Source organism: Arvicola amphibius, chromosome 1 (genome assembly GCF_903992535.2).
Source record: "Arvicola amphibius chromosome 1, mArvAmp1.2, whole genome shotgun sequence".
NCBI classification, from domain to species: domain Eukaryota; kingdom Metazoa; phylum Chordata; class Mammalia; order Rodentia; family Cricetidae; genus Arvicola; species Arvicola amphibius.
This window is the reverse complement of record NC_052047.1, coordinates 64,263,176-64,333,264: the sequence shown is the minus strand read 5'-3', so window position 1 is coordinate 64,333,264 and position 70,089 is coordinate 64,263,176. Positions and strand designations below refer to the sequence as shown.

At 50.1% G+C, this 70,089-nt stretch overlaps 2 protein-coding genes across 4 annotated transcripts in view; one reads left to right on the top strand and one right to left on the bottom strand.

Annotated features, from left to right (window-relative positions):
- The window catches only part of Trmt44 (tRNA methyltransferase 44 homolog), a 31,871-nt gene extending 2,187 nt beyond the window's left edge, over window positions 1-29,684 (bottom strand). For 2 of the 3 annotated variants that reach the window (XM_038342294.1, XM_038342303.1), the window contains exons 1-10: window positions 29,197-29,684; window positions 26,799-26,913; window positions 25,402-25,621; window positions 23,753-23,821; window positions 22,603-22,710; window positions 21,210-21,281; window positions 6,492-6,598; window positions 4,828-5,011; window positions 3,504-3,933; window positions 1,358-1,474 (exon numbers count right to left, since the gene is read on the bottom strand). In XM_038342294.1, the coding sequence (XP_038198222.1) occupies window positions 1,358-1,474; window positions 3,504-3,933; window positions 4,828-5,011; window positions 6,492-6,598; window positions 21,210-21,281; window positions 22,603-22,710; window positions 23,753-23,821; window positions 25,402-25,621; window positions 26,799-26,913; window positions 29,197-29,677 (1,903 nt within the window). In that variant the 5' untranslated portion in view covers window positions 29,678-29,684. The remainder of the gene's footprint in view (window positions 1-1,357; window positions 1,475-3,503; window positions 3,934-4,827; window positions 5,012-6,491; window positions 6,599-21,209; window positions 21,282-22,602; window positions 22,711-23,752; window positions 23,822-25,401; window positions 25,622-26,798; window positions 26,914-29,196) is intronic. The other variant, XM_038342311.1, reaches the window with a different exon arrangement.
- A 6,902-nt stretch (window positions 29,685-36,586) lies between these two features.
- On the top strand, window positions 36,587-68,949 carry Acox3 (acyl-CoA oxidase 3, pristanoyl). The gene is made up of 18 exons (XM_038325814.2): window positions 36,587-36,719; window positions 43,314-43,469; window positions 43,807-44,040; window positions 44,339-44,413; window positions 44,847-44,936; window positions 46,369-46,512; window positions 49,608-49,696; window positions 54,394-54,490; window positions 56,400-56,582; window positions 57,991-58,113; window positions 59,380-59,500; window positions 61,304-61,426; window positions 61,963-62,076; window positions 63,544-63,659; window positions 64,686-64,860; window positions 65,439-65,506; window positions 66,192-66,278; window positions 68,812-68,949. Exons 2-18 carry the CDS (start codon window positions 43,326-43,328, stop codon window positions 68,929-68,931), a joined length of 2,103 nt encoding a protein of 700 aa, XP_038181742.1. The 5' UTR covers window positions 36,587-36,719; window positions 43,314-43,325; the 3' UTR covers window positions 68,932-68,949.
- Window positions 68,950-70,089: the final 1,140 nt, after the last annotated feature.

Sequence of the window (70,089 nt, the reverse complement as noted above, 5' to 3'; positions counted from 1 at the left end):
AAGTCCTCTAGATGAGGAGGCTGCTTCACCAGCTGACAGGAAGAGACAGCCATGCAAGTCCTGGAAGGGGTGGAGCCGAGGTGGAGTCAATGCTGACATGGCATGGACACGCAGTGTTCATACAAGCTGACCTAAGCCATCTGAAAGCTGCTTCCTCAGGAGCACACACTCCTCCAGATGACCCAGAGTCACATCAGCTTAAAACCAAACCAAACCCCATGGAGAGATAAGCCCCAGCTTCAGCACATACTTTCTGCATGACCACAAAGAGAACCTCACACGGCTCTGATCTCTAAGACTTCTACTCAGAAGTGATTCCAAAACTAATTGTCCCCCGAAGTGAACTCACAGAGAAGCGGTTAACCCCATACACACATATTTACACTTGACAGGAGCGATGGTCCTTCATGAAACCAAAGAAAACATGGAAAACAGAGAGGCCCTCAGGCTGTAGTATTTTAACTGATTAAAGTTTTGTAAATAAGCACAAATTTCAGGCACTGGGCAGCTCATCTGGACATGTGCGTGTGGGACTCTTGGTTTCAGCAACACCTCCAGGGGGCTACGTCAGGGAGACACACACTCCATGAAGCAGAAGTGGCCTGCAAGAAGGTCCTGCAGCTCTTCCTGACTTGTGCTAGTCCCACACACTCGTGGCCTCATGGCACTGTCTACACCTTGGGTCCTGGGTGGACACTGCCAGACTCCACTCCCCATCCTCAGACTCAACACTCCCGCAGGGCCGGGATGGAGCCATGACCCATGGAGAATGGGCCCCTTTCTCTCTGGAGCTATGGAATCCAGTGTTGGAGCAAAGCCTCAGTCTACCTGCAGGGTCACTCAAGGGTCCCAAGTCCCTGTGCTAGGCTGGAAAGGTGGAGGCATCAGCAGAGTCTAGGAGATGGCTCATGTCCCCAACCTGCCTGACGGGCTCTACAGTTTCGCATGCTTCTTATTCCAGGAAAGAGAGGTGAACAAATGTTCTTGTACTGACACAAGATGCAGCCAGCAAGCTTTGCACCGGCCTACCACCCCTGTATGAGGAAGAGGCATTACAGAAGCAATGGAGGGCACATTCTATACAGGAGCCACCTGGACCAAGACACAGGGAACCTGAGTCAAGGTTGGAGTGTTCCTAGAGAGAATGATGGCCACGGCCTCACCCTAGGATACAAGCTGGTGATGGCCTGGGAGGGCACAGGGCTGTCATATTGTCCACTTGGTTCTTACAAACATCTAGGTAGCACCTACCTATCACAGCCATTGGGGACAAAAAGCAGAGTTCTACAGAATGCATGGAGAGGAACTGCTGGGGACAAGCAGGATGGACAGTGTATGATGACCTCATAGATTTTACCTTCAAACACCTGATGGTTATTCCTGAGCAGGGTCTGCAGGCCTCCACACTCCCGCTTCAGCCGCTGCAGGGTCTCTGGGCTCAGTTCTGCAGCCACTTCTGCCAGGGAAAGGCTCCCTGTGGAAAAGCAGGTGTCCGCACACAACACAGATTACAAGCTGTAGCAAGCACAGACTGTCAGGTCCCAAAGCCAAACCCAAACCTGCAGCTTCAAGTCCCATGTGTACAGTTTAATGACTCCACATCCTATAACCACAGGACACGGGGGCAGAGGTCACCCCAGCCACAGTGACATAGTGACACAGTGTGCCAGCACGCAGGACCACTTGCTTCCACCGGGCAAGCTGAGCATCGAGTCAGTCTACCAACACCTGACAGAGTGGCCCAGTCTCCACATTCCTGGTACTAAACAAACGAGACACAGCCCAGAATTGAGGAGGCAGGGCCAACAGGCAAGCCTTTAGCTGTGTCTCTTGGCCAAGCTGCTATCAGAGCTTTACAGGGCACTGCCCACGATGGTAGGCACATAGGGGGCTGGAGTGAGAGGTGTGACACAGGTGAGGTCTCTCCCACTCACAACGGTGTGACACAGGACCACAGGTATCACAGTGAGGTCACTCCCACCCACAACGGTGTGACACAGAACCGCAGATATCACTGTGAGGTCTCTCCCACTCACAATGGTGTGACATAGGACTGCAGATATCACTGTGAGGTCTCTCCCACCCACAATGGTGTGACACAGGACCGCAGATATCACTGTGAGGTCTCTCCCACCCACAATGCTGCTCAAGACCCTGCGCACACCTGAAAACACTCTCATCCAGTGTCACTGTCACCCAGTGACAAGGAAGTCTACTTTGTCTAAGGTGACAATGGGTCACCTCCCCACTATGCAGCTCACCTGGGTCTCACAGCAGAGCTGGAGGCTAAAATCAGACCTGAGGGCCTCTTTCCCAGTGTCCAGAATGGCTTACTGAGTGAGACGCCCAGGCCTCCACCAAGCTGAGCAGGGAGAGGCTGTCTGTAGGCTCAGAGGCCCAGGACCATTCCCTTCTCACAGAGATGCTTCTCACCCAAGGGCACCTGAGAGCCTCCAACGAGCCTAGGCCTCCGGACACCCATCAACAAAGGTATGGTACCCTAGTGCTCCACCTGGTAGCACTAGACAGGATGAGACCTAGGCCCCAGAGCCGTCTCTAGACCTAGGTCTGAAGAGGGTCCAGCTAGCTCAGGGCTCCCATGCCAGGCACAGTCCAACAGTCCCCCAATTCCCAGCACGTCCTCTTTTAAAGCAGGACTCCTGCTGCACAGCACAGTCAGGAACCTCCACATCCACAGCACTGCCCTGACTTCTTCCAACCTTCTGGGGAAACATTTCTGCAAGGACCCCATCATAGCATCCACACAGTAATGCTAGCCCCAAACCACAGAGTGATGGGTCTCCAAGTTACATGGTACCTGAGTCAAGGCCACTCTAGCCAGTGGCCCAGAGGGCCTCCCAGGATTGGTTAGTTCTGAAGGAGAACATACAAGAAGGTCCTGCCATGTCACATATGGGAGATGACCTGGAAGAAACCTGGACCCAAGAGGCTCAGATGAGGATGTGGCATGGGGGATGAGAGTGGAGCCATTCTGCTCTAGGCTATGCCAGGGGCCACTTGCTCCTGTGCAGGGTGAGAACTAGGCAACATTCATAGCTTCGGATGCAACCCTGATTCTAGTCAGCAGATGGCCCCATACCACCCTCTAGTGGTCACAGGTGGAAGGAAGGGGTGCTGCTGAAAGCTTTGACAACCTCAATTTTAAATGTAAGAACAACCCTACTTTCCCTGTTTCTAATATGCAGGTTCCAGCCAATGAGCAATCAGATGCAACTGTCTCGTCCATGGCAACAGTTTTCTATTCAGGGATTGCACTGAATGAAAGTGTTGAATTTGCAGTCAAGGGAGCGGGGCTTTTGAAAGTTGGCAACCTGTTCTCTGGTTGCATCATTTCTAAGGAAAGGACACCAGCAACTCTGGCCTCCACCCTCCTTCCCTAAACAGCAACTATGGACAGCTGCTCACTCTCATCCTCTGGGTATGCTGACTACAGAGCCCCCCAGCCCATGCTGGCTAGAGTCTGCCTGGGAAGTTAGGCCTACCTCCTTCATTCCATGTCTTCAGACCCCCGTCCTCAGAGCTCCCCGTGGTGAAGTTCTTTCCATCTAACAACAAATTTGCCACTTGTAAAACCACTTGGTCAATAAAGTCTCGAGGGAGGGCAGCACAATTCCTCACACACTCGGCCTTTTCTCTGGGGCAGAACCCAGGCATCCAGAGCCCTGTGGCTGGGGCTACTCCTCCCTCAGCAGCCAAGCCATCAGGCATGCACTCAGCCCCAGCATTGCAGGTCCTGTGGCTGTCTTGGGGACCAGCATCGTGGGTGGCTGCCTGGGGTGCAGAAGGTGTATGTCCTTCACCAGGCGGACTCTGGGAGCGACCCTGTCTGCTGTGGAGGTACTGAGTCCTCTGCTCATCCATCCAGACCTCTGAAGAAGGCAGGTATGTTCTGGATTTTCCAATGAGGCAGACCTGTGTTTGAAGAGACATCATATTGTAACATTCTTCATGGAACATGCTTGTGCTAAATAACAATTTAGACCAAAGTTTTAGAAATCAGTTATAAGAAGACAGAAATCCTTATTTCAGCCTTTTGGTTGTACTTGGGATAGATTCCAAGGACTTGCACATGTGGGAAACATTGCCCTCTGAGGTCTACCCTAAGCACTGAATTCCATTTTTTTTAACAGATACCAACAGACAAGATTTATAAATAAAAAAGCCAACAAAAACGTAGTGAAGAATGTGGGTGCAGATCTATGGAAGGAGTAAGTTAGCTAAACGCTTCACTCAGATAGTCTTTATTAGGCCTGCCTTTGCCCCAGGAGTGACACAATTCACCTCTGAAAGCTCCTGGGGAATCTGGGTAAGAATGAGGCTTTATATTAACCTGCTAGTGTGGCACCTGAAGCAATGCAGGTACCCAAAGCATCTAAGGAACTAACTTCCTTCACACTTCCCCTCTGGTCATTAACTCCAGAGTTAGAGTGCACACCAGCAAAAGGAACCAATGGAATTCCATTAGGGTCACCCAGTCCTGCCATGTGTTCTGGGTTTGGAGCAATGGGGTATCTGATGTGTTTGGTCCCCACCAGCTGTGTGGCTGTCTAACACTGACTGGGCACCTCCCATAGTACCCAACAGTAACGCTGGGTCAGAAACCGCATGAGCTTCCTTGGTTTTCATGATGAGCAGTGGATCTCTGACATCCCAGACTGAACCTTCTCCAACCCAGAGGAGCAAGACTTGCTGGCATGACGCCACTTGGGAAAAAGGTGCAGGCCTGAAGATGGGCTCTGAAGGAAACGCCTAGAAGAGCCCCAAGCAGAACACACTCCCTAGCCCTGCGCCTGCCCTGGCACATACCCGCTTGGTAGAAGGAATCCTGAGGCAGTCTTCCTGCATGTGGAAGCCACAGGAAAGTCCCACCTCCAGCACGAAGTCCAGGTACTCACGGTACTGTGTCTTCCTGCTCTGCCGCCGGTGGTATCGTCCCACAAAGTCAAAGAAACAGCAGGGCAGGACGAAGAAACGGCAGGTGTAGGAAGACCTAGAGGAGGAAGAGACCCAGGAAATCCTTAGGAGGCCAGTACAGACCAAGGAAGACCCAAGGAACCCAGAACAAACTCAGGAAGACCTAAGGAGCCCTTCACAGACCCAGGAAGACCTGAGGAACCCAGAATAGACCCAGGAAGACCTGAGGAGCCCAGCACAGAGACCCAGGAAGATCCGAGGAACCTGCACAGAGACCCAGGAAGATCCGAGGAACCCTGCATAGAGACCCAGGAAGATCTGAGGAACCCTGCATAGAGACTCAGGAAGATCCGAGGAACCCAGCACAGAGACCCAGGAAGACCTGATGAACCCAGCACAGACCCAGGAAGACCTGAGGAACCCAGTACAGACCCAGGAATACCTGAGGGGCCCAGCACAGACCCAGGAAGACCTGAGGGGCCCAGCACAGAGACCCAGATAAGTAGGCACATCACAGCATGCACAAGCAGCAGAAGGTCAAGTACCTGAGCTGCTCCTGGTATTCTGACATCTACAGTAATGGGTCTTTCTTATCTACTTTTTTAAGGCCAAGGGGTCTCATGTGGCCCAGATGCAAATGCACTCAAATGCACCATTTATTCCTAACTTTTGTTTCCATCTTCAATGTACTTGGGTTACAGGCATAGTCACCACACCAGATTGTTTCCCAGGGATCTCTAAAATCCATGCAGCACATTGTATCTTTCAACAAAACAGAAACTAAATTAATAAAAAATAATTTTCCTATGCAGTTACTCTGGCCCACTGTGGCATCAGCTTTCTAGAGCTGGAACTTCAGGTAGAAATCAGAAAATAAGAGAGGACAGCAGCTGGGTAGTGGTGGCACACGCCTTTAACCCCAGCCCCCGGGAGGCAGAGACAGGTGGATCTCTGTTAGTGCAAGGCCAGCCTGATCTACAGAGTAAGTTCCAGGACAGGCTTTAAAGCTACAGAGAAACTCTATCTTGAAAAAGAAAAAAAAATGCGGATTTCAAGACAGGACAGCAAAGGTAAGTTTCAGACTTGACCTGGAGTGGAGTTAGAAGCACAAACAGCTCAGAGTCCTGGTGGGGAGAGGCCCTGATGGAAGACTAAGGGAGGTGGGGCTGAAGGTACTGGCAGTGTCTCAGACTCTACAAAGTGTTGTCTAATGTGCAGCAGATCTGTCTAAGGAAGTCAAACCCTCTAAAACCAGCATACTTTCCAAAAAAGGTGCACATCTATGAACATGGGACAGAAATGCCATAAGATGATGTAACTGGGATCAGTGTTGGCTGACAGAACACGAGAGGAAACACGTGTGTGGCTTAGGATTTCTAGTAGCCACAGTTTCAAAAGAAAAGCAGGTAAATTTAAATTTACTCAATATATCTACGCTACCATCATTTCAATGCTCTGAGTTACCATGTCAAATGCCGCACTGCCACAGTGACTAGGGGCCGCCATTGTGGACATCAGTGCACAGGAAGAAACAGCCGCCTGCCTTGCCTACTCACCTGGCTGCAATGACAGGGATCCAGGGAGTGAGCTCATCAGAATGGTTACCAATCAGCCAATCAACACCAGGGAACAGGGTCTTGTCACTCGGGATGATGGAACCTTCCTTAAGAATGTCACAGGAGATGAAGTACTTGGTCAGTACATCTGCCAGAAGCTCTGAGCCATGACTCATAGTCCACCTACCACATGATCCTCCTAGGCCTCCACTGTGCCCAACTTACTTAGAGGAGGAGGTGACTGTCCTGCCCATAGTTGGTCTCCAAGGACACAAATCCCTGGCAACTTTTGGGGTCCCCCAAAAAAGCACTTTTCTGGGTGATGACTAAAACTCATTTCCTGCATAAACACAGAAAGCAACCAACAGAGAGACAGCTGACGACTGGTCCCCTCTGAGAAGAGGACATGAAGTCCGCTCAGTTCTGGACTATTCTGTCACTATGGTCAGTGAACTCTCAGCAGTGACATCTCACCTACCTGCCCTCTGAGTTTCTGCACGTCACCCTTCCTGGAGGTCAGCAGCCAGTGTCAAATTACTGAGTGACATCTCAGAGAACCGACTGGAGGTCCATCACAACTTGAGATGGTGCAGGATGGACCTCAGGGGATGGAGTAGCACTCTGACCATGCCTGCCTCTCCAGCACTGCTCTACACCAGTCCTACAGCAAGACTGTTAGCTCCCTACGGCAGGCCTCACAGTAGAAACGTTACAACTGTGGTACTGTTTACACAGACGCTGAGACACTGAACGTACAACTGGCCAATTGCCAAGTGCATCGCCACAAAGGAGAACAAGCCTTTAGCAACATTTATTATCATTCCACTCATTCTACATTTAAACCTTCCCATTTGTCTCTTCATGAATCAAGAGCTTATTTATACTTTGGGTTGCCATTACCAGGCTACACTGCCCTGGAAACAGCCAGACTTGCTTCACAAAGGGCCTTCTGAATATAGCAAATTGCAACCATCTTGTTTGATGCACAAACTTAAGACAATCTGAGATCATCATGGCAACGTATTAACAAGGGATTGTAAACACACTGGCACTGAACAGGGTTAGAAAGAACTTAAGTCAAGATGGATGGGATTTCTAGGCAGAGCTATCACAGACACCATACAAATGCAGCTAGAAACAAACTATCACTGGGAAATACACCAGCAGTGCACAGATCAGGCAGAAAGTGCAACAGAAACGCAGTGACTTCCACTGAAATACTCAACACTAGAACCAGCAGTGTCGGCACTGGGACTAGAAGGGGTTCCTGAGTCAGGTCTGAGGCAGGTGCTGGGGACCCCTAATAAACAGCTCAAACTTCTATATATTTCCTAAAAGCCCTTCACACCAACTAGCCACTCCTTCAGTTAGGATGTACTAGTGGGACAGTTTGAAGTTCATTCCAAGCAGAGGGTTAAGACCAGACTAAGGACACAGGGATGCTGACATCTGCTACACCACTCTTGTGGATTATCAGTCTCACACATAATTCAGAGTCTTAGGCACCAACCACAAGGATCTACGGACTGAACATCCACCTAAAGGGCTCCCTATGAACCTGCCAGCTTACCAACAGTCCTCAAACTCGAGACACTATGAAGGCATAAGTCACAAACAATCCCACACCAGTTTGGAATTATGATTAATAGAATGGTTAATTATTTAAAGGGGAAAAACTTACAGATCACCGTCCCAGCCAAAAGCCCTCTGCGCAATCAGGAAGGGAACCTAGTTGCCGGAAGCGGAGCCAGAAGTCAGAGAGCGAGCGGAGAGCAGTTGCTGCTTTTTTAAAGAAGGAGAGACCACGCCTCAATGGGCTGGTATCTCAGCAGCTATTGGCTGAAGGAACGGAAGGAGCTCCCGCAACACCTCCCCCTTTTGTTTAAGTAAGAGAGTTCTAAACATACTACGAAATTATATACAATAAGTACAAATACCCTATTCTAACTAGCTTAAGTCTTGTATAATAAATAACTTGGCCAAGTCATGAGAGGAAAGTAACTACATTTATATAGTCGTCAACCCCATCGAAGATCTGAGAAGGGAAATAATGTTACCTGAGTAATTAGGAAGTGCAATTAAACAACTTCCAAAACATGCAACAAATCACAGAGACAACTAACTACCTGGGCAGTCACCTAAAGTCATGTTTGCAGCATTGAAGCAACCAACTTTGGCTAAGGCCTAATGTAAGAGGTAGTAGAAAAAGAGGTAGTGGAAAAAGAGGTAGAGGAAAAAGAGGTAGTGGAAAAAGACGTAGAGGAAAAAGAGGTAGAGGAAAAGGAGGTAGAGGAAAAAGAGGTAGAGGAAAAAGAGGTAGTGGAAAAAGAGGTAGAAGCAGAGGCTGTAGGAAGAGGCAGCGGAGGCAGAGTCTGTAGGAAGAATCTGTAGGAAGAGTCTGTAGGAAGAGGTAGAGGAAGAGTCTGTAGGAAGAGTCTGTAGGAAGAGGTAGAGGCAGAGGCTGTAGGAAGAGGTAGAGGCAGAGGCTGTAGGAAGAGGTAGAGGCAGAGGCTGTAGGAAGAGGCAGAGGTAGAGGCTGTAGGAAGAGGCAGAGGCAGAGGAAGAGTCTGTAGGAAGAGTCTGTAGGAAGAAGCAGTAGGAAGAGGTAGAGGCAGAGGCTGTAGGAAGAGGTAGAGGCAGAGGCTGTAGGCAGAGGCAGAGGAAGAGGCTGTAGGAAGATACAGAGGCAGAGGCTGTAAGAAGAGGCAGAGGCTATAGGCAGAGGCAGAGGCTGTAGGCAGAGGCAGAGGCTGTAGGCAGAGGCAGAGGCTGTAGGCAGAAGCAGAGGCTGTAGGAAGAGGCAGAGGCTGTAGGAAGAGGCAGAGGCAGAGGAAGAGGCTGTAGGAAGAGGCTGTAGGAAGAAGCTGTAGGAAGAGGCAGAGGAAGAGGCTGTAGGAAGAGGCAGAGGCTTTAGGAAGAGGCAGAGGCAGAGGCTATAGGAAGAGGCAGAGGCAGAGGCTATAGGAAGAGGTAGAGGAAGAGGCTGTAGGAAGAGGTAGAGGAAGAGGCTGTAGGAAGAGGTAGAGGAAGAGGCTGTAGGAAGAGGTAGAGGAAGAGGCTGTAGAAAGAAGCTGTAGGAAGAGGCTGTAGGAAGATGTAGAGGAAGAGGCTGTAGGAAGATGTAGAGGAAGAGGCTGTAGGAAGAGGTAGAGGAAAAGGTAGAGGAAGAGGTAGAGGAAGAAGCTGTAGGAAGAGGCTTTAGGAAGAGGCTAGAGGAAGAGATAGAGGAAGAAGTAGAGGAAGAGGTAGAGGAAGAGGCTGTAGAAAGAAGTAGAGGAAGAGGGAGAGGAAGAGGTAGAGGAAGAGGTAGAAGAAGAGGTAGAAGAAGAGGGGGAGTAAGAGGGAGAGGAAGAGGTAGAAGAAAAGGTAGAAGAAGAGGGGGAGTAAGAGGGAGAGGAAGAGTCTGTAGGAAGAGGGTGTAGGAAGAGGCTGTAGTTGCTTTGGGTCAAGGTGTTTTATCACAACCATAGAAATGCTAACTAAAAGCCGGGCAGTGGTGGAGCACACCTTTAATCCTAGGATTCAGGAGGCAGAGGTAGGCAGATCTCTGGGAGTTAGAGGCCAGCTTGATCTACAGAATCCAAGACAAGCTCCAAAGCTACGTAGAGAAACCCTGTCTCGAAAAAAACAAAAAACAAAAACAATAATAAAAGGCTTTTCTAACTAAACTTCAAGTTTCCCAAGTCTTTCTGTGCTGCTTTTTGCTTCTGATTCTCAGTACAAATATGGCTAAAAGCAGCCAGTAATACCCATGCTATGGCCCAATCCAGTGCTGCCTAAATGTCATCTACAGGATTAACTAGTTGATGGCCTTTAAGTCCAACCTCCCACAAAGTGGTACAATGCAGACAAACTATATACCAGGTCTTTGCCCAGTGTAGTCTGTAAGTCCTCTAGACCACACATAATAGCATCCTTGCTCCCTTTGAAACCTCACAGTCCTCACCATCTACGTTTCCAGCAGCATGGTGGGTTTTCTGAGTTTCATCAGAATGTTCCATTAACTTCTCTGAGAGCATTTCCATCTTTCCACAACAGTTCAAAGGGTTTAATAACAACACGGTCACATTTAGTCACACCAACAACCCTACTTCTTTGCCAGTTTTGAGGGTGAGTTAGCTTTCCATTACTGTGAACAACTTGAGATGAAAAGGGACTTTAACCTAAGGTTTCAAAGGTTCACTCCATCACAGGCCCTAACTGTGTTAATTCTGGACCTAAGATGTCACAGAATATCATGGCAGCCAGAGACATGGCAGACAGGAAGTGAGGTGTGAGAGATTTCTAAGGTTCAGGACCTCTGATTGACTGACCTTTGCCCAACCTAATCTCATCATTAAACCTTGTGTGAATGCAGCAAGGACAGTCTCTCGTGAGTTACTGGGGGGGGGGGTCGTGTTATCCCGAGACTTGAGTGAGAGTCTCCCCACACTGGGGGTCTTTCATACCTACAGATTAATCATTTAAAATCTTTCAGAAACGTGAATAAAGGCTTTTTCTGTCCAACCTAATCCCAGGGTCCTTTAAAAATAATCACTCAGAGACTTAATATTAATTACAAACAGTTTGGCATATTAGCTTAGGCTTATTATTAACTAACTCTTACAACTAAATTAACCCATTTCTATAATATATTTTACCATGAGGCTGGTGGTTTGCTACCTCACATCTTGTTTCCCTGGCAGCCACTGGCATCTCTCTGACTCCACCCTTTTTCTACCTGTATCTCTGTTTGGATTTCCTGCCTGGCTCTATTCTGCCTGGCTATGGGCCAAGTTATTAACCAATGGCAATAAAAACATATTTATAGCATAGAGAGGGGTTATCCCACAGCACAGAAACACTGAACTAGATCTTGGCTATAGTCTTTCTGATGTGCCACAGCTCTCCAAAAATCTCTTCTCCATACCAGCCTGTCCTCTGCCTCCCATGAGCTTTTAGTAACCAATGTTCCTTCTTAAAAAGTGAGTCCGACTCCTTTAGGTTTAATCTTTCTGTGCTTGTCTTCCTTTGCTTTGCATCACAGCCTCCAGGCTGGTCAGTGTGTGTGTGTGTGTGTGTGTGTGTGTGTGTGTGTGTGTGTGTGTATGTGTGTAGGCCAGAGGACAACCCTGGATGCTTCTCCTCAGATCTTGTCCACCTTTTAGTTCTATAGTTCTGCAGTCTACCCTTCTTTCTCTTTCTTTCCCTCCTCCCTCTGCCGGCCCATCTCTTATTGGCCCAGAGTTTACTGATCAAGCTAGACTACCTGGCCAGCAAGCTCCCTTTGGCCAGCAAGCTCCCAGTAGTGCCTGGCTCTGCTTCCCCAGAACTGGAATTAGAAGTGTGAACACAGGTGCGCACATATTCCTTATTCCTCCATCTGGTGATGGAAGGTGTTATGGTCTTAAGTTTTTATTTCCAGCCTCTAACAGTGTCATTTAACTGGTCAAAGCCATGGACCATTTTGAGAGAATCACCTTCTCATTGGCAAGGCTCATGAATAGTTATGACAAGCCGGAGTTTGAAGCAGCTATATTTGAAAGATCAAGGGTTTTGGAAGTGAAGAGTCCTTTGGATCTTAGTTCTACACTTGTTAATTAGCCTGGTCAGCATCAGTTGAAACAGAGTGAGTTTGTCAGTCCTAGAGTGAAGCCTGTGGGATTTTGATACTCACCATTACCATGGGCTCCATGGGAGCCAACGACTATGCTTAAAGAGTTAAAGAGAACCACTTAGTAAGTCCCACTTGCCCCTGCCGTCCACAGACTTGTTGAGTATTAAATGAAACCAGGCAGAAAGGACACCTGATAGCCATGCACTTAGAGTGCAAAATATCATAGCTAAACAATAGCTGCTTTAATAAGGACATTTTGACTCTACTTAGCAAGACAGGAACAGATTTGACTACTTTACAATCCATAGCAGAGAATCCATTCCACAAGAGGGTCCCACAGTTTTGTTACGATTTTTTTTGGGGGGGGAGGGGCAGTGGTGGTGTCACAAATGGAAAAGACAGTAACATACCTGTGCTGGTTAGCCGTATTGTCAGCTAGAGTCATCTGAGAGGAAAGCCTTGATTGGAGAACGGCCCTGACTGGCCCATGGACATGGCTATGGGATACTGTCCTGATTAGTTGATGTATGAAGGTCCAGGCCACTGTGGGCAGCGCTATCCCTAAGCAAGTGTCTCTGGACTGTCTTAGAAAGCTGGCTAAACACGAGACAGCGAGGAGCCAATGAGTGAGCCAAAAAACTGCATTTCTCCATGGTTTCTGCTTCAGCTCCTATGTGAGTTCCTACCCTGACTTCCCTCAGTGTTAGACCTAGAAGTGCAAGCAAAATAAATCCTTTCCTTCCCTAAATGCTGCGGTCCACAGGAAAGGTGCAGTGAGATTTCAGCTGATGGAGCAGAAGGTTGACCCATCAGGTTGACCCATCAGAATGAATGTCTTCTGACGGAGATAAACCAGTTCGCAAGGTGCTGGGTCTAATTGCTTTTGTATATCAGCTGTTCTTAAAGTACATCTCTTTGAAACCATAAGCACTCTCCCTTGGTGCAAGACTCAGCAGTTTATAGATTATTTGACGCAATTTTTCCCATGTATTGGTATGTTAGGTCCCTTCTCACTCTATGGCACCTCAGTGGGAAGTTTAGTCACACAGTCAATAGCCTTGGTTCCCACAATCTAATCTCCTCTTCGTTCCCTGAGACAAACTTAGTAGCCAGCTCCCTGCAATTATCTTCTATTTGGCAGGAGGTTTGGTGAGGAGTCTTTCATATGGATCACTTTTCAGACCTCCTAGATAGGGGTGGCAAGTCCCAGCTTGTTTGATTCTTAGTCCTTCCTGATACAGAGATGGGTGCCCTAAATTCTCCCATTGCTGACTTTGGAAAAGTGCTAGCTGATGTAGGTGTGTCTTCTATCTATCTGATGATTTCATTGGTTAATTAATAAACTGCTTGGCCTGATAGGTTAGAACATAGGTGGGTGGAGTAGACAGAACAGAATGCTGGGAAGAAGGGAAGTGAGTCAGATGCAATGAAGCTCCGACCCACGATGGACGTAGGCTAGAATCTTCCCGGTAAGCCACCCCTCGTGGTGCTACATACATTACTAAATATGAGTTAATCAAAATGTGAGAGTCAGCCAGTAAGAGGCTGAAGCTAATGGGCCAAGCAGTGTTTAAAAGAATACAGTTTCCATGTAATTATTTCGCGTGTAAAGCTAGCCAGGTGGCTGGGAGCCGGGCGGGGCGGGACGAAAAGCAGGCCTGCCTGCAGCAGCCTGCCTATGTTAATCCCTCCTCCCCTGTCCCCTTCCCCCTACTCTAAAAAAAGCTGTTAAATCCCTTTCATATGCACAGCATGGGGGCCAAGCAACACTGTTTGACCAGGGCAGGTAGAATGCATCAGATCATGAGTTTTGTACTGTGTAACCCTAAATCCCCCTTGTTAAAACCAGGCAGGGTGAGAGATGTAATTTTCAGATCTGAAAAGGCCCCTTTAGCTAGCGATGCTGCCGAAAAATGCTAATGCAAATCAAAGGCCACACATTTGCCTTCAGCAGTTTACTCTGGTTTCCATGGCCACCATAAACACCATTCCTGGCCTCTGCAGGTGCTAGAGGGATTGCTCAGAGAGTGCAGAACTGCTGCATTCCCTCGCTTTTTTCTATTTGATAACAAACTTCTAGTTTAACTAACCACGCTTAAGAATGCAGTTTAACATACGAATTCCCCTTCTCCCCTTTTTAGAGTTTAGAAGCCTCCTAGGTGCTTCCTGGGCTTGTTTTCTGGCCACACCTCCCCAGGGCCATAAAGATGCTGACAGTGTACCTCGGAATAGCTCTCACCTGTCTTTTGATCCGAGAAAATTCATGCTCAAAGAATTGCTTTTGTTTTGTGCATGGAACCATAGCGGGAGAAAGGAGGAATAAAGAAACTGATGCAGAAAAGTACGTAGCGGGAAGTTCATTTTCACCTCATCTAAGTCCCATGCTTGCTGTTAAGTCTTCTTCTGTACCTGCGGGGACACTGACGCTGGCACTCAGAGGTCCCTGATACCTAAATTTGGTCAGGGTGTTTTGTCAAATAGTTATGGATGCTCAAATGAGTTTTCTTTAGTGAATGACTGGGAACTGATAGAACGTTTACTCTAGAAGTCTAAGAATCGTGGCAATAATCACTACACAGTTGCAGCGCTGAGAAAGCAGTCAATTGTCTTTTTCATATTGGAGAACGCCCAAGTGCTGTCATTCTGACCATATGGACCTGGTGGACTGGGGAAAACAGGGCTATGATGCTGATCTGTGACTAGGGACGGTGTTCTAGGGGCTGTGGGTGTACTTTAGCTGCTGGAGTGTTTGCCTAGCAGGTCTGGAACTCCAGGCTTGATCTCCAGCACCTCATAAACCTGGGTGTGGTGGTGCATACTTGCAATCTGATGCCCCCAAAATTTTCATTGTTTTTTTTAGATTTATTTATTTATTTGTTTGTGTGTGTGTGTGTGTGTGTGTGTGTGTGTGTGTGTGTTCAGAGTCCAGTGGATCTCTGATCCCCTGGAGCTGAAAATGCAGGCAGTTATGGGTGTTAGGAACTTAACTTGGATCCCCTAGTGGAGCAGAAAGCGTCTAACCACCAAGCCATCTCTCCAACCCTCTCCCCATCTCTCTTTTGTAAAGGAATTCTGTGTGTGAGGGATGGGAGTGTATATGCCTCTGCACACACGTGGTGGTCAGAGAGTGGCTTTGTAGGGTTGTTTCTCTCTTTCCCCCTTCATGTGGGCATCAGGAATCAATGTCAGGCAGCAAGCACCTCACCCATTTCTCAACATCCCTCAGCCCTCTCTCTAGCATAGTGCCAAAGATAAAGTCCCTGGAGCAGGGCACTTTGGGTGCAACAATGAGAAAAGATCCCCAGGGAACAGGCATTTGTGATGACCGTGGTGGGCAGAGACTCGGCGGAGTCCAGAGGTTTCTTAGGACACTGATGTCTGTTTGGGGATGCTGGGAAAGTTCTGCAGCATCCATGGTTTTTACCTACTAGATGCTACACAGTAGCGGCACCTTTATCACCAGCAGTGACAGATAAAGTCGGTCCTAACCATTATCTGTGTTCTGTGTGGTGGATTCATCCCCATGAAGAACCTTTGGACGGAAGATAACAATGGAACTGATTTGAATAGCTAATATGTAGCACTAGAATTCCCAGCAATGAGTTGAAGATGAAAACCCAAGGCAGTTTCTGGTGTGGAAGATTTAATGATAGAGATAGGAAAAATAAAAGGGTTAGATTTGGGGGTACAGTTAAGAATTTTCTGTGAAATGTTCATTGTTACAAAAAGTTCTGTTCAGCTGAGCTGGTCTATGGCTCAGAATTAGGAAATGTAGGAGCATCCCCTGATGCTTTCCAAAGCATTTGAGAAAGTGGTTTTAGATAGGAAGGATGATTTTCAAGGTCTGAGCTTCAAGGACTCTGCAACAATCCCGGCAACCATGGGAGTCAGTGTTAAGGAGCATGGCTGTATGAATCTTTCTGCACTCTGAGCTTGGTGGCCTAAGGACGGGATAGGGGGCTGCACACACTGGACTTGTGAAACCCATGTTTTTATTCTCCCAGGTGAGAACTTAGTCTCTCTCCCTCTCCCTTTCTCTCTTCTCAAACACTGTGAGTAAATGCAGACCAAAACCAGAAAGAAAAAAAATTAAGAATTTTCTGTGAAGATGCTAGTTCTGTAACTAACTGCATGGCTATTTTTGCAGTGAATTACTGTGAAGTTTATTTTCTTATGGTTATAGAAAACAGAGGCCTGCCTTGGGGCTCAGTAGGCTAGAATACAGTGACAGCGGGGCTGGTCACCTGACCTTTCACCTGTACTCTCTAGTTTCAGACTGGCAGCACTCCTCAGCTTGGGACCCCATCACCTCAGCCTCTGCTTCCTTCATTACAGCACCCTCTCCAACTCTGACTACTGCTTCTTTATGCACAAATATCTTTGTAATTGGATCAGTACCACATGAATAAACCAGAACAAAGTACCCCCCCCATGTCAAGTCTTTAATTTGGTCATATTCATAAAGTCTCTTTTGCCCTACAAGGCAACTTTGAAGGCTTTGGGGAGTCCGGATATGGACATATTGGGGCACTCTCATTTCAGCTTATCCCAATATGTATGGGGATATCAAAGGTATCTCAAATGCAGTCAAATATATAGCCTTTGGATTTGTCAGAATAGACCCAAATGACAAAGTCTTTGGCATTTTAGATGCTTATGGATATGGCTATTCCTGACCAGTTTAGACTGGTCTCAACTGGTTCAGAACAGACCAGACCTGTTTAGACCAGTAGAGACCGGTCCAGACCGGAACAGATGGGTTCAGACCAAACCAGATTGGTCTAGACCTGTCTCAACTGGTCCACACCAGACCAGACCAGACCTGTCGTCAACTTTCGCCTTTGCTTCCACTTCAGCCTTTACTTCTGCCTTGGCCTTCACTTCCACTTCAGCCTTTACTTCCGCTTCCGTCTTTACTTCTGCTTTCGCCTTTATTTCTGCTTCTGCCTCTACTTCCACTTCCGCCCTTACTTCTGCTTCCACCTTTAGAATGGGTTGTCCCTCCCCTGCTAACTCCACCTAGAAACTTTCTTAAAGACACAGCCAGGGTCTTGTCTCCTAGGTTGTGTCAAGTTGACAATGAGTACTATCGGAAGAGGTCAGTATGGAGACAGGTGTCCTAGTTAGGGTCTCTACTGCTGTGACAAAAGACCGTGACCAAAAGGCAAGTTGGGGAGGAAAGGGTTTATTTGGCCTACACTTTTGTATTGCTGCTCATCACTGGTTGGAAGAATGCGAAAATCGCCCTGGCCAATTGGGGGCGTCCCACTCAACCCACCGAGACACCACAAGAACCAAAGTATAGAGAGGCACATTTGCTTCCTGTTTGATGGCTAGGAAGTGTAACCAGGTGGTAGAGTGTTTGTCTATTATGTGCCAAACCCTTGGGTTTGATCCATATCACTGCAGAAAAGCAAAACTTCCCAGGAGCGCCCTATTAAGCTGACATTCATATTCTGCTTCCCGGCATGGCTTCTAGGCATGGCTTGTAGTTCTTGGAGCATGGATTCAAAGTTAAGTCCTTTTAGTGTCTGCCCTGGATTGATGGTTAATCACCATTATCAGTTACTAGGTGATATCACCAAGGAAACCAGCAAAGCACCTTTTGGGGCATGTCTGTGGATTTTTCCAAAGTTCATCAGGGCTTGGACCTAATTAATGGTTCAATTCACTGATGGATTCAATGTTTAAATGGACGATTGGAAGGTGGTGGAGGTGAGGCCTCGGTAGAGGAAGAAGGTAACTGGTGATGGATGCATCAGTGGTCTCTTGCTCTGACCCCTTCCTGTTACAGCTCTGCTTCCTCGCTAAGAGTTGAAGAACTATGCATTCCATGGCGTTCCATGATGACATGCTACTTCACCACAGGCTGAGACGCCATGGAGACGGCTACCAGGAGCCAAGACCTCCAAATTGTGAGCCAGGTGGACCTTCCTTCTTTAAGCTGTTCTCTCAGATACACAGATGGTTTAGCTACATAGACAGACAGACAAACGATAGATAGATAGATAGATAGATAGATAGATAGATAGATAGATAATAGATTAAACAGATACTATTTTCTGTTTCTCTGGTGAACTCTGACTAATAATAAGACTACCAAAAGTCAAGGTCAAATGGGCATACAATTAGAACCCAAAACTAAAAACAAACAAAAAAAAATTGAGAAGAAAAGGTATTTGAAGAAATAAAGGGTGAAAACTTGGCAAATATGCTGAAAAACCTGTGTGTATAGATTTAAGATGCTCAGCAATTCCCAAGCAAAATAAGGATTTTTTAAAACTTCCTAGACACTTTACAACTAAATATCTGAAACCACACACACACAAAAGTCTTAAAGTCAACTAGCAAAAAAATCCATTCTATACAGGTAGAGCATCATGGATTTTCACCACAGAGTGAAAAAAAACACCAGAACAAGAGCATACTTTAGAGGGGTAAGTCACAAACAATCCCACACCAGTTTGGAATTATGATTAATAGAATGGTTAATTATTTAAAGGGGAAAAACTTACAGATCACCGTCCCAGACAACAGCCCTCTGTGCAATCAGGAAGGGAGACTAGTCGCCGGAAGCAGAGCCGGAAGTCAGAGAGTGAGCAGAGGGCAGTTGCTGCTTTTTTAAAGAAGGAGAGACCACGCCTCAATGGGCTGGTATCTCAGCAGCTATTGGCTGAAGGAGAGGAAGGAGCTCCCGCAACAACACTAAAAGCATCTTTCTTTTTGGACATAAGGTCTCACTATTTAGCACTAGCTGGCCTAGAATTCACTCTGTAGACTATTGTAGAATATTAATTTAAGATGTTTTACATTTGTTTAGGCTGTGGAACATCTGTTTAATGATGTAAAGATGTGTTGCATTCTTTCATGTTGCATGTGTTGCATTCTTTCATGTTGTATTTGTTTAACTGAATCTGTGCTATTTTACCTGTCTATAACACCTGATTGGTCTAATAAAGAGCTGAATGGCCAATAGCTAGGAGAAAGGATAGGCGGGGCTGGCAGGTAGAGAGAATAAACAGGAGAAATCTGAGGAGGATGGAGGAATGAAAAGATCAAGGGACGAAAAAGAAGGGGTCAGTTACACAACCAACAGGGGAGAGAGAGAGAGAGAGAGAGAGAGAGAGAGAGAGAGAGAGAGAGAGAGAGAGAGAGAGAGAGAGAAAGGTATGTAGGATAAAGATAAAAGATAAAAGCTCCAAGGCAAAAGCTAGATGGATTAAAATTCAGGTTAAAAAAAAAGTTGGCTAGAAATAAGCCAAGCTAAGGCCAGGCATTCATAAGAAAGAATAAGCCTCTGTGTGATTTATTTGGGAGCTGGGTGGTGGGCCAGGCATTCATAAGAAAGAATAAGCCTCTGTGTGATTTATTTGGGAGCTGGGTGGTGGGCCCACTAAGAGACAAAAAGCAAAGAGCCAAAAGAGTAAAACCAACAACAATAGGTAGACCAGGCTGCTCTAGAACTCAGAGTTTGCCTGCCTCTGCCTCCCAAGAGCTCAGCTTAAAGGCATATGTCACCATGCCCAATCCTAAAAACATTTCTCAATTTTCTTTTCTTTTTTTAAGGTCAGGGTCTCATGCAACCTCTCATGCAAGGTTAGCCCTGAAGTCATCATATAACTGATCCTCCTGCCTCTATTTCCCAAGTGTTGGAATTACACCTTCTCAGATGCTGATGATACTATAGAGGAAATAAATGCACTGATCAAAGAAAAGAGCGAAAACAACAAATTCTCATCACAAAACATCCAGGAAATCTGGGACACCATAAAAAGACCAAACCTAAGAATAATAGGGGTAGAAGAAGGAGAAGAATTACAGCTCAAAGGCCCAGAAAATATATTCAACAAAATTATGGAAGAAAACTTTCCCAACCTCAAGAAGGATATTACTATGAAGGTACAAGAAGCATACAGAACACCGAATAGACTGGATCAAAAAAAAAAAAAAAAAAACTTCCCCTCACTATCTAATAATCAAAACACAAAATTTCCTATAACATAAATCAACAAGCAATTAAGAATCCCTGGGAAAGCAACCATGACTACAGAAGGAAGAATGAGTTGAGGGACTGGCAGTGAGTTCCTTACCCCTCAAGCCTTTGTCATATCATCTCAACTTGAAAAAGAGGTATGATGAATGAAAATGCAATAGTCTCTAAAGTTGTACTTTTTGCTGCAGATGAACAGTATTAGCTGTGGGCAGTGACTGAGCAGCAGTGGCGGTCACTGTGGCAGCTGTGGACAGTGGGGGAAGACAGGTACAGCAGCATCACGGGCAGTGTCTGGGGCAGTGAGAGCAGACAGGCAGTGGCAGCTTGGGCAGTGTCTGGGGCAGTGAGGGCAGACAGGCAGTGGCAGCTTGGGCAATGTCTGGGGCAGTGGGGGCAGACAGGCAGCGGCAGCTTGGGCAATGTCTAGGGCAGTGGGGGCAGACAGGCAGCGGCAGCTTGGGCAATGTCTGGGGCAGTGGGGGCAGACAGGCAGTGGCAGCTTGGGCAGTGGGGGCACATGGGTACAGTGGAAGCTGGGGGCAGTGGGGCACATGGGTACAGTGGCAGCTTGGGGCAGTGCCTGGGGCAGCGAGAACAGACAGGTACAGTGGCAGCTGTAGGCAGTGTCTGGGGTAGTGAGAGCAGACAGGTACAGTGGTGGCTGCTGATCAATACTTGGTGTTCATTATGTTGAGATGGTTAATTGTGATTGCCAACTTGATGGGGTGTAGAGCCACTAGGAAACATCTTCCAAGTCTAAGAGGTTAATTCCAGAGAGGTTTAACTGAGACAAGACCGGCAGGGCTGCTGCATGTCATCACTCAGAGCAGGGGTCTGAACAGGTTCCTGCAGCAGGCCTTGGGGGGGGAAGACATCTCCCCGCTGGAGACAGCAGGGAGCATCTCCTATGTACACACATGAACAGCATAGCTCAGGGAAGAAGGTCTCCAGCAAGGTCACTGTAACCAGAGGCTGCACAGAGCTCAAAGTGTCCCTTGACTCTCCTTCCTATGTCAGAGCACTCACACTACAGTGACTGAATCCAGAGGCGCCCCTGCCAACAGCTGACTCCAGGAGACAAGTCTTACTAGAGCTACAGATTTGTGTGGGGTAGCAGGGAGAGCAGTACCTCCAGCTGAGTTTGGGGTCCATACATGTCCCAGATCTTCCTTCTTCGGACATCAATCCCTCTGCCTGGATGCTGAAATAAGTAGTTTTGAAATCATGGGTTAGGTTCAGGCAACTACAGTAAGGTGGTAAAAAATAACAAGTCTGCAGGCACTGCCCTGGCACACAGGAAGGGCAGGACTGATGGAGGAGTTTTATTGGCTAATAAACAAACTGCCTTGGCCAGCCCTTAGGTGGGTGGAGTAGACAGAACAGGAAGAAGGAAGTGAGGTAGATGGCTCAGTCAGATGCCACGCCTCTCCTAAGTGACATAAATTGCCATGTCTCTGCTCTCTAGGGCAGATTGCCCTGTCTCTCCTCTCTGAGCCAGTCGCCATGAAGCCAGCCATCAGGACAGACATGCTGAATCTTTCCTGGTAAGACACCACTTTGTGGTGTTACAGAGATTATTCGATATGGGTTAGTCAAGATGTGAGTAAGAGGCTAAAAATAATGGGCCAGACAGTGTTTAAAAGAATACAGTTTCCGTGTAATTATTTTGGGTAAAGCTAGCCGGTGGCCGAGAGCCGGGCAGGATGAAAAACAGGCCTGCCCACAGCTCCACACTACACAGGACATGACTGGCACAGTTCTCAACTCCTGGCAACACTACACACCTGCATGGCTAGTGAGAACTCACATCCTGTCAATGATCACCACAGATCTTCAAATGGGACCACATTGGCCTATGTCCCAAGGCAGTGCCTAGGGAACATGCAGGGGAAGGCAAGCTTGTGATCAGCCCTATCAAGATCTCTGCACCCTGCTGCAACCTTATTCATTCCCCAACTTGGGTAGAGTGCCACAGAACCTTCCTGTCACCTCTACAGAAACCCAGCTTCCAGGTCTTCACAGGGACACCACTGCAAAGGACTCCTTTATAAACACCCCAGAAAGCTCCAGCTTGGAGCTGTGGGCACCACTCTGAGCCAGGCTGACTCGAGTCCAGGCAAGAAGTGTTGTTGGGGGGCTGAAGAGATGGCTCAGTGGTTAAGAGCAGTGACTGCTCTTCCAGAGGTCCTGAGTTCAATTCCCAGCAACTACATGGTGGCTCATGACCATTTGTAATAATATTTGGCACCCTCCTCTGGCATACAGGCATACATGGAGGCAGAATGTTGTGTACATAATAAATAAATCTTAAAAAAAAAAAAAGAAGAAGAGTTGTTGGAGCTGGGTGGCTGCACACTCTGGAGTCAGGGACGGCGTTTCTCTGTGAGTCTGAGGCTAACCTGGACGACACAGCAAGCACTAGGCTACTGAAACCTTGCCTCAAAAAATTAAAAACAAGAAACATGGGTCCCCTTTGCCCAACCTATAGGACCCTTAAGAAAAGACAACAGAGCCATGCTTACCCCCTCACTGCTCAAGATGTGGACCAGGAGACCATTTCCGCACCCTAAGTCCACGAAGGACTGCTTGGTGGTGACTCCCCTCTCGGCCCTCTCTTCTTCCCATAGGATCTGAGGAAAGAGACAAAGTAAAGACAACCCACATGTTGACTCATTCTGTTCCAGAGCAAACCAAACAGAGCAAAGGCACACACGTGCCATCTTGGGAAGATGAGGCAGGAGGACTATAAGCTCAAGGCTTGCCTGGGAAACCTGGTGGGATCCTGTCTCAAGATTTTAGAAAGAGAGTTGTGACGAATGGCTCAGTAATAGAGCACTTGCCTGCTATGTGTGAGGCCCTGGGCTCCAGTCCGAGTATCATAAAGAAAAAGAAAGACTCGAACACTAATGCCATGGGGGAGGGAAGGATGGAGAAACTTCTCCCAAGGCCCAGGACTCCCAGACAGGGGACACGAATGTGCAGAACAGATGGGGACTTTGGCCCAAAGACACAGGGGTCCCCAGTCCCACTCTTCTCCTCTGATGCTGCATTCATTCAGGGCTAACCTGGGGTATAGCTCAGAGGTAACCATGTTAGAGTGAGCCCAGCACACAAGGTCCTGTGTTCGATCCCAGCACCGTAAACATGGCATCCACATCCAGTGGTCATCTCCAGGCACCAGCATGCCAAGGCGATTCAGGGTTTCTTTATACTTCCTCCTCATCCTTTAACTTCTGCATGCCTTATCAACCAAAAGAACCCTGTTCCCTAAACTAAGAGAACTACAGTTAAAGGGAAACTGGGAAGCTCTAGTTTAAACGCTTTATAGATAAGAAAATCAGGAGTACTGAGTTGAAGTGTCCAATGAGCTGGCTAGCCAGCAAGTTAAGGACAGACTAGGAGAGAGAGGCCCAGGCCGCAGCTGGGTGGCACTGGATCGTCAGTGTCTCCACAGTGACAACTCTGTCTCACTGACTCCTGCCCATCTGCCCTCTTACACCCCAATTCCTGACTCACACATGCTCTGTGCTCGTGCAGGATGTGAAGTCATTTCACAGCAGAGCAAACCACAAGCCTGACTTGGTGACTGGTGCACCCCAGCTAGCAGCATCTGCCAGAAGCAAGGTTCACACTTCACACACTCCATGAGTGAACACTGCCAAGTGCTCTTACCAGCAGGTATGTAGCAATGGCCACGTCTTCATAGACAAACTTTTCAGGATCTGTTACTTCAGGCCAAACCTAAAATATTTTCAGGGAATATGTAAATAGCTATGAAATTACCTTGAACAACTTAAAGTGTTTCATAACAGTCAAACCAACTACAACTAAGAGAGCTTCATACAAGAACACAGGTATTACACTGCATGTATGGAACAGAAAGTGTCCCACACAAAGAGATCCAAAGCATCAACAATATAGTTTAAGATGTCCGACACAGAAGAAAGTTAGTTTATCCGGATAAAGATAATACTAATGAAATGAAGGAGGAGGGCAGGGCTAGGAAGGAAGCTCAGTCGGTAAAGTACTTGCTTTGCATGAAGATAAGAATTCAGATCGTCAACACCCACATGAAGCCATATATGGCCATGTGGGTCCCTGGAACCCCAGCCCTGGGCCATTGGAAAAAGGAGGATCACTGGGGCTTGCTGACTGCCAGCCTAGCTCCAAGTTCAGCGTAAAACCCTAGTGACGGAGCACGTCACATGATATTCTCCTTGGACTCTGCATGTGTATGCACAGGTGTATCCACCCTCACACACACACATGTGTGCACTCAGACAGAGACACGATGGGAGTGGTGCAGACAGACACAGACAGACTCAGGAGACGAGGCCAAGTGCTCAGGGCCAGGCTCTGCTGACAGCCAGGACAATAACACACCTTGAGAGTCAGCCATGTACAGAACTGTCAGGGCCAGTGAGTGGCATAATGGACAAACCATGTCCTGTAAACAATCTAAAAGCTGAAAAACAGGAGTACCGTCTTAAAGGTGTGGAGAGTCCACAGAAGACCCCCGGGCCAGGGTCTCCAGGAGAAGGGAGCCCAGCTGTGAACAGACAGACCTGAACCGCGCCTCTATAATGAATCACTGTGGCTCAAGCCTGTGGTTTTGGCAACTTTGCCCTATAAGCACAAGGACTAACTCAAGGCCGTGTTGTCATGAAGCATGCTGCTTTTTTTGGAGCACTTGCTTTAGTAACACCTTTAAGTGAATGGGGCCAGAGCTACTGAGACAGCTCAGCAGTTAGGAGAGCTTTCTGCTCTTGCAAAGAAGCCAAGTCAGGGAGCTCACCACCACTGCATGAACTCCAGGGGATCTAACAACCTGTTACGTCTCTGTGGGCAACTGCATGCCTGTGCACATATCCCCACAGACAGACACACATATAAATTATTTAAAATTTTTTTTAACTAGTCAGGCCCACATTGTGGCGCATGCTTGTAACCTTAGCACTTGGGAAGATAAAACAGGAAGACCATGAGTTTCAGGCTAACATGGGCTACAGGGTGACCCTGGCTCAAAAAACAAAAATTAAATTTAAACAAAATGTAAACTTTATAATACAGTAACTAACACAATGCTTAATATTTTTTGATTAAAATTTCCCTTTTGAGTTCCTGAAAAATTAAGAAAGTTTACTCCTTCTGAGTTTAAAAATGTATCAGAACACCCACTTGGTTTACACTGCCTGCACCCACAGTGGGTTTTCAGTGTGGCGCCTGAACTTGATAGGATGCCCACAGGGAAGACTCTTCTGGGCAGGCACTGGCTGTGTCACCTGTTAAATGGGGGCCTTCGGACACTCCTGGAGCATTACCTTTACCATGTCTCTGTACTTCTCTTTGAGCTCCTGGTACAGCCTGCTGTAGTGCAGGACGGAAATTAGGGAAAGGGTGCTTTTAAATTCACTCTTCCTGTTCTCTACGGCCCACCTGGCCAGTTTGGACAGCAGTTCTTCTCTAAGCCAGGCAGGTTTGGGATAGACAACGCCATCTGAATGCCACCTCTCTGGACAGAAAATCAAAACAGATATGAACCTTCAAAAATAAGAGAAATACCAGTAAGAAGATCTGGCTTCAATTCTTATTCTTAAGTTATATGTTTATTTCCCAGAAGACAGCAGTAACTAAGACATCTTTTTTCTCCCACTTTGTGTGTGTTGCATGTACATGTGTGTGCGGTTGTCATCAAACCCAGGGCCTGTCAAGGCACACAATAGGCAGTATTACACCACTGAGTGGCAAATCTACACTGTATAACAAGCAGGGCTCTAAACTATGACAGGAAATGCTACCCACTCCTCTGATCAAACTATACAAACAGCAGCATGATGATGGGATTAGAGTTCTTATGAATTTGGCCTAGATTTGAAAGGTCTTCCAAAGGCTCCTGCATTGAAGGCTTGGTCCCCAGTTCATCCAAGTTTAAAGGTGTGGCCGTTGGAAGTGGCTGGACCATGAGAGAAGCAACCTCATCAACAGGCTGACTCATCAATGGACACAGCTTATCGGCCATTGGGAGTGGTGGGAGCTTTAGAGAGTGAGGTTCTGTTGGAGGAAGTAGGGAGCTGGAGGTGCACTCTAGAAGGACAGAATTTGTCCATGGCTCCCTCTTGCTGTCAGCTTCCTGGCTGCCCCAAGTGAGAGGCTTGACTAAGGCACACGCTTCTAGCTTTTCACTACAGGTCCAAAAATCAAAGAAGAGAGACCACAAACTAAAACCTCTGAGACCTTATAAAAACTACATACATACATGTATATCTGTGTGTGTGTCTGTGTATGCGCACACATGCATGTGTGTCTATATGTGCATGCTCAGATTCTCTCCTTCCATCATGTGTGTTCTGGAGATCACTCAGGTTCTAAGATTTGAAGCAAGCACCTTTGTGAATGGAGTCATCTCCCTGGCCTTGAAACTTCCTGAAGGTATTCCCCTTGGTATTTTGCCACAGCAACAGAAAGCTGACTAGAAGAGAATCCTAACTTGCTGCTGCAGACCATGAAGGCCGTGTGGAATGTAGAGACTGGGGACTCCAGCTACACTGCAACCCCCAACCCAGGACCAGCACCAGGAACCGGCAGAGTGTTGACTGTAACATACACCTGAGACCATCTCACCAACACAAGACCTTGGCTCTTCTGCACCCCAGAACCTTCAGCTGCCCAGGGACAGGACATCACATGGCAGCGCAACAGAGTGGTATCCAGCTCTTACCATTCTCCTTCACTGTGATGGAGCCGGAACTGATACACATTGCTCATCTTAACCTCCAAATTCCCCTCATCATCTTCTTCCAAGGGTAAAAAGGTGACACTCCCATTGGTGACATCTGAGGGAAAAGACAAAGCCAACAGGTCACTGCTGCTCTAAACTCTGTCCCTGGTGGAGACCCTCAGCTGTAGATGAAGAACCTGGACTGCTATTCAGGCCCAAAGGCCTTTGTACCTCATCAACTGGTAACCTTAGATGGCTCTCTACATTAAGATGTCTTTTTTTTCTTTTTTGACAAGGTCTCACCACGTAGCTATTGCATGGCGTCTAAAACTCAGAGATCTGCCACCTGGGTACTGAAGCTAAAAGCATTAGTCACCACATCCAGTGACTTGTTTCTTTTGTTTGTTTTTTAAGATAGAGGTGCGTGGAGGCCGGGCGGTGGTGGCGCACGCCTTTAATCCCAGCACTCGGGAGGCAGAGGCAGGCGGATCTCTGAGTTCGAGGCCAGCCTGGTCTACAAGAGCTAGCTCCAGGACAGGCTCTAGAAACTACAGGGAAACCCCGTCTCGAAAAACCAAAAAAAAAAAAAAAAAAAAAAAAAAGATAGAGGTGCGTGGTGCATGTAGTACAGATTGGCCTCAAACTTGCTATGTAGCTGAGCCTGGCTTTGAACTCCTGATCTTTGTTCCTCCACCCCCCAGTGTTGGAATGGGAGGCTTATGTGCCAGGTCCATATTGAAAAGTATGTAGCATGTACCACCAACTGTTTTAGGTACCCTATAGTGAGTAATTTCACTAAACTATTAGTATCCCATTTTGCAAATGAAGAAACTGAGGCACAGAGTCCTACAGCTAAAAATGGACGCAGCTGAGTTTAAAGCCATGCCATGGGGGCTCCCCATGCATGGAGGTGAATACTATGATGAGTCTCCTATAGAAGCCTGAGGAGAAAGCAATCCTCATATTAGCACTGCTAATGGAGAGATGGTGCCTCTCCAAAAGAAAGGAAGGGGAATTCTATATGGCTTCCCTCTTCCAAGCAGCCAGCACGCTTCCCTTCTGGACACGCCCCATTTAAAGCTCACTCAGCTCAGTAAAGATAGTTGGGAGATGAAATAGAATTAATGTGCTGACATTAATGACAACAGAACTACACTCCACCAGAGGTTCCAAGGCCCCGAGCACAGCACTTGAGATGTCTTGGGAAGGCAGAGAGACAGTCAATAGTATGTAGGAAGCAGCATGCACCTACAGTAACGACAGCCCAAGAGACCCACAGGGCTCCCCAAAGATGTCCATACCCTAAAGCTCATCATCACTCAGGAGTATGTGGTATTATGTAACAGGATGAACTTTATAGACATTATAAAGGAAAGTACTCTGGGCTATCAAGTGGCCAAATTCATTCCCATCAGCACCAAATGGCAAGAGTACTTTCTACAAGTGGATGCAGGGGAGGACATCAGGGAGATCCATGCAAAGCATGAAAGGGCCAGGCACTGCTGTAGGGGCCAGGACAAAAGAATCAAAGAGGCCTCTAGGTGCAAAACACTGACCCCAATTCTACAACCCTGAACACTGGATCCTGACAGCCTGGATGAGCTCGGAGGCCAGTCTTTCCCAGAGACTTCTGGGAAGAGCCCAGTCAGCCAGTTTTCGGATTTGGGCCTTGCAAGAGTCCAGTACCTGGAAACCAGCAGAGCCCAAGATTCTGACACCCCCACCTACTCACCCCACCCCCGTCTTTGAGCAAGGGTCAGTTTGTTCCACCAGCCATGACATTTGCAGCAACCTGTTACAGTGACAACTGCAAAGTTAACACATTGTGGGGGTTAAATTCAAGGCAGGGGTCCCTGAAATCTCAAGGCTAGGATTACTCAAAGTTCACGTCTGAAGTACAACCACTACTGATGACCAACAGGTTGCCATCTATCCAGGCTCAATACTCAAGAATATGTGGTCTCACTAGGCTCTGTCACAAGTCACCTCTCGGGGCAGATTCCTGCTCAGCTACCTCTACAGATGCTAAAGTAACCTCCAACATCCAGCCCATCCTTCACCTCTCCCGGAAGCCTTCCAGACCTCCAGCATCTGTTCAACAATCCCATCCTCTACTGAGGACACTTCCCACGTATCTCTCAAAGCCACTCAACGTCCACGACCTCCTCACGTTGCAAAGATACAGGCCCTACAGTTATGTTAGAGACCTGTGAATACATGCATCTCAGACCGCACACATTGGCACACATCTTTAATCCAAGCACCTGGGAGGCAGAGGCAGGTAAGTCTCTCTGAGTTCAAGGCCAGCCTGGTCTACAAAGCAAATATCAGGTCATATATGACCCTGTCTCAAAAAGCAAACGCTTTTCAATCCGCGCTCTTCCCACTACGCTCCCACCTTGCACCACCAGTTCTTTCTTCGGTGCTGTAAGCGGGCAGCGAGGGCTCGCTTTCGGGATGACGGTTCTGAGAACCAGGTCGAGCTTCTGAGGGGCTTCGGGCTGAGAACCCATCGCGGGCCCAGAGTTGAAGGCCAACATTTCCGGATTGTCGTGGACAAGGCTTTGGGAGACTCGGTCCCATAGAGAGTCCAGGTCAGCCGCGGAGACGTCGCCTTCGCGGCCCGCCCTAGGTCCTAAGCCTGGATCTCCCTCGGGAGAAGCTTGTCCGGGTTCCCCCGCGTCATGCCCCTCCAGCCCGTGTCCTTTCTCTGTCTGGGCGCGGGGCAGGGAAACGCTCCCGCGAGCCTCGGTGCGGGCGCCGCACAGCCGCTTGTTGGCCACCTGTGGCCTCTCCAGCCACACGGCCACGGCGGCCCAGAAGCCCGTGGGTAGCAGAGCATCGGGGTCAGACAACCGCACTCTGCCCAGCTCGGCCATGTCTCACGGCGCGCTGAGATGACGTAACCAGGCAGCGCGCTGAGGTCTGGGAGCTAAATCCGGAAGTCGGCGCTCTGTTTTTGTACAGTGGGCGGTACCCTCCGGTGAGGCGTCCTCACTGGGCACTGACAGGGCGGAGCGGAGCGTGGAAAGCCAAGTGGACCGAGTGTCCGGGGAGCCTGCTCGGCCGAACGCGCAGCGGTGGCCCTCTTCTTTTCTCGCTCTCTGACTTGCTTTCCTGCGTGGGAATAAGAGTTTCCTAAGAGCAGTATATCCATTTTATGCCCCCAAAATGAAATTTGGTCCCATAGGTTCTACCTCTTGCAGGGCAAAGCTGGTAACACCAAGAGAAGTATGGGGAGGGTGTTGTTACTTTAGCAAACCATACGTAACCGGTGCTCCCAGGAGAAAGCCACATGACGTGGAGAATTCTACAAGGTTGGTTGACTAGAAATAATTTCGTGATTGTTGAGAGTTGGAATGCAGGTTCAAAGCCAGCATTACCTACAATGATTATCTGGCTCTTTCATAGCCGTGGATTGCCTATCTCTGTGTCTGGCCCAAAATTCCTATGACTAAAAGTAAAACCTCTGAAATATATTAACTTGGTAGAACATTAACTTCTGCCAACCCAAAGCTTAAGCTGTCATCCAGAAACATAAGAAACCTACAGCAAAGACGTCCCTGTTTCGCTATAACTTGGCTACCCAACCAAGTATTTGTTGTACAAATCGATGTGAAGGATAAGAATGTCATCAGCCGTTTGCGCACGCACATTGTTCTAACCCACCTACCTGATGGTACCCTCAAGTGTATTTTTAAAATACTTTGTGAAATTTGTTACTGTCTGTCATGAAACTCACCACATGGTATTTAAACCATAGTCACTCATATTTGACTCCAGGCTAAGCTATCTCTTACTCCCTTTGAGGGGAGAGTTGTGTTTTTCTTTTAGCACATTCCTTTGCTCTGTGGTACAATGAGCCAGGTTCTCACCCCTCAGCCTCACCTCCCAATCTGCTGGCAACCTCCAAGAGGACGAAAGTTTCACCTCGTTGCTGCTTCTGGGTTTCACTGTGACCCCCAGGCTGCTCCACGGACACTTTGAAGCAGCCACACATCAATTACAGTTGCCTGCTGCTGCTGGAACAGATGGCAGCTCCTGAAGGTGACTGTGGAGCAGCAGCAATGACGACAGCCTGGGAGCTGCAGGAGTGACAGAGAGGAGCTATGGGAGAAGCAGAGGGTGGCAGCCGAGAACTGACGATGGTAGCAGCTGCCACATCAACGAGGACAGTATGAGAAACAGCAAAACATGGCATTGGCAGCAGCCATGATGGTTGTCATAGAAAGAGAAGCCGCTGAAAAGTCAGAGGATAGCCAGGGCCAAAACCAGAACATCGGAAATAAAAAAAGGGTATAGAGTTGAGGCTGAAGGATGGACGGCTGTAAAGAGTCAGAGGGTAACCCGATTCTGTGTTACCCCCTTGGTACAGTTCGCGCGCCACTGTACCATACACGAGTCGGGCAAGGGCCTGGAGATTGAAAAAACACACAAAGAGACCTGGGTCATTCGAAAGGAGATCAGCCGAATGCCGTTTATTTAATTTTGGGGAAATCCTTATATACCTCACTGTGGCGCAAGGATTCCCACCCAGGCAGGTGGGAAATTACCATACCTCACTGCTGCACAAGGATTCCCGCCCAGGCCGGTGGGAAATTACCATACCAATGATGGAGTCAACAATGCCCAACAGCTAATCACCAGGCGGGGCAGAGGGAGCACAGGAACAAACAGGACGCTTAGTTAGCTGACCAGAAACTGTTCTCAAGATGAGCCTCAGGAAAAAGGGTAGACCCGGGCCCTACATCTAGGCTGTTTGAAGAATTCCAGAGAGCCAAGGGTCTCAGACACCCTCCACCCAGAAGCTGTCACACTAGTTTTGTGAAAGGCTGTGGAATTCTGACACTCTAGACCTCTATTTAAAAGCTATGACTCAGGGTCCCTCTACACAGGTGGAACACTAGAGGGCGCCACTGTTTGCTTCTCATGCAGCGTGCTACCATAAACTCACTGTTAACATAAGCTGCAAAAGCCATCAAACCCAGACAGCCCTTGAAGAACTTTCCTTTCGCCTCTTCAGGGTTTCTGTACAGTTAGTGAAAAGGGCCTCAGCCTGCTGAATGGTAATACCAATCTATTCAAGGTCTTTAGCCATGCTGCAGCGGCCTAAGATCAACAGTGACCAATGGTAGCTGCAGATATGTGTGGGACTGAGGATACAGAGCTAAGCCAACTGTCCCCGAGATGCTGCCAGCTGGCAGAGGAGGCTGGCCAACAAGTCAGTATCCCGCTGATCCTGGAAAGTAAGGTGTGTGTGTGTGGAGGGGGGTGCAGAGACACAGGAGCTAGTGACTCAGTGTGGCTCCTCTAGCCTCAAAAGTGCTGAGAGAGAAAACTCAGTGACAAGTGACTTAAAGAGAAATGATCTGTGCCTCTTCCCAAAAGCCAGACTCCAGAATACCCGGCTGTCCAAATAAAGGCACCAGTACCCAACAAAATGCTTCCCCAGGTCACTGCCATGAGAGTCACAAACACAAGCTCATGCTTATATCTGTCAGTGTTGCCAAAATTAAAGGGCAAAGTTTCCGGGTGGAATGAGTATTTACGCGGGGGGGTGGGGGGAGGAGAGCGACTCTGGCTTGAGGTTTCTGGTATAAAGCTGGCTATCATTCCTCATTTTAGTTGCTATTAGACTATAAAGTGGTTTGTTGTTCTTGTTTGGGGGTTTTGTTTCTCTGTTTTTGAGGCAAGGTCTTTCTGTTACCAAAGTTTCCTGGACCCTAGTAGCTGTAACAGGCCATGTTACCAGGGCCTGGATGTCCTACCATCTCTACCAAAACAAATTAAAGAGACCCAAATTGGTGGATGCTCAAATCAGGGCTTGGGGGAAATGGGGCAGAGACTATATAAGATACACCTCATAGTAAAGCAAAGTGTGGTGCTAGGGGCGAGAGCCATGGGGCAGTGTAAACAGACACTGAGTTCAGTAGGATAGTTTCCCAAAAGAACCCTGTTATTCTTTTGGTCCCCACCCCTTTGCAAGCCACGCCCACTCCTGCTACCTGTAACCATCTATGGGTCACCATCTTGGTTCTCTCTTCTCACTGTCCCTGTGTGTGTGTGTGTGTGTGTGTGTGTGTGTGTGTGTGCGCGCGCGCGCGCACGCGCACGCGTCTTTTCTCTCTTCCCCCTTCTCTCTCTCTCTCTCTTTCTCTTTCTCTCTCTCTCTCTCTTTCCCTCTCTCCTTTAATAAAGCTTTATGCCTATTTTCTGTGCACTTGCATTCATGCACATGTGCGTGCTCACAGGCACAGACAAACGCACAATTATACATATATGAAAACAGAATACCATCACGCCTGCCAGGCCAATTGCATTTCTACATAGGCTGGCCTCAAACTAGCAATCCTCCAGCTTCCTCCTCCCGCGTGCTGGGATTACAGGTGTGTCATCACACCATCGTTTCGTTCCCATTTCACCGCTGCACATCAAATGTGATGAAAGAGACCCCAGAAACCTACAGGCTGAGGTTTGGAACAAAGTTTGGAAATCCTAAAGCCACCGCCTGGGGAAGAGGAAGACCCATCCAACTGATGTGGGCTGGTGTCCTGGGAAGGTTACTTGTGGGAAACTATCCTACTGGACTCGGTGTCTGTTTACTCTGCTGTAGCTCTCACCTCTCAGTAAAACAACAGTCCACCTCCCTTTCCAACCTAACTCCTTGGCCTTCTTCTTCCACCTGCTGAGCCCTGTCTCATTGTCTTTGATTCTTCAAACAAGCCAGGCTCACTCCAGCTTTGGGGCCTTTCTTCTAGATTATACATTTCCAGATTGTCGCTCCCGTTAGGAGTCAGCTGAACTGTCCCCTGGCAGGGCTCTGTGCACCAACCTGACGCCTCTCAGATCCTGCTGCTGCTCTTGTGCTGTGTCTTTCTATACCCGATCTCATTTAGAAGAAGGGGCACTGTTAACGTGCACATCACAGCTTTCTGACCCCCCCAAAGGGGCACTGTTAACATGCACATCACAGCACTAGGATGCTTTGTGGCACATAGCAGATCGCCAAGGTTAGGAAGTGTGACTGGAGAACTGGAGAGCAGAGATGTCCTGCAAGGATTCCTGGGAGAAGCAAGTCCTACCCTTTAGGGAAAAGAGACCAGCAAGGCTAAGGGATCTGAGAACAGTGTGGCCATAGTGGGGGTGAAGAATTTTTCTGTCTGCCCTCTGAGGGTGCCACTGGGGAGGCAGACAACACATTCTTCCTTGGTCTCTTTTTTGGGGAGCACTTACAAGAACGTGCCCAGAAATAAGGGGATCCATTTAACCGCTGAGCCATCTTTCCAGCTCTTTTCCCTTTCTTATTAAACTGACTCTGTTTCCATTTCTGACCTTGTGTTCTTACTACAACCTTTGTCCTGGGATACAAGAACTCACTGAACACAGATCTGTGGTTTGGCTTTTTTTCTCCCTCTCTTTTGAATCTTGGCCAAAAGTCTAACGATTCTTGCCCTGACACTCTTGGCTTTTTCATGGTTCCTATGACTTCCACAACGAAAGGCAAGCCTTTTCACTTCCCTCCTCTCTACTTGAGTTTGCCTGTAGCATGGCTTATGGGGAGAAGATTGCCTGAGATTGCAGCAATCCAGGTAAATAGCCTGCATGAACACATCTCTATGTCTTCACCAACGAGCTAATACCAAGTCCAGCAGCAAGTCCCTGTAACATGGTTTGTGTGACATTCCCTTAGGTCCCTTGATCATTAGCTATGCTGTGATCAGTCAGGCCATTCATGGCTGGGTTGTGATGCTCTCCTAGTCCCACGGAAGCTCTTTGACTCCTGAGAGCATGAGCCTGCTTTTCTTTTCAGGTTGACAACCATTGGATTAAATAAGATTTACAGTGGGATTTCTCCCTCCATTGGTTCACAGTAGGTGCACTCACAATGACTAAACTTCAACATTTATGTGCGCATCTTCCAACCCAGAGCCCTTCGGGTTGATGTGGATGGTTGTGACAGGGCTGTCGCCAGCCACAGTAGGTGCTGAATCCTCTCCTCGTTCTCTACTGAGTGTTGTGGTGACTCACTTTTCCTGTGGTGGTGACAGGGAAGGTATGGTAAGAGACAAGTGACCAGAGTGTGGGCACAAACTTTAACAATGTACAGTCAAGTGTGTATATACTACCACCACTGCCAAACAAAAATGTGCCAATACTCACTGTTACCAGTGACAGCAACAGAACAAGTGACAGAAAAAGGGGATGACAGGGCAGTGGAATGAGGTGGAGGCAAAAGTGAGTAACCAGGGAGCAAGGGTGGGGTCTGCTGGTTGCCAGGCCACTCTTCGAGTCGTCCAAAGAGCCAGCCCACCTGCAGCCTTTGTCAGTCTTATCAGGAAGCAACCCTTTCCTTCCAATGACCTGAGCGCTGCCGGTGCCTGAGGAAGGCAGGGTCCAGTTCTTCTCTCCACCATCCTGCAGTCTCATTGTCACTCGGGTTCAACACAGATGTCCAGTGAAGTTCTCTGTCACACACAGGCTAGGCAATGTCCTAAGACTCAGGAGGAGACCATAAAGTTGGGAGGAGTTGGAGGACAGGTGGACAAAAGCTACCACGCTTTTTGAAGCTTTCTTGAAGAATAGCAGATCCGAGCTGAGAATGACAGACTGATTTATTTAGTTCACAATACCTTGTTTTGTCAGCCAGCCTGGCTTGAAACTTACTATCCTCCTACCTCGGCTTCCCTGGTGCTGGTATTGCAGGAAGAGTTCAGCATTACACTGGGTTGGACAGATCTTTAACCCAACCACCACAGAACTAGATAAAGACGGAAATAATGGCATCCAAACATGCTGAGGCAGTCCTGAGAAGAAGGGCTTGGTAGAGGCAGAGAATTGTGAGGGTGGAGATGGGGGAGGGGCAGGACAGAACTACGAAGTGCACCCAGAGGAGGCGGAATATGCTTTGTGAGTTTTCCCTGCATGCTTACCTACTGCAATGGTACCTCTCCTACACAGAACTGACAGTCAACGGCTTTCTTTCTCCCACCCATCCAACTCCACTGCTGCCGCGCACCACGCCCCTGTGTCTGAGCTCTGTGCGCTATTGCCCAGTTACCGAGCTTCGGGCAAGGGGCTGGAGGTTAAAATACACAGACAGAGAGACAGCGACACGGGTCATCCTTGAGTTCCCCAAGAATGCCCCCTTTATTGTGTTCAGGGGCAGATTATATAGAGATAGCCATGCCCCAGCCAAACCCACCAGAAACCACTCTCCTGCCATCAGGAACCCCTGAAGGTCTCGTGCTCAAGCCGCTGTAGGCACTCAGATCAGGGGATTACAAGAAATTCAGGATCTGGGGTCTCACTGCTCCCAACACACTGCCACAGACACTACTATTATGCGTGTAATGTGTGCAGGCACAAATGTACTAGGGAATGCTCCTGGAGGTTGGAGGACCTCTTTCAGGAGCACTATTCTAGGAGTTCCTGGTAAGGAGGTCCCTTTGGGAAACTAGTAACAATTCTGGATAAAATGTATCTTTAAAGAGCCCCGGTCTCACTCTCCCCGGAAGTGCACCCCAGAGTCTCAAGAGGCCTGGACCAAAACAGGACCGCTCTGACCTCGGCTAAGGGCGGTTTCTGAATAAGCCCGAGGGCTCTAACCAGGCCGAGGGCGACCAGGACGAAACCCCGTAACTCCAAACCCAGAAACACATCTGAGCTGAGCCTTCGCAAGCATCCGCATTTCCTTGGTTACGGGTCGGCACAGAATGATGACGTAGCACCAGCTCGCCAAGACTTGGGGCAAAGGGCGGAGAGTGGCTTGGAGGGATGACGTCACGCTCCAGGATGGGTAGGAAGAGGTCGGGCAGGCGGCGCCAGCCTGCCCCGCCCTCAGACACCAGGACACTCCTGATCAACAGTGTGCGTAGGACGCCGGGGTGACTAGCACCGCAGACCCCAAGCTGGATCCGGGCGGTGAGGAAATGCGGGGCTCGGGAGGTTCAGGACAGGACAGGGGAGTTTGCACCCTGCCCCGAGGTCATGCTCTTTAGTACGAGAGAGAGGTGACTGCAGCTTTTAGAGTCTGCCCCTTCGCAGGGAGTTATCCTAAGACAGAATTTGAGCAAAGTTAGCTGTAGATTGAATTTGTTTGTAGTGTTTATGGACTGCTCCGCACTGAGCCTGGCATGCTTCTCCTCAGGTGCAGTGAAGTCTAGACCTAGCAAAATCTTAGGAAGCAGGCTGCCTCTGATCTATACCCGAGACCTTAATTCTCCTTCACGGTCTCAATTGCCCAGGCTGGCCTTGAACCTGATCCTCCTGGCTCACAAGTCTTGGCAGTAGTCAGAACAGTAGGACAATTCATTATGCCCAGCATGAAACTGAATTTTTAAAGTTGAAGCAGAGACAAGGAACAGACCCGTGAAGGTGGAGTCCCTAGCTACTTTGTTAAAGACTCTAACAGGAAATCTTCGCATAAGGCAAGGTGGACTGGAATCTCGCAAGCGGCCTGAAAAGTTTCAGTCTGATAACGCAGTGTGTAGTGTTAGTGTTGCCTGGGTCTGGTCTGTTGGGGCTGTACACAGAGGACTTCAGACCAAAACTAAGGCCTCATGTTTTATTTTAAATGGAGGGAAAGACTGGAGAACAATGATAACGAAGCTGACATTTAGTGCAGGAAGCATCTCAAGTACTTGATTTGCGTCCCAGGAACCTCCTAGGCAGACATTGCCCTGTGTGACCATATCCTTGCTTCTGAGAAGCAGATGGCAAAACAACTGGCTAAGGTCACTGGCCTGGTAAACTGTATCGATTGGGATTGGAGCCAAGACAGCCTGGCTCTGCGGGCTGTTGGTGACCTCAGGGGGCCTGGGACCTTAGGGAGATGGTGAGCATCTGGGATCTAGAGCAAAGCACGTTGCTCCTTTGCCACAGGTGTTTGTAATTAAGATGAGACGCACTTTTTCTTGTTGCCTGTGATGACCTGTATTAGTCAGGGTTCTCGAAAGGAAACAGCTGACAGAATGGGTATAAAGGAAGGGCTCTAGCAAGCCCAAGCATGGCACACATGATGCCAACAGGCTTTGCCTTTTACCCTTCTCCCTGCTGCTAAAAACCGGTTTACATTCCTAGCGCTAGCCACCAAGGTCTCTTCCCTTATTTGGCCACTTCCTCCTCCCGAGGCTGACCACTAAGGTCCAGCTATCAACGTATCAAAGTCCAGCAATCAAAAGCCCCCTTTTGACAACCCCAATGAACCTGTCCAATTAAAATTAATTGGATACCTCATCCTAACACAGGATTTCCCCTTTTCCCTTTACCAACTGCCATTTGCCTAGGAGTCACATCTGTCCTCTCTCTATCCAGAGGCAATCCTTTGTCACTCCGGGGCAAATATCCCTTCCCCCCCTTGCCCCTATTCTCCCCCTCCCTTGTCTCCTATCCCCTGTCTTTGTCCCTCTGCTACAAATGCATCTCCTTTGTACTGAGAAGTTGATCTTTGTGTGTCCTGTGTGGACTCAAGTCCTTTCGATATGTATTTGTATCTGTATCTATATATTTGTGTAAACTATGTGTATAATTTATTAGATTGGCTTACAGGATTTGACCTGGATAGTAAAACAATGGCTGTCTCATTCTGAGAGGCCAAGAATCCAGTAGCTTCTCTGTCCACAAGGCTAGATAGCTCAGCAGTCCCAGTTTGGGGTTGTAGTCCTGGGGGCTTCCTGAGGCGCTCCTGGTCTTTAGTCTTTGTTGGAATCCTGAGGAAGCTGGCTCTAACACTGGGGAAGGAATGCCTCCATAACAGGATAGGTGAACTTACCAGTGAGAGTGAGAGCAAGCAGGCAAAAATGCCAACTTTCCATTTCCCTTTATCTGGGCAGTGCCACCAGAAGGGACTTTCCTGCTTCAGATGATCTGAACAAGAGCATCCCTCGCAGGAATGACCGGAGGCTTGTGTTTTAGTTGACTGCAGATGCAGTCAAGCTGGTGATCAGAATTAGCCATCACATGCTTTATCCAAGAGTGTTTTGCAAATCTAAGATGACAGAAATTGGCTCCTCTGTCGTCTTATAGGAATTTGGTGGGTCTAGTTTGTCTGTGTAGATCTGTGAATGGGGAGATAACGTTTGTGTACGTGAGAACCTTGTCCTTTTATGTGGAGCTCCAGAGTTGCTGAAAAGACTGTTACTTCTCATTGAATTTCTGTGGCGTGCTAGACAAGAAGCAAGTGACAGCATGTGCAAGGTTGTTTTGTTTTGTCAGGGTCTCATGTGGCTCACAGACTGGCCTTGGACTCACTAAGTAACCAAGGATAGCCTTTAACATTAGATCCTCCTGCCTCTGCCTCAGAAGTGCTGGGATTACAGGTGTATAGCCCATGACAGGTATGGGAGATATGTATGTGTGTATGTATATAATGTATATCACATGTTGTGGAATATTATTATAAGGTGTATTACATTTGTTAATGCCATGGAACGTTTGTTTAACTCTCTGAAGCTGTGTTACTTTGCCTGTCTAAAACACCTGACTGGTCTAATAAAGAGCCGAACAGCCAATAGCGAGGCAGGAGAAAGGATAGGCGGGGCTAGCAGGCAGAATAAATAGAAGAACTCTGGAAAGAGAAGAGAAGGAGCCAGAGAACAAGGAGAGGAGGACACCAGGGGCCAGCCACCCAGCTACACAGCAAGCCACTGAGAAAGAAGTCAAGAAAGGTATACAGAAATAGAGAAAGATAAAAGCCCAGAGGCAAAAGGTAGATGGGATAATTTAAGACAAGGAAAGCTGGCCAGAAACAAGCCAAGCTAAGTCCGGGCGTTTATAAGTAAGAATTAAGCCTCTGTGTGGGATTTGTTTGGGAGCTGGGTGGTGGGCCTCCAAAGCGTAAAGAGTAAAAAGCCAACAACAACACACATACTTATTTTATGTGTGTGTTCACCTGCATGCATGTGTATACAGCATGTGGGTACAGTGCCTGCAGAGGACAGGAGAGGATGCCCCATCCTCTGGAACTGGAGCTAGCTGGTTGTGAGCTGCTATGAGTGCTGGGAACCAAACCCAGGTCCTCTCCAAGAGTGACCAGGGTTACTTAACCGCCAAGCCACCTCTCCAGCCCCATAAACACAATATGGATGCATTAGTTATGGTTCTTGTAGCTGTGACAAAATACTTGGCAAAACAACTGAGGAAAGGAAGCCCTGCTTCCTCTCACAGCTCACGGGCACAGTCCATCATGTTCCGGAAGCATGGCAGGCGAGGGATGAGTGCTGTGCTCAGCTGGCCGTTTTGAGATTTGTGTGTGTGTGTGTGTGTGTGTGTGTGCATGTGTGTGGTTGGACTCTGTCTTCTACCGTGTGTATGTGTGTGCATGCATGTGTGTGGTTGGACTGTCTTCTACCATGTGTGTAGTGTGTGTGTGTGTGTGTGTGTGGTTGGATTCTGTCTTCTACCGTGTGTGTGTGTGTGTGTGTGCATGCATGTGTGTGGTTGGATTGTCTTCTACCATGTGTGTAGCGTGTGTGTGTGGTTGGATTGTCTTCTACCATGTGTGTAGCGTGTGTGTGTGTGTGTGTGTGTGTGTGGTTGGATTCTGTCCTCTCATGTAGCTCAGACTCCATGCATCAACCTTGATGACCAGCACTTTTACCTTCTGAGCCATTTGCACCCTCACCCCTTATATTTGAAAAAAAAAATGTTTTATTCATTTATACTCCAGGTAAGAGGCTCGTGTGCCTACCATAGCATGCATGTGTATGTGGGGGGGGGGCATAGAACAAACTAGAGGAGTTGGTTCTCACCCTCCACCATGTGAGCCTCTAGGATTGAACTCAGGTCTCCAGGCTTGACAGCAAATGCCTTTAGGGCTGAGCCATCTTGCCTGCCCCTTAAATTTAGTCTGGAACCCCCAGCCCACGGGATGATGTTTCCATGTTTAGCTTGGGTCTTCCTTCAGTTAAATGTCTCTGGAAACAACCTCAGGTGCACCCAGAAATAAGATTTCTATAAGATTCCTTATATTTTTTCAAATATAAGGAGTGAGGGTGCAAATGGCTCAGAAGGTAAAAGTGCTGGTCATCAAGGTTGATGCATGGAGTCTGAGCTACATGAGAGGACAGAATCCAACCACACACACACACACACACGCTACACACATGGTAGAAGACAATCCAACTACACACACACGCTATACACATGGTAGAAGACAATCCAACCACACACATGCATGCACACACACACACACACACACACACACACACACACATGGTAGAAGACAGAATCCAACCACACACACACACTACACACATGGTAGTCAAGTTGACAGTAAGGTTCAACCATCATAGACGGTAAAGGCAGAGGAGATTGCTTATGTGGACTGGAATTGTCAAACTAAACTCCTCTGTGGCTGTTCCTCTGCTTTCCACCCAGTTAGGTGGTCACAGCCCCCATTGCTTCTCCCTGCTGATGGTTCTGTTGCCGATGTTAGCTGCTAGCCATGAGTTACTGGCCAATGTTGCCAGGAGGCTGATTACCTCAGGTAGCTCATTTGGGTCTTGGAGGTGTTCCAGGTGTTATTAATTAAATTAATCTCTCCTTACAGCTGCCAAAATCTTAGCTGTCCACAGCCATGCTCCTCAACCTTCCTAATGCTGTGACCCTTTAATAAATTGCCTCATGTTGTGGTGACCCCCAATCATAAAGTTATTTTCATTGCTACTTTCTAACTGATTTTGCTACTCTTAATGAATCATAGTGTAAATACCTATGTTTTCTGATGGTCTTAGGGGATCCCTGTGAAAGGGTAATTTGGCCCACAAAGGGGTCACGACCCATGGGTTGAGAAATGCCGATCTACAGGATTGTCTTGTGTCTTTCCTAAGCTGGAGAGGGGTTGGTAGAAGCCATCTTTACTTGCAGTGTAGTTTTTTCTAATAGTCTGCATTAGAAGCAATGTGTTAGAAGCAGGAATATGTAGCAAGCAGCAGTGCCCAGCATGCGTTTTTTTCCCTAACAGGGAAAAAGTCTGGTGGAAACTGGCTACTGCTCCCCGCCACTGGCCTTGTTTCTTGGAGCCTTCTTGCCTCTTACCAGTCACAAGTCTGTCTCGAACCCAGTAGCAGGCATCTGTGTCTCTATCCTTAGTGCTACCTTCATTGTTTGGTTGTTTTAATATTTGTCTTTATGTGTATGTGCATGTGCCTGAATATATGTCTGTGAACCACATGTGTGCCGGAGCCCAAGGAGTTCAGAGATGTGTTAGATGCCCAGGAACTGGAGACACTTGTAACCTCAGATAGGTGCTAGAAACCAAATCCATGTCCTGTGCAAGAACAGTAAGCCCTTTTAATACTGGGCCTTCTCCCCAGCCCTGGCTTCGTTGTTTTAACCCCTTCATTCCCTGTTTACCTTGTGTCTTCCACTGTAGCACATGTGGGGAATGGGGAGTTTTCTCCATGGCCTCTTACCCCTTACTGCCTCTGTGAGCCGACTCCCGCTTCTGTGTTCCTACAGTGCCCCTGGTGTATGGGTCCTGATGTCCCCTCTGTCTCCTGACCAGAATCCGAGGTTTCTCTTTTCCTGGGAATAGATGGTGGAAGTTTTCCAGTCCTGTCACTCTTGACCAGGACGTAGTTTTTATTCCAGAAACTCATTCTGTTGTCCTTCCCTTGCCTCTCCTTTGGGCCCTTGCTCTCATCTCTGTGTTCCCCCCCCCCATGGCCTTGGATTAAGTGGCTTATGTTTCTATGGGGACCACCTTCTTGGCTCAGAGTTGGGGAAGGTCTCGTAGGACTTGGTCTGTGAAGGCAGGTGCTCAGCCATGCTATGTCCCTGCTTTCCCTGTCACATAAGAAAACATTGCCAGCACTGTGACCACAACCTGAAATCCAGTCCTAGACCATTTGAACAGTCACCTCAGTGCATCCTTTAGGTGTTTGGGTCTCCTTACCTGGATTTGACTCTCAGATTCTTGTTGGCCAGAGCATAGGTCCTTTGCTTCTATGCCACGATGAGTCGGGTCTCTGGAAGAGGACCCAGTTTATCCAGAGAATTCCAGAACGGTCCTTTGGTGAAAAGCACCTACCTGCTCTGTGCGTGGGATGCCTAAGTACTGAGTACAGACCGACTGTAGTCATGACTTCTGTGACTAGTGGGCCTGTGCCCAGGCGAGCAGGGACATCGTGTGTTGTAAGCAGCCAGATTCCAGAGGGGAAGCTCCCTGGCTCTGGGCCTAATGATCCACGAGGGACCTGAACTTCCTGCTACTCCAAAGACCACAGTGTCCTCAGGCTGGACCGTCCACAGCTACCTGGTTTATCACAGCCTGTTTACCTTGGCCCTCTTCCCACTCCCTCCACAGACAGCTCAGCTCTGCCTGTGTCCTCACTGTCTGTTCAGGAGTGCAGTCCAGGAGGGGGTGCCGCCTCATTCTCTTTGGACATCGGTGCCTTCATGTTGATGCTTTGCCACCTCGGCTACTCTTGCTTTGGAGCCACTGGCTTTGCTCTTGTTCTGACATGGTGTGGCTGTTCGCAATGGCGTCATGCGGCAGGTTTGGTTCTCGTGCAGGTTGACAGTACCATGGGATCTACAGCAGAAGGAAGAGACAGTGCCTTATGGCCGGACATCCCCAAGGGCCCGCTTAGTGTCTGCCGAGCAAGAGCCTCCTTCAGCTCCAGGGAGCTGCTGCTCTTCTGGGAGGACAAGGATGTGCTCGAGTTCAAGGTGAGGGTCACACGGAGTCTGGCTGTGTCTATTCCCTGGCGGAAGTGAAGCCCCGTGACCTTTCTGGCCCTCATAGCTCTGTGGTAAGGATAGTTCTTGGGACAGTGTGGCCTGTCTCCTCCTACCCAAAGATGGGCCCCAGGATGCCAGAGGGAATGGACAAGATCTTGGAATTCCTATGTCCTCTTCTCAGCTGGGATGGATGTCTTCATCTGGGGGGATTGTGGGTCTGACTAGGTGCCAGGCAACCATGGCCCTGAGAGAAACCAAATGTGTAAGAGCACATGAAACTTCACCTTTGGCCTTCAAGTTGACACCCCGTGCCCTGTGTTTACAGAAAACCATCTTCAAGACTTTGGAGAATGACCCTCTCTTTGCCCGCTCTTCCGGGACTGATCTGCCTCTAGATAAGCAACGGGAACTGAACTTCCTTCGCTGTAAGCGGATCTTCGAGTACGACTTCTTCCGCATGGATGAACTGTCGAAGAATTCCATGAAGATCCCAGTGTTGATTAACAGCCTGGGCATGTACGACTGGTCCCTGGCTGTCAAATGTGTCCTCCACTTTTTGGTGAGTGTGAGGTAGAGAGCAGGGAACCCATGTCCACGCAAGGCCACACAGATCAGACGCAAACCACAGCCCCATGGCTCCAAAAATATTCAGAACTTAGAGTCAGTGACAAGACCAGATTTTCGCTTTGGGTGCAAATTTACACCCATGGGTTCTTGGATAAAATATATTCATTCAGTAGTTCAGTAAGAAGAGATGAGGTGAAGAGTGTGTGGGGTAGGTGTGAGGTGTGCTGGCCCTGAGCCAGGATCGGCTGCACCCGCCCCCCACCCCCACCTCCATCTGTGTTACATTTCAGGTGTTTGGATCTGCACTGTTCAATTCTACTTCTGAGCTGCGCTTCGAGTACCTTGAAAAGATGTATAACCTGGAGGTGAGTCAGCCATGGTGAGCCATGACCAGAGCCATCACCATACCTCCCCGCGGACAGGCGTGGACAGGCAGGCCACAGGAGAGCCCTGGGAGGCCAGGCCCTGCTTTCTCAGTGCTCTCAGGCTGGCGCTCTGCCTTGCCTTCTCTGTCTGGTTGTGGACTTAGCTCTCCTGCCTGCCTGAATGCCCCCGTGGCCTCCTCTGGCTGTAAAGGTCTTCGCAGCCTATACGCAACCCAGGCTGCTGCCAGCAGGTGGGAATGATATCCAGCGCACAGGATAGCTCAGTCGTGCCGTCGTCTGCCTGCAGAGGCAGGGAGAAGTGTCCCGGGGCTTCTGGCTTTGGTCTTCCAGGGATCGTGGTGGAAAGATCCCTGCAGGACTACATGCAGAAACGCATCTCTCACCTTGCGTCACTTTGTGCTTTAATGTTTAGATTTTTGGCTGTTTTGCTCTGACTGAACTGAGTCATGGGAGTAACACCAAGGCCATGCGGACGACAGCTCACTACGATCCTGCCACCCAGGTAGGTTTTGGACTCCCCTGGACCCTGTGGAGCACATGAAATGTTGCGAGTGAACAATAATTAATCAAGAGTGTTGTCCCTTTACACACTCTCAGTAGAGGTCTCTGTCAGATGCCTCCGAGAGCATGCCTTGTGCTGAGGCATGAAGCCTTTGCCTTCCCTGCTGAGTGAATGGGGACACATCGAAGGTCGGATACTCCTGCTCCGTGAAGTGTTCCAAAGGAGAGTGGTTCTTCCCAGCCTCAAACCTGGGGCCTGCCTTGCCTGCATGCTCACAGGGCTTTTGGTGGCTGCACAGCCTTCTCTGCCCTTTGCTGCCTAGATCTTGGCTTCTTGCCACATTTCTGACCTCCTTGTGATACCCGAATTGCTGACCATTGTTCTGTGTGGACACTGCCTTCTGCAGGGAGACACTGTGAGGACAGGCCATTACTGTCCTCTCTAGGAGGTCCTAGTATGCAGGGTGGGAGGGACATGGCTCTTGAATGTCGTGGATGGTCAGTGCCGAATGGCGTGTGGAAGCCCCCTTCTCCCCTTGTCTGAGGATCATGCTCCGCCGCCACCTTCCTTTGTGTGCTGTTGGGAGCCTCGCCCCTCCCCATTAGCTGGGGTGTGATCAAGAGGGTCTTTGTGCAGAAATGAAGCTTGGTGTTCAGTTCTTGCTCACTGCCCATTCGTCCACATGGCTTACTGTGGGCTCCAGCCTGAACTGCTGTGTGGTGGAATGGGATGGATCATACCATGTGCAGCCTTGCCAGGACAGGGACAAGCGAGGAAGAGACCGCCGTGCAGCTTGTCATACCTGCCAGCACATAGGCTCCCATGGTTTCTTGCCTGCTTCTTGACCTGCTCTTGGTCTTTCTGCCTCCTTGGCCTTGTCTGCTCCCACTGTACTCTGGTGCCTGTGGGTTCAGTGGGACTTCAGTGGGCGAGAAACCCATGCTGAATGGTAGCAAAGGACCCGGGGCCATACCTTAGGCTGTGGGGCAGTCGCTGACTCAACAGAACCAGAAGTTGCCTCACATCCGTGTGAGGGACGTGTGGCCCCAGCTCATGCACCGGTTTATGCCTCCCTTGTCCATTCCCAAAGTTCCTTTCCAAGGGCTGATGCTCTTTGCTGATGCCCATAGTCAAAGCAACAAAGGCAGTCGGGAATGTGGCACACCTCTGCTGGCAGAATGTGGCCAGTGTCGGCCTCCGCGGGCAAGTGCCAGCCAGCAGTTCATCATGAGAGACCAAGCCTCATTTTCCATGTCCTCTGTAAGGTGACCTGGGACAAAAATAAGTCAGCTTGGCCTGCACAGGAAAGAAAATGTTGAGTCCATTCTTGCTGTTGGTTCAGAGGCTTGGAGCCTAGGCGTCAGCCCGCTGCGAGGACTAGCCATTCTCTGGTCTCGGTTGCTGACTTCAAAGCCGCCATCTCCCTTCACAGGAGTTCATCTTACATTCCCCGGATTTCGAGGCTGCCAAATTTTGGGTGGGCAACATGGGCAAGACAGCAACTCATGCGGTGGTGTTTGCTCAACTTCACATGCCAGATGGCCAGTGCCACGGACTGCATTCCTTCCTGGTGCAGGTAAGACCTGGGTAGGGTGGGGCTGTCCCCAGGCAGACAGTTACCTGCAGCCACAGGTACGGTACTGTCAAGCACAGACTTGTACTGCTGTTAAAGACGCTTGTGCAGGCACGGGCTTCCTGCAGCATGCCTCAGTTTTGGACTACAGAGCTGCAATGCTGCTGGAGTCTCTGAGTGGTGCTGAGCACCCGGCAGCCTGTCGCCATTCACACATCAGCAGCGCTCAGGAGACTGAGGCAGGATTGTGAGACCGAGGCAGATCTGGCCTATGGAGTAGATTCTGTCCCCAAAATAAAAATCAACAACTGTTGTAAGAGAAGCTCAGTGGTAAGTCACCACCCCCTCCAGCAGAGCCTCTGCACTCAGGGAACCTCAGTGACATCTCAGCATCCCCCTCCAGCAGAGCATCCACATTCAGTGACATCTCAGCATCCCCCTCCAGCAGAGCATCCACATTCAGTGACATCTCAGCATCCCCCTCCAGCAGAGCATCCACATTCAGTGACATCTCAGCATCCCCCTCCAGCAGAGCATCCACATTCAGTGACATCTCAGCATCCCACTCCAGCAGAGCATCCGCATTCAGTGACATCTCAGCATCCCACTCCAGCAGAGCATCCGCATTCAGTGACATCTCAGCATCCCACTCCAGCAGAGCATCCGCGTTCACTGACATCTCAGCATCCCACTCCAGCAGAGCATCCACATTCAGTGACATCTCAGCATCCCCCTCCAGCAGAGCATCCGTGTTCACTGACATCTCAGCATCCCACTCCAGCAGAGCATCCACATTCAGTGACATCTCAGCATCCCCCTCCAGCAGAGCATCCGTGTTCACTGACATCTCAGCATCCCACTCCAGCAGAGCATCCACATTCAGTGACATCTCAGCATCCCCCTCCAGCAGAGCATCCACATTCAGTGACATCTCAGCATCCCAGTCCAGCAGAGCATCCACATTCAGTGACATCTCAGCATCCCACTCCAGCAGAGCATCCGCATTCAGTGACATCTCAGCATCCCACTCCAGCAGAGCATCCGCATTCAGTGACATCTCAGCATCCCCCTCCAGCAGAGCATCCGTGTTCACTGACATCTCAGCATCCCACTCCAGCAGAGCATCCACATTCAGTGACATCTCAGCATCCCCCTCCAGCAGAGCATCCGTGTTCACTGACATCTCAGCATCCCCCTCCAGCAGAGCATCTGCATTCAGTGACATCTCAGCATCCCCCTCCAGCAGAGCATCTGCATTCAGGGAACCTCAGCATCCTTCTTCTGCAGAGCGCCTGTATAGAGGGCACAGTCCATGCTGCCCTGCAGGATGGACAGTCTTGTACATACCATGAGAAATGGACAGGTGAATTTGCACAATTCACATTTATGAATTAAGCATGGCCTTAGGTATTTTTGCTTTTCACTTTGGAATTCTTTCCAGATGAACTGGAAACTGGCACCAGCCATATATATGTGTATGTATATATATATATATATATATATATATATACATACATATTTAAAAATATATATATTTAAGAAAAGATTTACTTATTTTTTATGTGTATGTGTGAGTGCTGTACTCCATGTACATGCAGTCCCTGTGGCAGCCAGAAGAGGGCATCTGGTGCCATAAAGCTGGAAGTCCGTTGGTTGTGAGCTGCCTGATGTGGTGTTGGGAACCAAACCCGTGTTTTCTGCAAGAACTACTGAGCCATTTCTCCAGGCCCCACTAGTGGGCTTGTTAGTTTGATTGTTTGAACACTGCCAACTGTTTTTGCCCTGTTAGTTGCTCCTCCTATGTTAGCTTTCTGCTGCAGTAACATAATTCCTAACACAATAACATCAAAGGAGAAAAGGGTTAAACAGTCTCAGTTTTGAGGCATCCGTCCATGGCCTCCTGGCTCCAGTGCTGCTGTAGGCCTGTGGCAGCCCAGGTTTTCTGACAGGAGCGTGAAGCTGAATGAGCTGTGCCTGGGGACAACATGAGAAGAAACAGGTGGTGGCCAGGGTCTCAGTAACCTCTCAAGGGACACACTTTGTCCTTTAAAGGACACACCGTGTCCCACCTCCCCACCACACCATGGGCTGAAGACCAAACAAACCGTTTAGCTCTGGGGACCGGAATCCAAACCTTGACATTTCCTGCTCATCTCTCCTCCACTTGTTCGGTTTTTATGGCATTTATTTCAAAAGGTTTCCAAAATGTCTGTGTCTAAATCTTTCCTGAAAGATTATAGAAAATTAAAAGATGCCTTATGGTTGAGCTTTAGCCTTACTATTATATATATTAAAGTTAAATAAAATCAGATCCACAAAATAAAAAGCTGATGACTCGTACAAAGTGCCTAGGTTCAACCCACCCACTCTCCCTCCCTATTTTTCCCCTTGGTTCTGGGTTTTGAACCCAAGCTCTCCCACATGCTAAGCCCATACTGGACTGTCCCACCCGAGTGCTTCTGGCTTCTGGAATTAGATGTGTTTTCTGGTTGGTAGGCAGAGCTGTGGTTGGTCCTCACTACCGTGTGCCATCAGTGTCTGTCATCTAGAACAACAGCATCCCCCAGCACATGTGCACAGCCATTTTATCGTTATACTGGAATATCCCTGCAGGTCCTCTGTCTGAGGCATGAACAGGATTTCTGCACTTCCCCTAAACAGTGTGGGCCCCCACCCCACCCTGTGCTGCCTGTCTAAGTCAGGAGAGCCCTTGTGCTCGAGAGCTAGAATCAGGACTCGGTGTACTCCTTGATGGCTCAGGATGCTCGCTTCTGCCGTCCCCAGCTGCTGGCTTCATTCACCGGTCGCCATGTCATGCCAGCTTCTGCCTCTCTCTGAGTCTGTCTCCTTTTGTAAGGACACCTACCATGGATTTAGGGCCCACCCAGAAGTCAAGGTGATCTTGAGTTGAGGGCTCTTCCTTATTACAGCTGCAGAGGCCCATTTTCCACAGAAAACTCCATCTTCAGACCTGGAAATACCACTCCAGGGGACCCAGAGCTATCCAGAGTTGCCCCTGAAAGTGGTCGTCTTGTCTGGACACGCTGCCTTGTCTGCTGAAAGACTAACTGGCTGTTATTCCTCATGGCTTTGTGCAGATTCGGGACCCGAAGACTCTACTTCCCATGCCAGGGGTGATGGTCGGTGACATAGGGAAGAAGTTGGGACAGAATGGCCTGGATAATGGGTGAGTGCCACTGGCTTCATCATATGCTGCCTCCCTGGGGCTCCGGGATTGTTCCTAAGCCTCGGGCTGGAGCTGGCTGCCAGTGCCACACTCACTCAGGAGTGTGGGTGTCTCAGGGTCTGGCTTGGCTATGGTAGGCACCACCACTGCACTTCTTTGAGTAGCAGCCATGGTCTGCATAGTCTCAATTCCGAGAGGTTTGCCTTGCCCTAGCACCCTGTGGGTCAGCTTCTCAGAGTGTGGTTCTCCAAGCTCCAAGGTCAGTCTAGGGCTTCCCCCTGCTGCTGGAGGAAACCTCAGGCTGGGAGGCCCTTCCTTCCTCTGTGAGGTCTCCTGGTGGTTGGCCTTAGTTGTCCACTGTGGAGTCTGCCATGAATATTCACTTTGAATCCCTGAGGCAGCAATTGGCGAAGTGCTGGGCACACGATGGTCAGGGAAGTGCCTTTGACCCCCATCCTAGGACTGTTTGGAAGCAGGGTTGATCTGTAGCCCTGTGCATTGAGCACTCAGATGGGAGTGAATACTGTGGGCTGGATGGAACCCGGAAGGACCTTTGCTAATTCCTGAGCCAGGCTGAGTTCCCATGGTTGGTAGGGCAGCTGGGTGGCTTGAGGTTTATCATGTCCCCGCTGGAGGAACAGTGGTGAAGCCAACTCCTGAGGGTTCTCTGTAAACAGAGGCTGCTCGTTCGTTTTCTGGCTGCCCAGACCTGAATAATCACACAGAAACTGTATTAATTACAACACTGCTTGGCCAATTGCCTAGGCATTTCCTAACTAGCAAATCAACCCATTTCTATTAATCTGTGTGTCACTGTGAGACTGTGCTAAGGTTCCAGCGTCTGTCTCCTTCGGCAGCTACATGGCGTCTTCTTGACTCCACCTACTCTCTATCTCTATCTCTGCTCAGATTTCCCGCTTGGCTTTGCTCTGCTTTATTCACCAACCAGTAAAAGCAGCACATATACAGAAGGACATACCACATCAGTTCTCAGTGCCTCTGAGCATCTGTCTTTGAGACCCAGGTTGGCAATAGCTGAGTGGCATCTAACAGGGTAGGGCTCACTGTCATCCCTACCATTTCTAGTCCAGCTTCTATGCCTAGCCCCCAAGGGAGCTGCCAGCAGCCTAGGTCGCTTTCCTATGTTCCCCTGGGTCAGTGTCTGCACGTTCCACCCAGCTACAGGATGCCTGGCCCAATGCACTTAGACCTCTCTCTGCCCATGAGGTAACTCATGACTGTGGAAGAGGCCAAATAGGGCATCCGCAAGCATTGTGTCCTGTGCTGTGTCAAGTGTGTTTGTCTACCTCAGGTCTGTGTGTGTTGAGGCTCTCAGAGTCACCTCAGGCAGCTGCTGTGTCTGGCTACTGAGACTAGCCACCTCCCAAGAGAGTTCCTGACCTGTCCCAGGTGCTTTCCAAGGCTCTCCTGGATACTCCCCTGTCTGCCCATCACCAGAAGTCTGGGGCAGGACCAGGGGAGGACTCAGGCCTCCTGACTCTGCAGGTTGGCCTCAGGCCATGTAGAGGGGGCCAGAAGCACCAGTACCTAGCAGTATCTTTAAGGAGAAAGATCAGGTCAGGGCTCAGAAGTCACAGAGCTGTCACCCTCCTCTGCTGAGGGGTCTGTGTGCAGCCTGGCTGACTTTGGCTTGTGCTGTTGGTACATTGTAACATGTAGCCAGTGGTCCCAGGGCCTCTGTCTGCTGCTCTTCCTGGTCTACAGATTAGAGCAGTTAGAGTAACTTTGGGACATAACATACAGAGAGCTTGAACTTGACCCATCAAGGCAGCTCCCGTTTTTAGGGAATGGGTAGTCTCCTGGGACGTGTCTCACAGGCACCAAATCAGACGTTGACACAAGCCTCGGCATACAGGTATGGCAGAGGCTCGGCTGAGCGTCACCATGGACATGCTGCAGGGCAGCCTGAGCAGCTGTTCCAGCAAAGCAAACCAGTCCAAATGACCTGTGGTGCCCTTTCTGTCATGCTTGGCCACAGGAGAAGGCCACTGAGTCCTTGAAAGAAACTAAACTAAGCTTCCTGCCTTCACTGACCATAGGCTACCAGCAGAGGACGCCAGAGCTCCAGAACTGAATGGCTGCTCTGCTTGTGTTAGGCCTCAGTTCAAAGAGCAGCACTGTAAGTTAGTGCTGCTTGCTTGCTTGTTTGTTTGCTTGCTTGCTTGCTTCCTTCCTTCCTCTCTTCCTTCCTTCCTCTCTTCCTTCCTTCCTCTCTTCCTTCCTTCCTTCCTTCCTTTTTTTTTTTTTTTTTAAATTGTACTGCTACTTTTAAACTGGGGTTTGTTTCTAAGTGAACTTTTGTCCCTTCGTGATTCTCCGAAGGTGTCAGGACTGTCTAGGAATCCAGGGCAGCATCAGCTGCCTGGAGCACTTTCAGTCAAACCTTCTAAAGGCAAGGATCTTTCCAGGAGACACTGAGCCCGACCCCAAGGTGCCCACAGTGGTTATCATAATGAGGCCGGGCCTTGGGGCCTGGGGAGTCTTCCCTGAAGAGGCAGAGGAGCCCTGGATGGGGATCTGCTCCAGGTGGGGCTGCACTGGTCTTCTTGAGGAGGTCCCCAGAGAAGGAAGTTGCTGGAATTTTCAGCAGGACACCCAAGGCGGAAGTTATGTGACACACACAGTCTCTACACCCTTCCAGCATGCCTGCCACACTCATCCCACATGCCCCATGTTATATGCGTGTCCTGAGTTACGTGCTTACGACACTCTCGCTAGGCCCCCACTCATCTTTCCCCGTAACACTGGCCGTATGTCACAAAGGTGTCCCGTGTCACCATCCTGTCGTTCTCTTATGCTCACACACACTAAGTCTCCACAGCCCCCATCCAAATACCCCCATACACACACCTGCTTGACCTTCCCATCCCCCATGGTGCACACATACACTAAGCCTCTGTGGCCCCCATCCGTATGCCCCCCACACCTGCTTGACCTTCCCATCCCCCTGCTGCACACCCATCCCATACCACATGTACATGCACATGCGTGCCTTGTGTCCCACACTCCCTGTGTCACACAGTCGCACAGTGCTGCACACGTATCCCCTGCCCTCTGGAGACCACGATCGTGGTGTGCCCGTCACCCACCAGTTGGACCCATTTGACTGTTTCTGTGAATAGAAAAGTGACCCGAAGAACATGTGAGAGATTTTCTGACACTAGGGTGGGAACTTCACAAGCACCAGTGTGTCCAGACTCGTTCTACCTCTGTGGCAGAAAGGGGGAAGATTTTCCACTCCTTAAAAAGTGCGTTCCGTTGACAACATTGGACTTGAAAAGCATTCCTTGGCTTTCACGTAAACAGATGGAGCACCTCGGGCTTGGCACTCAGGCTGGGTTTTCTTAAAAATGGGGCATTGTGTGCGGCCTGCAGGCTGGGCGCAGGCCAGGTGGCTGCCAGACACAGTGCACTCTGTTAGCTGGGTGCACTGTATCCAAGTCTGTCACCCAAGGGCTCTTCTTAGCTCCGTCCTGTGGGTACTGGGAAGGGCTGCTGTGTCTTCCTGGGACGTGGTCTTTGGGACTTCTTCACGCTGGAGGATTCCCTCCTACCCCAGCGCCTGTTCCTGGTAGGGGCCAGGTACTGTGGACTTGTAGAAAAACATAACTGGTCCAAGAATCTGCTGCAGGAAAACGGCCCAATGGGGAACAGGGACAACTGAGTAATCACTCTGAATAGGACTACCCGTTGGTGTCCTGGAGATAGGGGGGTCTGCTTTGTGATCTCTGCAGAATGGGTGGGAAATCGTGTTGACTTCCTAGAGGAGATGGCAGCTTGCTTCCCTCAGAGGGAGACCCATGGTTCTCAGGGAAGAGGTAGGGAGGGCCACAGGTCAGCAGAGATCTGGGTCAGGTGGGGCTGTAGCAAGTATGGTAGTCTTGAGTAGGGTGTGTCCTTTTTGAAATACTTTGTTTTTGCCTGCTGTTCAGTGAGGGCAACTCAGGTGGAGGGAGGCTGCCTCCAGCCAGGGTCTAAAGGAGGTCGGATGCCGGTGAGGAGCCCCGGGGCTGCCTCTCGTCATCACAGATGGTTGCCAGTGACCCATGAGGTGCTCTGTGTATGCACAGCTTCTCAGCTACCAGACTCACTGCTATAGGAACCACTGAGGTTTTCAAGTGTGTTTTATTTTGCAGTTGACATAGATTTGTAGCTTTGCACAAACTTCTTCCTTAAAACACTGCAAAATGTCTTGGGTTGTCAGTGCCCGGTGTCCCTAGCAATGCCTGGTGGACCCTCTTCCTAGCTGCTCAGGGGAAGCAGACCACTGTTCCCAATCAGTGGACTGGGCTGCAGGCTCTTCAGCTTCATTTAGCATTTTTAAGCTACCATCTGCTGGTTTTATCCCTCTGTACTGGGAATTCTGAATTGAGGTTGAAGTCTGGGGTCCAGAGATGTCAGTCCTCCTGTCAGGGGTGTGTGGCCACTGCTGTGCACAAGTGGGTAGTGGGCGTGGAGCTTCTCCTTGCCCGTGACATGGGAGCACCTCCATCCCGGGGAATAAAGAGCTCAGCCGTGATGGTCCACACATGGCCCCATTACACACGCACCTTGTCTGTTGGGGTGATGTTACCTTCAGCTGCTTTTGGGGAGAGGGAGAAGAGGAAAGCCCAGGAACCATGTGATACGCTCTTGTGGGACTTGGATGATGGAAGCCCGCCTTTTCCCCTGCACAGATTTGCCATGTTTCACAAAGTTCGGATTCCTCGCCAGAGCCTCCTGGACTGGACTGGGAAAGTCTCCTCCGAGGGCACCTACAGCACCCCCTTTAAGGTACCAGTGGGCTGTTGGTATCTGTGGACAGAATTTCTCAAGTGTCTGTCCCTGTGTGTTGGAGATCACCCCAGGAGCAGCTGGCTCCTAGGTATCCCACACACCAACCAGTCTTTGTTGAGTTTAGTGCCCTAAACAGAGAAGGAGCTTAGCCACAGTGTTGCTGGGCGGGGATGGCCAAGATCTGGCAGCATTTTCTGTCTATACCTAGGTATCCATGTCTGCTCTTCCAGATCATATAGATGTCTTGGTTACTATTGTTGTGATAAAACGCTGTGACCAAGGTAACTTATAAAAGAGTGTTTAATTCGGAACATGTGGCTTCAAAAGGTTAGAGTCTGTGTGGCCGAGCAAAGGCATGGCAGCAGGAACATCTGAAAGCTTACATCTTGATTCACAAAACAGGGAGAGACACACCAGGAATGGTGTGTTTTGAAACCCAAAGCCTGCCCCCTCAATGTGACACACCTCTTCCAACAAGGTCATCCTTCCCAAACAGTTCCACTGACAGTATTCAAACAAATAAGTCTATGGGGGCCATTTTCATTAGTAGCAGCAAGGAGGGTCACTGGAAAAGCTGTGTACAGATGGGGTAACCAGATGTGATAACCAAGAGTGGTCAGGCTATATGGCTAGAGATAAGCCATGGGGCATCCCACAGCACAGCTCCGGGGAGTGGTGAGCACACAGGCAGGTGGCTGACCCTGAGGACAGAACTCCAGGAGATGTCCCAGGGAGACACTCCCAAGAAGGACAGTCCTCAGACAACTTTCACCCCTTGCCTGGTGGAAAAGCAGGAATGAATACAGAAAAGTTACTTGAGAGAAATTAACCCTGTGAGCCAAGAAGCCATGTAAGACACAGAATAATATGAAAATGACCAAAATTTACCATGATGTGAAAGGCCTGGAAGGAAGAAGGCAATGGGAGGTCTTGGTAAGGTGAGCGTCCTGCCTACCACAATAGGGTTCAGAGAGGTGACAGACAAGTGTCCCCAGCTGGAGAAAGAGAGACTGCTGGAAAGATCTGTGCTCTTACAAAGAGGAAAATCAAGGAAAAGCTGTCTCCTGACACCAGGGAAAAGTAGGATCATTAGAAGGTGCAGAAATCATGCTGCCAGGCCCAGGTGAACAGCCACCATGTTCCCTCTATTCCTCGGGGTGCCACTGAATTTGAACTTTTTTTTTTTGCTGTTGTTGTTGTTGTTGTTTTGTTTTGTTTTCTCTGTGACGTTCCTGGAGTGGCCATCCTGGAAATCACTCTGTAGATGAGGCCTGTCTGGAACTCGGAGATCTGCCTGCCTCTGCCTCACACGTGCCAGGATTAAAGGTGTGCACCACCATCACCTGGCAAATTTAAACATTTTTAATGCCATCAAAACTCTCTTCTTCTCTACACGAGGTTGTGACAGATGTTCCCTGTTGGGAGACTGTCCTAAACACACTACACTGTTTTGGAAGAAGGACCCAAACTGTAACCCCAGAGCTGCAGCAGGGGACGGTGGGGGGAGGGGGGCAAGGACATCAGGCTGTCCCACAGTATCGCCAAGGGACCTGAGCACGACTCCTGCCAAACAGTGACGAGCAGGACGGCCGTGCCGTTGAAAGTGAGGCTGGAACACTGGGCCCCCAGGAGCCATTGCACCAGCATAGTGCCTGGTGGATGTGGGGCCCCATGCTGGGCCACCGTGCATTCTGGTGCCCATGCAGGAAAAGGCAGGCCACAGTGCCCTCAGGTTGGATAGTTCACAGCTCAGTCACAGTGCTCCTCTCCTCAGAGCTCCCTCCCTGGGCAAGCTGGGAGCCCTCTCCTCTCCTCACAGTGTATCTGGGATATGCCTTCATCTTTGGGATGTTCCCTGAGGCTGCACAATGTCTGGCTGACGCGTGACACTGCTTTTCTTCCCCAGGATGGCCGGCAGCGTTTCGGAGCATCCTTGGGCCCCTTGTCCTCAGGACGCATCACCATTATTGGCTTCTCTGTGACCAACCTGAAGCTGGCAGTGTCCATAGCGCTCCGATTCTCCGCCACACGGTGTCAGTTCGGACCCACGGATGAGGAAGAAATTCCTGTTCTTGATTATCCACTGCAGGTACTGGCCACCGGCATCAGTCCCTGCTTTCTGCTCTTCTTGGCCTCAGGGACTGCCCAAGAATAGGAAAGTGGGCAAGACTGCACCTGCCAGGCACCAGAGCCATGGGGTGGCTTTTAGTTAAAAAAGAATATGTATGCTCAAAAGGATGGGCGGAGGAAAGCCAAGGTCTACGGTGGCAGGTACAAGTCTGCCGAATGCGGAGGTGAGATACCCTGCTTGGGCAGGTGATGCTGTCCTGGGTCTGGCTACATTCTTGGACTCATCTGTCCCATCCCTAAGAAATGGCCCCAAGGAAGTCATTTCTGGGAGCAGCAGGTGAGCTTTAAACACTCTGGCATTTAAAGCAATAGAAGTGGTACCCAGCCTTGTATCCTCAGAGGCAGCAATGGGGCAAGATGCAGAGGCCATGAGTGGAAAGGGGTGCATCACAGCTACCTGTGATCCCCACTGCATGTCCTGCTTTAGGTGCCCTTTGTAGGCAGAGGGGCAGTCGTAGCCTCACTTTATGGGAACAAGGGTCAGGTAGGTGACCTGTTGCTAAATCTGGCTTAGGTCTGGTGCTGAGAGCTGCATTAAGTGGGTGTTTGAGTGACAGTCTGAGGAAGTGAGACAGAATTGCCCGTTCTCTTCACTTCCCTCTTGTGTTGGTAACGAGCTGTTTAGGAAGTAAATATTAAAAATTAAAAGTTCCTCCATGCCTGGGTGGCTCATGTGCCCTACTGTGCTGGCACCCTTGTTCCCAATGCAACGACGTATTGACTACTCTGGGAAGCCCAGCGGCTAAGGAGCTCTAACCCAGGGCCTCGCTGGGACTGCAGAACGCTGTAGAGCTGGCACCTGGAAACAACTGGCACACTGACACTTTGCACACATGGGACAGCCATGTTTTAGGCTCCAGCTGTCCCCTGCAATCCATTCATCTCATCCGTTTGTCTGTCTGGCAGTGGGTGTATGCTGTGTGTGTCAGGTGCTGGTGTGCGAGTCTCCCATCCCATCGTGACTGATCACCTTTCATGGATTCAAGGAGTATGGTGCCGGGGCTGAAGAGAAGGCTTGGTGATTTAAAGTACTTGCTGCTCTTCCAGAGGACCTGGGTTTGATTTGATTCTCAGTACCCATATGGTGGCTCACAACCATCTGTAACTCCAGCTTCTGGGGAATCTGATACCTTTTTCTGACCTTGGGTATGAGGCGCACATGAGGTGCATCTATGTAGGACATGCAGGCAAACCATTCGCACATATAAAATAAGCGTAAAACTTGGTGCCTGTCTTGGGCTGAACCAGCACCAGCAATGGGTTTCCTTCATTCCTAAGGAAGCTGACTCTGGGTTCCCAGGGTCAGTGGTAGGCTAGCTGACTGGGCCAACCCCTCTGAGTACCTGCCATGTGTCTGTTTCCCTCAGCAATGGCGCCTACTCCCATACCTGGCAGCTGCCTTTGCCTTGGACTTCTTCTCTAAGAAAATCTTCTCAAACCTGGTGGAGCTACAGTCAGACCTGCTCAAGGGAGAACACGGTGCCAAGCAGGTAAGGCATCTGGTTTGCCGTTGCCGAGGTTGGGTAGCCCCGTTTCAGCACTGGGGCCAAACAAAAGCAGCTGGTTGTGTGAACAGAGCCTGTGTGAGTTCCTTCAGCTGCCCTACCAGTTTAGCTTGCCCGGTGACTTGCAGTTTGGGCTCCATGTGATGACCCCATTTCTTAGAGACGGGTGCTGGCAGAGCAGAACCGAGCTATTTTGAGAGCAGAGTGGTTTTCACACTCTGCCTCGCCACCCTCAGAGGACGTCTCCGCTCTTGTCTTTTCATAAACAACTGTACGAAGGTCTGAACCCACTCTCTCTGAGTTGACAGCCCAGGATTCGTGCCAGAAGTGAGCATGCAACCCCACTGGGTCAGCTGCTCTGCACGGGGAAGTCCATTACCAGCTTCTGTGTTGGCAGCCTATGGGTTGGTGTTTGGCTCTTCCTTGTGCTGACCCCTGAATGAAAATCTGATGTGAATCAAAAGACATGGGTCTCGGAGCAGATCAGAAGCTGCAGACTGTGGCTACGTACTTTATCCTGAACAGCCTGTCATGAGCAGCGTTGGGATGCTCAGCACAGACCTGGAGTGAGAGCCTGAGGCATTGCACAGACTGGTATGGTTCCCTGGAAGGGAACGGGCCACTGAGGGGTGCTGCTGGCACCAAGGGGCCAATCGTGCTCTCCTAGTGAGTCTGTAACCTGCCTGCTGACACTGTTCTCCTATTTTTTTTTCTTCTGAAAGCCTGTGATTAAACCCATACAGGCACAGTGGCAACTGAAACTGTCCTTTGTTGAAACGGACCCCCCTGACCAAATGGATCATTTTGTGTAGCGGGCATTGCATTCGGCGAAGCAGAAATGAGGATGTGTGAGAAGCAGATTGCCATCACCAAACATCTGCATGATCGCGGTCCTAGGCCTCCCTCTCCTCAGAGGGCCGCACTGCTTGTGTGGCATTGTGCCCATTTCTGCCCTGATTGGTGGTCCTCTCAGCAGATGGTCATGTTCAGTATGCATCCATTAGCTTTGTAGGATCCGCATCTAATAGGCATGCTCTAGCGGTCTGTGGTGGATTCCATACACAGCTGCGGTGTGCTGGTTTTCCTGCCGTGAACTGTGTAGTGGAGTCCATCTTGCCTGTGCTCTCAAGTGCTCCCTAACCCCTCTTCGTCATGGCTGGGTTTCCTTTCTTTGACACTCGTGTTGAAGCTAGGGCCTGGCTGGCCTTGGCAGAGTCTGTCTTCACCTCTCCCCACCGGGTTCTCCCACAGGCAGAACTTGGACGTGAGATCCACATTCTGTCATCGGCTGGCAAGCCCCTAGCCTCGTGGACAGCCCAGCGGGGGATCCAGGAGTGTCGTGAGGCATGTGGGGGACACGGCTATCTGGCCAGTAAGTTTGGGTTAGTTTGGGGCAGCTTTTCATCCTCGGCCCTCCCATAGGCTGCTAGGTCAGGGTTTCACAAAATGTAGCCTGTTTTTCTGGTAAGATGTTTTTGGAATACAGCCATATCCACTCATACACACCCTTATTCTCAGAGCCACACCCACTCCTACACTTTCTCTGGCTGTTTCTACACTGTGGTGGCAATGCCAAGTCCTCATGACAGAGATCTGAAACATTTACTTCCTGGTCTATCACAGTGTAAGTGCACCAACCCCTGCCCTAGCCAGATCCCACTTTCCGATGCTTCATGCTTCCTGGTCACAACTGGGGATAGGAAGTATGAAACATGTGTGGTCCTAGCATGCAGCTGTGTGGAATTAACAGGTCTTTTTCATTGCGACATTTGGCTGATAGCTGATAGGGAACCAGTCTGGTTTTAATGTAGTTCTGGAACCCGGCAAGTCGAGCCTTACTGATGCCGAGGTTCACATCGTGCAAGCAGCTAGTACGTGACTGCAGGTGAACCACCAGCTGGTCCAGTCAGAGCCTGGTGTGGTCGCCATGGTAACTGGACGGGTTACCCTCACTCTGTCTTGGCTTTCTTATTAGAAGATGGTGGATTTACACACAGCCTGTGGGTTCTTCCAAGGAGTCAATGCCTATAAATGGTTAGAGGACCTGACCTGTAGCACTGTGGTATGCAGTACTCACTTTACTGTAGTAGAGACGTGGCCACGTAATACTTCCCTCCCGTTAATTTAGCATGGTTACTCTGACCTCCGTGCTCGGCCACTGACGTCACATCAGAAATGACTGACAGTGGCCACTGCTGCTGCTGACAGCGCAGACCTGCCAACCCTTCAGTGACCCGAGAGCTGACGCAGGCTGCCGTGGAGCTGGCGATGCCCCTGTGATACTCTGGATCTCGTGTTCCCGCTAGCCTGTTCCTGCAGCTCAGCATGCTGGGGTCTAGCCTCCACTCCCCTCCCCCCCTCCCCACACACACAACGCCGTCTCTCCCTGGCACCAGCTCGCAGTGGCCGTGTCTGCGATTATGTTTTTATCTTTTCTTCAGTGTCCTTGGTAGGGCTTTTATTTGTTTCTATAACTCACAAAAACACACAAATAGTTTGGCTTCGTTCTGGTTTTAAATAAATAAGGAAATGACATCTTGAAGTACTATAGATGCAGAGGTGACTGACTCATGGCTCATGACTTAGCAGTCAGGATGCAGGGACCAGAGTCAATGGGAACATAAAGAGCCATGACAAGGTTACATGTCAACTGTCTGGTCCCCCCGGGCATTTACCTAGTGGGTTAGTTAGAGCGTGGAGGGGCTGGGCTGGTCCTCTATCTCCCTCACGGGGAATGTTTTCCACCAGAGAGGAAGGGCTGAGAGGCTGGTTCTTTACAGCTTGCCTCAGGCAGACCCTGAGCGAAGCACATCTCACGAAGTGCATGCAGGCCCCTGCTGCTCACATAGCAAGAGAAGGCGTGAGGGTGGGGGCAACCCCAGCTTCTCCACACTCCAGAGAAGCTCTGCTAGGCGATTCTTAAGGAAATACCAGCAGGCAGGAGGGTGACAGTCCTAGGTCCTTACAGCCTCCAGCCATGTGTTACGTGTTCTTCTGCCATCCCACAGCCTTCCTGGAGGTGACTTTTATTCCCTAAGGATGGGGAACAACTGGGACAAAGCCAGCAGCTGTGGGCCAAGGGGCAGGGAGGCGAGCACTTCTTGCCCCTGGCTGGGTGGGCCTGTGGGGGGGCACCTCTCAGAGCATCTTAAGTGACACCGTGGCATTTTTGCAGTAAATAGGCTCGGTGACCTCAGAAACGACAATGATCCAAACTGCACCTATGAAGGTGACAACAATGTCCTGCTACAGCAAACCAGCAACTACCTGCTCAGCGTACTGGAGCACAAGCTCCAAGGTAGGCACCTCTGTGGGAGGCTGAGCTCAGCGGGGTACAGTACTCTCTCAGTCTCTGGGGATTGCAAGCTTGTGTCAGGCTATGTCCTCGGGGCCAGGCATGGTGGCACAGTTCCATAGTCTGAGTACTCGGGCCAGTGAGGAACAGCTCGAGTTAGAGGCAAGACATTGTCTCATCGGGCGGTGGTGGCACATGCCTTCAATCCCAGCACTCGGGAGGCAGAGGCAGGCGGATCTCTGTGAGTTCGAGGCCAGCCTGGTCCTCAGAGCAAGTTCCAGGACAGCCAGTGCTACGCAGAGAAACCTTGTCTCCCCAAACCAAAATCCCCCAAAAAGACACATCTCAAAAATAAAAAGCTAAAGCAAAGGTGGGCCATGTGCAGAGTGAATAAAGGCCATCGCCTGGTGGCACAGGCGCTTCCAAGCAGACAGATAGAGGCACGTAGCCAGAGGGGGCTGAGCTAGCTGCCAGGCTCTGTGGTGGGGCGGGGGGCTTCCATGTCTTTCTCCTAAGTCACAGAAGTGTGTGTGTCCTAGATGGAGCTCCATATACACGCCCCCTCAAGATAGTGGACTTCCTGGAAGCCTATCCTGAAATCTTGGGCCGGAAGTTCACAGGCTCCAGCGAAGCTGACTGGTTGGACTCAGCAGGTACTAACATTCTCCGCTCCATTGTCCTGCTCTTCCTGTCATTGCCCCAGGAATGCACCTGGCCACAGGGAGGTACAGTGGCGCTTATGCTGGGGTGACCACTGATGGGGGCAGGTGCTTTTTTGGCTTGCAGTCTTTCCTTGGTTTTGTTGCTGTCTATAAATCTTGGAAAGGTCTGTGCAACACCCACCTTTCCTGCTCCCCATCACTTGGTCCTTTGGAGGAGTTGGGGAGCAGTGAGCCACATGAGCTAAGAATAGATGGGCAGTATCCCAGCCTCGGCTGTGACCTCCAGAAGTTGACTCCAGGTTTTTGACGTGCTAAGGGCAGCATCAAGATTCAAGGATGACCATCCTTGAAGCCTGGATCTTGTTCTGGGGCTGTCTGGGTACTGAGAGGACCAGACATCTGTTGTCTCACAGTGTAAAAGTAGACATCCAAAATCAAGTTGTCCTTCCTCACCTCTCCCTTGGTTTGTAACTGTGACACTCCACCTTCTGCCTCTGTTGGTGGAGGATGTCCTTTGTCTCTGCATAAGGACCCTTGTTATTGGAGTTGAGGCCTGCCCTAACCCAGGGTGGCCTTGCTCTATTGGCCACGAGGCTATCTCAGCCAGATACTCTATGCATCATTTTCCTGGGAACAGGCCCTGTGACACCAGAGGAAATGGGCCCAAACCTGATGTGGCCAGACCCCCTGTTTCCTCCCCAGGAGCTCTGAGCCATGACCAGCTGCCTAGAAGAGGTCCCCTTGCTCCCTGGTCCCTGAAATCTGCAGGTCCTTTGAACCAAGTGCCTGAGCCTTTTTACCGTGGGATGTGGGGTGTGGAGAGCACCCCGCCATGTGGTCAGAACCTATTTCCCATCCAAGACTGTGTGTCCTTGTTCACCAGTGCCTATGTCCTGAGTAGCGTGGGAAGTCAGCTCAGGTATGGCAGGAAGGATGAACTCCCCCTTCTGCCTCTCTGCCATTTGGCTGAGGTTGCTGCCAGGTCCCAGAAACCCACCCTGGACCTCCCCTCTGTAATTGACTTTCTTCTACCAGTGGGAGCATGCCAGACTGAGGCCTTGGCAGGGCAAGTGCCAACCTACAGCCCTCTGGCTGGCCAGTGGATGAGGATGGAAATACAGGTGCCCACCCCCTCAGCCCTGTCCATCCTTGGCAACTGGGCACTCTGATGCCCATACAGACCTCAGTGCCCCTGAAAGAGCAGCCACTTTGTCTTAGCTGTCTGAGTGGCCCTGTGATCTGTATGGTGGTGTGGAAATGCTGTCAGACACACCCACCTTGTCAACTCTACCTGGTAAAGGGTCTCAGGCAGCTGCCCTCAGAGTCTGGGTTTCCCTATCTGCAAAACCGCCTCATGAAGACCACCGGGTACAGTACACACGGCCAGCAGTGCAGTCTGCCCGGGGTGACAGGTGTGGTGACAGATGCTCCCACTTGTTTCTTGTGTCCCCTCTGCAGCCCCCCTGGCAGCGTACCACTGGCTTGTCTGCTACCTGCTCCATGGGAGTCATCAGAAGTTCTCTCAAGAGAAAAAGTCGAGAGGCAGTGACTTTGAAGCAAGAAACAACAGTCAGGTAGGTATGCGTCACCGTTTGCATCTGCGACTGCTCTAGCGTGAGAAGTCAGTGCCCTGCCCTTGCACTCTGTAAAGATAGCAGCCTTGCTGCCTGTGGGAGAGGGGAAGGGTGCTGTGTTTATAGGGCCACATGGTGGCTGCTGGAAGCCAGAACAGCAACAGCCAGAGTAGAGGGTGGGGTGGAAGACCCTGGGCCCACAGTAAGGGTCCTCCATGGGGCAGCACCTCTACAGCCCTCCCCTCACCCCTCCCCATCCCTCTGCTCAGCATATCTCAGCCATCACCTTCCATTGGGGAGGGCCGCAGCACCTCCTGCTCTCTGGCTGCCCCAGAAGCAGCTGTGCTTGGGTTCATAGACAGCACCTGTGTGGGTTGAAATCCTCTGTGGATTTAAAAGTTGTGTTGAGGCAGTGCACTGGGGGCAGGGAAAGATGTGCTGACAGTCATCAGCAATCGGTTATCAGGGAAGGCCACCCAGGGGGTCTTTGGTGGCTAGTCCCCCTAAGGAGGGGATCAGTCTGTGACTAGAGAGGGATCCCATTGGGCCTGGGTCTGCTCACCAATTTCACAGGCAGTATAGGAACATGGGGGACTGTGCTTCAGAAACCCGGGAGAACAGTGCGACATTAGCCCTGTCCAGTAGAACCTGTGCCCCTCCACCCTCCCTAGTCACCCAGGAGGACAGGGCCTATGCCCTGGAACCGCTTGCTGGCACCATGGTTCTATAGTTGACAGCCTGTTGGGCCTCTTTTCTCTTGAGAGCTAAGCATGGGGCCAAGTAAAAGTGGGCTGTCTTGGAGTGTGTAAATGTTACAGCCTTCCCTTCGTAGGGCTTAGCTTCACTTGGAGGGGGGGTGTCCCCGTGCTGCTTGGCTTCACAGTAGTGACCTATGATGCGTGTTCAGACGTGGACTTCAGCCTGCAGTTCTGTGTAGTTCCTCCTCATTCGAGATCCAGCTGTACAGCTGTGGTGGCGCCTGCCTCCAGCACACACCAGGACACCAGGCCCCTTTTCTGTTTGCAGGTGTACTACTGCCAGCCCCTGGCCCTGGCCTTCCTGGAATTCATTGTGGTACAGAAATTCCACGATCACACGCATGGCTCCAGCGTACCTCTGTCTCTGCGGCCTGTGCTTAGGCGGCTCAGCACGCTCTACGGCCTGTGGTCCCTGAGCCAGCACATGGCCCTGCTCTACCAAGGTGAGACTGGAACTTAGACCTCAGCCGAGACAGCCTAGTGACTAGGTACCTTCCTCTTCAGTGAGACGCATCATTCCCAGCTACACAGACCACTGTTGAGATTCTACAGGAAGGCTGCTGTGGGCTTGAGGTGGCACCAAGTGGCAGGGCCTCCTACTCTGATCCCTGGTGGCTTCAGAGGCCTGTGAGCCCCCTACACCAGAGCCCCATGACCCCTCTTGGATGCCAGCTCCTCATAGCCACCTGCAGTGCCTCTGGGCACCTGTGCAGTCTGATGCCAACACCTGCCTACCTGTGTTCTCTTTGTTCCTCCTGTGGTGGCATTATGCCAGCCCCAAGCCTCAGGGCCTTGCTGCCCTCACGGCTTCTTAGCCAGGACTGACACATGCCCAGGGACAAGGAACCTCAGAACTGGCCCTGAGCCAGCACGTTTCTGCTGAGACATCACAGTAGGCTGGTCAGTGCTGTGATACCATGACACCTCTGTCCCAAAGGCCTAATGGTGCTGAGTGGGAAAGCCACTTCTGATGTGCCATGGTCACAGGGCTGAGGGGTATGTGACAAGGTTGTGCTTGCAGGTGGCTACCTTGCTGGTGAACAAGCAGGAAGAGCAATGCAGGATGCCATCTTGGCCCTGTGTGTGCAGGTGAGTCCCGTCACCTTTGTCTGTCTGTCCACACTGCGCAGCCCCCACCATTATCTTGAGGCTATCTGCCCGCCCTCTCCCATCACCTAGACGTTAACTTAAACTTCAGTGTGCTTGGCAGGAGTTATCTGAAGAAAAAAAATGTTTGCATTTCCAGAAAATCCTTGAGTTATCTGAAGAAAAAAAAGGTTTGCATTTCCAGAAAATCCTTGGGCGTCTCCATAGCAGATTGCTCTGTGGGGCTTAATAATCGTCTGTGTGAGGAAGCGGGGGTCGTAGAACCTCAGCTGCAAGTGTAGTAGCTTTCACAGGAGCTCAGGAGCACTCTTTGCCCTTGTGGCTTCTGGGCTTCCTTTCCTGCGTCAGAATAGCAGTTGTCAGCTCGGCCATAGGCTGGGGATGAGCCTCAGGGGACGCGCTAACGAGCCGTACCTGTCACCTCTGCCAGCTGCGCAGTCCCGCTGCAAGAGCAAACGCTGGCTGTCCTGAGTGGATGGCGAAATGGTAGAAAAATGCAAACACACACCCAGGGAGTCCATAACCCAGACCGGTGAGGCCTCAGAGCTCTGTGCGCCTGCTCAGGTTTCCAGGGCTCTGTAGCAACCGGCTGCGTGCTTCTGTTACTCCACTGTTGCCCTGGAGACTGTAGAGCGTCACCAAGTGGACAAACTTTGTTTCCCAACAGCTGAAAGACGATGCCGTGGCTCTGGTGGACGTGATCGCCCCTCCTGACTTTATTCTGAGCTCCCCAATTGGCAAAGCTGATGGTGAGGTAAGGGGAGTGACCCCTGTTGCCGCTGAGGCTTGACCAGAGTCTGAGGGTCCTAAGGTAGTAAACAGTCTTGGGTGCCTCCCTGGAAGATGTCTCTCACAGGGAGCTTCCTGGGGACAAGAGAAATCAGGTGGTGTCACAGCTCCTTGCCACTCCAGCTCTGTAGTCTTGGGTATCCATGCCTGCTGGCCCTTTACCCTATGGAACAAGGAAGCTGCACTGTTGCCCTGAGGTGACATGTAGTCCTCTGTGAGGACCAAGATCCCAGCCTCCTCACCCTCCCTGCCTGCTCTCCACATAGGCCCTGCAGTGCAGTCACAGACACCATTAGCCACTCTGGCCCTGACCCCTCAGGTCAGACATGACCCCATCTGCTTTCTCTGCTGTAAAGCCTTGAGCATCTTCAGATTCTCCCCCTAGCCTGCCCTCCAACCCCAGCTGACTACCCTTTGGTCATCCCAACCATGGGGGCCTCTGCCCCTCTGTGCCCACCTGTACAGCCCCACACTCCTCACTTAACTTCCTAATGTCCACTTGCTACCAAATTTTAGAATGGTTTGTTTAGAAGCAGTTAGTGGGCTTGGGCCTCTCTGTCCACAGGGCCATCCCATCTGCCAGCAACCAGGCACCCAAGATGCAACTGGACTCTCCCACCCTTGTTGCACCCTCCTGCCCTGCCATGCCTACCTCTGTTGCTTCTCTCCTGTCATTTTACACTGCGCTGCCCTGACCCTCCAACCCCAGTCCCATTCTGCCCTCTGTTCTAGTACACGGGGGTGGTTCCTATCACAAGGCCCTCACATAGGCTGCACCCCTGTCTGGAGTACCCTTCTGTTCACTCAGCCTGCCCTGAGCCCTGCTGTCTCTGTCTCCCTCACACAAACACCCATTCTTCTGCCAGGTGGCCCTGACAGCTCAGAAGTAGCTTCCTGTGTGACACCCTGGCACAAGGTGATGCCCGTGTAGGGAAACGCTGGCAGCCTGGCATTTCACAGTACCTCGCTACCCACGGGATTATGCCCCTGTTATTCTGGCAGCATGACTTTGCAAGGTGTCCCAGCCCTGTGCTGAGGTCTGATGGCAGCGAACTGTGGGGTGGTTTTAACTCTTGCTCACCCCAAGATCACGGTGGCCTTCTGTGAGGTGGAGAGCTATAGTGAGGGCCTGGAACCTACTGTCTGCAAGCAGCACTAGACTCAGGGCTTCACAAGCCTGTGAGGGGCCCACCCCAGGAGTCTGAACCCCAAGATTGGTGCACTCAGGCTACATATACATTGGTGTGGGCATCCAGGAAGACGATATGAGCCGTGGCTGGGCAAAGAGGAGCATATGCAGGCAGGGCTGATGGCCAACTGTGTGATCACATCATTTTTGTAAGAGCTCAAGGTGCAGAGAAGCCTACCAGGTGGCCCACGCACAGCAGAGCCAGTCTGGGCAGAGGTCTGGGTCCTGGTGATAGAATTGATGGACTAAGGACTTTGGGTATGGAGGGAGCACCGGGGAGTGGGGCTTGCCTCACTTGGACTCCCCACCCCTAAGCAGCCAGGCCTCTCAGGCATCTGCCAGCAGGACCTGCATTGTAGACACTGTATGGGGAGGCCTGTCACCTGCAGAAGGAACTGCAGCACCTGGCTTCTGAGCAGGAACTGCTGGAGGTAGAGAGGAGCCGTCCCTAGACGGAGAGGGACTTCTGGCTCTGAGTGCCGCAGGTCAGCCCATGGCCCCAAGGCGCTGCCTGGTAGGGTGGCTAACTGCACATACTCCCCAGCGTAAGGAAGGGGTGCTCTGACCCACTCTCGCAGGGAGACATGGCTTCCCATGTGCAAACTCAGCTGGAGATCTGAGAGAGCACAGTGCTCAGCTTTGTGAAATGGGCCAAGTTCACCCTCCATGGGGGAGCAGGCCAGGTCTGCAGTGCAGGAGGGCAGCTGTGTGCCATGCGTCCCTCTGAGCCATTTGCTCTGTTGTGGCTTTGCCCTAGCTGACTCCGTCCAAGGTGTCCACCTCTACTGCAGGTGTAGGATCTGGCCAGGTCTGTACCTTCCCCCTAGATAGCACTTACCCTGCCTTTTTCCCACTGAGGAACTGTGGCTAAGAACAGCTAAGACTCTAGTGGGGCCACTGGGGACCCAGGTCCCCAGCCCTGCCCCAGTTTCCTGGCTTGTGCATCCTGAGGCCAGCTGGGGACAGGTCTCAGAGAAGGCAGATCATGTCCTGGCAGACGTGGGAGGTGAGGGTAGGGGTCGGGGCAAGGAACCTATGTGGATTAGGGGTGGTCACTGTAGACAGCATTCCCAGGGAGGAAACATCTCACAAGGGGATGGTTCCCTCAGAAATGCTTTTAGGGCACTTTATAATTAAATTTTCTTAATTACTTCCTACTAAAACATAAAAGGCTTATATAAATTAAGCATGCATCTTCTTAGCGTTTCCTAAAAAGTGATCGTGGGGAATTTCCTGTTCCCACAAACCGGAGGCTATCACGCTGGCCACTTACCCTCGGCTACTGACGGCCCTTCACTTCTGCCTACAGCTGTATAAAAACCTGTGGACAGCCATCCTGCAGCAGGAGGGGATCCTGGAGCGTGCCACCTGGTGGCCTGAGTTCTCTGCCAACAAACCCGTGGCCAACAGGCTGAAGTCCCAGCTGTAACCATGGTGGGAGAGGTGGCCACAGCACAAGCAGCTGATCCAGAGGCCTGAACCCAGGAGACACCAAGATACCCATGCTGAAAAACACGCACATCGTACCTTTTCCTCGATCCTAATCAGCCTGCCATACCCATCCTCAAATGGGGAAAGGTCGTGTTGCTTGTGCAGGGTCAGGGGTTTGCATAGTGTGTCTCCCTAAGGGCCTTAGGACTTTAACAGAGGATTTTATCCATGCGCTCTTGAGATATAATAAGAAGGTAAAGTCAGGGCTCACAATGAAGGCTTCTGCTCAGGTGAACTTTGGGGTCCATGGAAGATTTTTGCAAAGCTGTCTTCTCTATTCTGCTTTCTGATTCCTTAGCCCTTCTGTGCTGTGGCAATGGCTCTCTTTACTTGCCACTTATGGCTTTATACCATGGACATAATTTGAAGATTTTTTTGGGCGGGGGGGGGAAATGTCTTATGACTTCTTTTGGTGGCACCAGCATCTCCACTGAGGAAGTGCATGGTAGTAGGGACATCTAACCTACTCACCATGACATCCCCACTGTGTCAGTGACTTGTTGGCTGTGGCTTTAGTCCTTTTATTTCTAAAACAGGATAAATATGCCCAGTGCCATCCGTCCCCACCAAGTGTCCCTCAGCAAATCATACAGCATGAACCTGCTACACTGGCTACAGCCAGACCTTTGTGCTTCCAAAAGGTACGCGGGGCGTGCTGCCATCCTTGCCAGCTGCAGGAAGGATCCTGTACCCCTGGCCTTTCTGATGGGCTGTTCTGCGCCCCAGGTGCTTGCCAAGCCCAAGAGCCTCTTCACCACCTTGCTCTTGGTCAACTCCCCCACCCTGGCTCAGCCGCCTTCCAGAGTTCTGCTCCAACCCAACAGCATGTGTGGGATCTGGGGACCACCAACTGGAGACCCTGTGGAACCTGAGGGCCATGTGTTCACAGATGATCCCCTCCACCTGGATCTGTGGCTTTTCCCAACAATGAAGACCAAGTCGGTCTTCCTAGGTCTTGCCACCTCTTGGGGTCTGTGCCCTCCCATTCTGCCACACAGTGGTCATCTCAGCCACCTGTTTGTCTGACCATATTTTTGTGTGGGAGCTTGGTTTACTCTCCTGTCTGATTGGAGACTGACCAGCATGTCACAGAAGT

Coding starts and splice junctions, on each gene's coding strand:
- Acox3 (XM_038325814.2), top strand. CDS start 43,326: ATGGGATCTACAGCAGAAGGAAGAGACAGTGCCTTATGGCCGGACATC. Junction 44,414..44,846: donor AAAAGATGTATAACCTGGAG/GTGAGTCAGCCA, acceptor TTTAATGTTTAG/ATTTTTGGCTGTTTTGCTCT. Junction 54,491..56,399: donor CCTACAGCACCCCCTTTAAG/GTACCAGTGGGC, acceptor TTTCTTCCCCAG/GATGGCCGGCAGCGTTTCGG.